This window comes from Ascaphus truei, chromosome 17 (genome assembly GCF_040206685.1).
Source record: "Ascaphus truei isolate aAscTru1 chromosome 17, aAscTru1.hap1, whole genome shotgun sequence".
In the NCBI taxonomy this organism is placed as follows: Eukaryota; Metazoa; Chordata; class Amphibia; order Anura; family Ascaphidae; genus Ascaphus; species Ascaphus truei.
In genome coordinates this window covers 15,822,233-15,894,321 of record NC_134499.1, presented here as the reverse complement: position 1 = coordinate 15,894,321, position 72,089 = coordinate 15,822,233, and the positions used below count along the sequence as shown (strand labels likewise).

The 72,089-nt window shown below is 43.2% G+C and overlaps 1 long non-coding RNA gene across 4 annotated transcripts; it reads right to left on the bottom strand.

Moving 5' to 3' along the window:
- Positions 1-27,606: 27,606 nt before the first annotated feature.
- Positions 27,607-54,701, bottom strand: LOC142468001 (uncharacterized). 4 transcript variants are annotated; one of them, XR_012788558.1, is made up of 6 exons: positions 54,687-54,701; positions 48,399-48,635; positions 46,855-46,943; positions 41,756-41,911; positions 37,289-37,408; positions 27,607-27,924 (listed from the first exon to the last, which is right to left on the bottom strand). It is a non-coding gene; the product is annotated as an uncharacterized LOC142468001 (long non-coding RNA). The 4 variants fall into 4 exon arrangements; XR_012788559.1 differs by lacking the exon at positions 46,855-46,943; XR_012788557.1 differs by lacking the exons at positions 46,855-46,943; positions 48,399-48,635; positions 54,687-54,701 and adding an exon at positions 43,898-43,980.
- Positions 54,702-72,089: the final 17,388 nt, after the last annotated feature.

Genomic DNA, 72,089 nt, shown 5'->3' with positions numbered 1-72,089 from the left:
TGTATATATATATAAAACACACACACACACGTAATTCCATCCCTATAGACTAATAGGGACCACTTAGTATCTACACACACTTTTATTAATGTAACACCGTCTCACATTTCCACACCTACCCACACCATTTGTAAAGCGCTGTATACACTGTGGGCTCTTTATTTAGATTTACATACTTACACACACACTTACATCCTTCACAGTCAGGGACTATTTTACACCTCAAGTCATAAATCGCACACTACACAGGGGGAGGGATGGGCTCTAGTCACATTCCAAGATGCACTGTTTTTGAGTAAACCCTTGCCTGCTTTATTCAATGTAATATCACCGGAAGAGATCAGTGTATATCAAAAGCTCGCACAATTAAAAGCATTTCGTTAGCCACAGAACGGTATCGTTATATTATATTATATATATATATATATATATATATATATATATATAAAAACTCATTTGCATGTCATTTCCCAGAATCCCTTGCTGCAGTGGAAGTGCTGTATGCTGGGTGATAATGGGGAAAGGCAGGGTTGCAGACCTGCTTGAGACATGCAGATGAGCATACAGTTATATTTGCATATATATATATATATAAAATATATATTTGGTTAATGCCACCATAGACTGGCAGAGATCCAGTATCTAATGCTAAGAGAAAGGTTAACTGCAGATGCAAACTGATGTATTCCGTTATAATGTTGCACTTAGCACCTTTTTCCCAAACACTCCCTAAAATAACTCCTATAACCCCTAACCCAACAGCTCCAATAACCACGGACTATGGCACATAACCTTCCCTAACAGCTCCCTATAACTTCTCCCCTGTGAGCTTTAGTCTTAGAAAGCATGGAGATACAGACCCAGCGCACATACTCAAGTTGATGGTTTTTGTCACTTTATCCACCATAATATTTTTATATATTTCTAATACATGGTCTCTCCAGCTATTTATATAGTTTGCTAGTGTAAAGCTATCAAATGTTCTGAAATGTCAACTGAAATGTCTAATTATTCAAGGAATATGAAACAATAATGATCTGAGGATAGTTTCAACTATTCTAAAATTGCAGTGATCAAAGATAACTTATCAGTCACTAATAAAAAAATTAATTCACATTGGTTATCATTCTTATGAAATCTCTACAGCAACTATTGTAATATATTGCTCCAAATAATTGCATCCCTGTTATACAAAGCTGCTATACTCACCATGTATGAGGAATGCACCCAGCACGAGCAAGATAACAGCTGCTTTCATCTTGAGTCTCTGAGTCTGTGCTCTGTATCACTATTCTTCCAAGCTCTGCCTTATAAAGCCCAGTCCTCTTTACTGCAATCAGGTCTCTTCATTGGCTGGGAAGTTCACTGGTTACAGTACATGGGATGGCTCAATAGATCAACAAATTATGTACTTTCCAGTTATTTGCTATTTAGTAATCCTTTATCTGTTGGTACTGTACTGCCTGTGGCTAAATGTTTTGCAAAGATTAGCTTAACTAGATACAAGCTTGTTGATGTGTTTCCACTTACAGTACAAATGTATTATATTGTATTAATGCTAATAAAAACATTGCATTTTGTAAAAAGTGTATTTATTTTCCATGTTTTATTATGGCCACAAATTTGGGAAATTTTAATGTAAACGCCTTTCTCTGGGACCTAACACATTTTGCTGCTGATCAATAACTGAATAAATAATACTTTCTGGTGCATTCTTTCCTTGGTTAGGTTTAAGCAGCTACTTTGCACTCAATCAATGCAACCATACAGAATATTCTTTAACATCACAATTAGACTTCCTGAAATGAAATATAAATACCACTTGTGGTGCATTCTCATGTCTCATACAGGTCTGCAACCCTGTTTATCCCCATTATCTCTTAGCAAACAGTGCTTCCACTGGAGCCAGGGATTCTGGGAAATGGCATGCAAATGAGCCCAGTGTCACCTTTTGCTTCATGTCCATAATAACATTGATCCCTATAAACTTATACCTGCCGCATTAGGGCTGTTATAGTGGCCGCGTGCGCTACGCTGTGCGCGAGGCACTTATAATTGGCTGAGGTTAGTCCGCCCTTCTATACATGGGCTGCAGGCGCACGGCAGTGAGCACGCATCCGGCTGACAGCGGGGAAGATGGGGAATAGAATGATTTTGCGCCGCTACCGGTGCTGAAATGTATGTTTGTGTGTATGCATGTGCGTGTGTGTATATATGTATGCATGTGTGTGTATATGTATGCATGTGCGTGTGTGTGTGTATATGTATGTATGTGTGTGTATGCGTGTATGCATGTGTGTGTATGCGTGTGTGTGTGTGTGTGTGTGTGTGTGTGTGTGTGTGTGTGTGTGTGTGTGTGTGTGTGTGTGTGTGTGTGTGTGTGTGTGTGTGTGTGTATGCATGCGTGTGTGTCTACAATGTTAATAAATATTTTATTTTTACCAATGTGTTTTTTTTAATAAATAATAAATTACACATACTTGCTTACACACACACACACACACACACACACACACACACACACACACACACACACACACACACACACACACACACACACACACACACACACACACACACACACACACACACACACACACACACACAGTCTGTCACACACACACACACACACACACACACACACACACACACACACACACACACACACACACACACACACACACACACACACACACACACACACACACACACACACACACACACACACACACACACAGTCTGTCACACACACACACACACACACACACACACACACACACACACACACACACACACACACACACACACACACACACACACACACACACACACACACACACACACACACACACACACACAAACACACAGTAACTTTTTCTACTTCAATTATTACTATTTTGAATGGAGCACATAGAAGTCTCAATTCGCTGCAGGTGCTGACTTATTCTACTGAGCAGAGGCGGTATCCAGCTGATCTACACGCCGGAATGCTTTGGGAAAGAAGCAAGGGAACTTTCACGATCCTTAGCTCCGGCAGGAAGTGACGTCACGATCCGGAAGTGACGTTCGCGGACGCCGCCAACGGGTAGAAGCAGACGAGACGATCTATGCTGCATCTGAGATAACATCCCCAATGCTGTATTTCCTTCTAATGCCGTAAGCCTCCAATTGACTTACTTATTAGATAAAGTTTATTTCCATCTACACTATGGCTGTTTTCTATTTTTCCAAGATGTGCTGACCCATATACCAAACCTCCGGAACGAGCTGCATCACAGAGTATTATTCACTCACATGCTTATATTCCTGCTACTTTTGTGAGTAGGAACTTGTTATTCACTTTCACTTTTTATTGTTTTTTACAATATTACACTATCCACTGTTTTTTTCTTTTTATGTGCATACGGCGACGCTCCCCTGGAACTTCCTCTACACCATTGTGTGTATATGTATGCATGTGTGTGTATGCGTGTATGCATGTGTGTGTGTGTGTGTGTGTGTGTGTGTGTGTATATGCATGCATGCGTGTGTGTACAATGTTAATAAATATTTTATTTTTACCAATGTGTTTTTTTTAATAAATAATAAATTACACATACACTGGCGACACACTTTATTCGAGCTCGGCTAGTCCCACGAATTCGGGTATACCCGGGTGTATTGAGGTTTGTGACTGTTTTCTGCCCGAGTGCATTGAGGTATTTTCCAGGCAGGGATTGAAGCATTTTATTCCCGCTGGCTGCAATACTGCACAGTATATATATATATATACTGCATTACAATTCATGAATTTATGCTATCTGGTAGACACGCGAAGCATTGCAGCCTATTAAATCCTAATCATTATCATTTAACAGATCAGCCGCCCGTCAGCCAGGCATGAACACAGGCTGGGAAGGCAAACGCAACGGGGCTTGTCTGAGGTGAGGAGCGGCGTATTCCAGGTATCTGCCAGGTACATACTGGGTATTTGCTCGAATAAAGTGTGTCGGTGCAGTACTTACACACACATACTTACACAAACACACACACACACACACACATACACACACACACACACACACACACACACACACACACACACACACACACACAGTAACTTCTCAGCTCACAGCATACACACAAAAAGCATGCGGCACGTGCATTCGCACTGGCACGCGCGCACAGCCGCACACAATATATAACAAGCCTTACACAGCTTTTCAGCACAGCCTGGGTTAAAGAAGTGCAGAGCCAATAACCTGCTCACAGACTCTGAGGACCCACCTATTGTCTAATCCTGACTCGAGACAAAAGTGGTGTGTAAGAATTCCAGTTCAGTTGCATTATTATATTGTAACTAGCTGAGAGACCCGGCGTTGCCCGGAATGTAAATAGATAAAATAAATTGATGTTGTTCAAAATAAAAAGTATAATTGTTAGTAGTTCCAGTTGGAACAAAGATATAAAAACAAAACCACAACTACAATACCTGAGTAATAAATGTAGGCCAACTATACACTGACTGAGAAACTTCTGATCTCTCTGATCTGATATCAACAAGGGGCGGAGCCAAAATGATAGTAGGAATAAAATGACAGTTAGTGAGGAGATACTCACAGCAGCCACTTAATATTGTAAAATGTAGATTCCAACTCATCCCTTTAAGAGGTGTAACATTCATCTAATATGGATCTCATGTGATATTAGGTGAAGAAACATGGTCTCAGGTGTGTGTGTGTGTATGTACACAGGGGTGACAGTGAGTGTGTGTGTGTGTGTGTGTGTGTACACAGGGGTGACAGTGAGTGTGTGTAGACAGGGGTGACAGTGTGAGATGGATGAAACTTACCAAGGACTCCGCAGGGGTTCTCTGGGGGTATGGTGTGTCAGTGAGACTGTGTGATAGTGAAGTACGTGTGTGTCAGTGATGTCACTGTACCTTTTGGCCAATGAGAGTCGTATGGGAGGCTGACTATGGGCGGGCGGACACAGGGACCAATGTCTGTGTGTGTCTATGTGTGTGTCACAGTGGAGCATACCTCTTGGCCAATGAGAGTCGTGGGGGGGGGGCGGACACAGGGACCAATCAGATTCGCCGCATCTTGCACTATCCTTTCGATTTTATATATTAAAGATTAGGTTTGAATCGGGGGTATAAAAACAGGATACCACACAGGATACTATAATTTGGACCAATTATTTTATATACAGATATATCACACATATACAATTTGATATTATGCTAATGGTGGTTAGTTAATATCTGTAGATTCAGTCATTTTAGGGTAGCATTGGAGGTTATAATGGGATTGCAGCTCTGTTGGGTTGTCTGAACAAAGGGGGCCCTGTGAGTGACAGTTGAGTGACTACCGAAAACTGTGGTTAAAGCTGATGCAATCGTAGGAGGCTATGGTATCAGTTTGGATAAAAAGGAGTTCTAAGATCTTTCCAGAAGACACGCCATATTTGGTTATTCCCTTGTATGGAGGGTTGGGAGTTCATTAACAGATATGACATCAGTTTTGAGCTGAAGGAACTTATCTGGTATAATAGGCTAAAGCAGTAAAATTCCGGGCATTACTGAAATCCCTGCCCTCTGTTTGGTCAGAATTCCAGGCATTATTCATTCAGTAATGCCCGGGAATTTTGATAACTTGCCAACTCACCTCAAAGCAGAGATGCAGGGGCTCGCGCTGAGAAAAAAAACGGCAAGTTTAAATCTGAACTGCAGCAGCCTGCTCTCCTCACTGATCACACTGAACAAGCAGCCTCTCCCCCCTTTCCCCCCCTCTCTCACAGCAGATAGTGCTGCCAGAAGCTGCTCTGTCCAAACTGGTAACTTTGTTGCTTGCAACAAAGTAATATTTCTCACCACATCTATTGCCTGTGCTACTGTAAGATCATTTGTATTTCTTTTTATTTAGTTGTAGTTAATATCACAGTCCCCCCACTTCTGTCCTACATCCCCCCTCCATCCACCTCTCCCCCTCCATTCCCCCCAATTCTCCCCCTTACCCCTTTTCTCCCCTCTCCCCTTTTCTCCCCTCTCCCCCCTCACCTCTCTCTCCCCCCTCACCTCTCTCTCTCTCTCTCTCCCCCTCACCTCTCTCTCACCCTCATCTATCTCTCCCCCCCTCACCTCTCTCCTCTCTCTCCCCCCTCACCTCTCTCCCCCCCTCACCTCTCTCCTCTCTCTCCCCCCTCACCTCTCTCTCCCCCCTCACCTCTCTCTCTCTCCCCCCTCACCTCTCTCTCCCCCCTCACCTCTCTCTCCCCCCCTCACCTGTCTCCCCCCCTCACTTCTTTCCCCCCTCACCTCTCTATCCCCCTCACCCCTCTCTCTCTCCCCCCACCACTTCTCTCTTCCCCCCCTCCTTCACCTCTCTCCTCCTTACACATCTCTCCCCCCCCTAAACCTCTCTCTCCAGCCCCTCAGCCTTCTCATCTTCTACTTTACTTTTTCCTACACAGGTATATACACTGATAAAAATCAATGACTAGAAAAATGTATCTTATTTATGAAAAATTAAAAAAAAGTCTACATTTAGCCTTTAATAGTAATAATCCCCTCAGAACAGGGCATTATTGGCCAGTAATGCCCTGTTCTTTGGGGATTATTACTTAAATATAATTAGTAGAAGCAAGGGCTGACTAAGGGATATTGTTTGGATAAATACTGATGGATGTAACTGGTAGTAAAAGAGACAAGGATTACACCCAGAGGGATGGTAGAGGGATTACACGGAGAAAGAAGAGAGATGGGTTAACACCAGGAGAGAGATTGAACCAGGTTTAACATCATGATACCAAGATCAAACAGAAGGATTCAACTCATGAACAGAATAATATTCACCCATCTTTGAAGATATCATTTATTTGAACATCACCGCCATTTTGTACTATTTTTGTGAGTATTTATCTTCAGAATAAACGTTTCTTTTTATGTGCTAAAACCAGAATGCTGAGTACTGTTATGTTGGAGTAATCTCTAGAAAGAGACACAAAGAACATGTTACATGTTGCAAATCTGGGGTAAAACAATTGCACAACACTGTATATTTCACAGGGTTTTAAGCGGCAGTCCACGCAACTGATATGTTTATTTGCTGTATGTTATAATGTGGAGGGTTTTTGTCACCTTTTTACCACCCCACCCCCCATAACTTACTTCAGGGGAGCACAATTTTTTTCCTGTGCCCCCCTGCCGGCTGTCATGCTCTTCGTGCGCCCCCTCCCTCCTCCTTACCGTGGTCCCCAGCATCTGGGCATCATGACGTCACGTTGCCATAGCAACACAATGTCACATGACCCCATGGCGTCATTTGATGCCGCGTTACTATGGCGATGCATCTCCAGATGGCGGCTGAGCCACGGTATGTAAGGTTTACAGAGGCCTTTGCCGCTTCCCTGGCACTTAATTTAAATGCCTTCGGGAGGCACGTAGGACCTCTGTAAATAACGCGCCCCTCACAGTTAATCTTGCGCCCCCTGGGGGGCGTGCCCCCCAGTTTGCGCACCGCTGATTTACATAATGTGTGGTTGAAACCTATTCCAACTTCACATTGCAAAGCCAGTATAATCAGACTCACTGTGGTGACCCAAAAGGTTGAAAAAGCTGTCTGTGAGTAGGTTACTGGCTCTTCACTTTACCTCAGGCTGTGCTGAAAAACTGTGTAATACAGCTGGCATAAGATAATAGGGGTCCATGTTAAAATGGACATGACGTAAAAGTGACAATGTGTCCTTTCTTAGTTACAAATGGTGTTATGTTTTGTTTATATGTTATCCCAGATACAGCATGTACAGTATATGGAAGTAGTGTTGGTGAACACTATACACTGCCAACATGTGTAATAACCAAAAAGGTTAAAGAAAACAGTATCTCCGTACATGGGACAGGCGGTATATGGTGGTGCTTTATTGCACTGGTCTTACCCATGTTTTGCAGCCTGGAGACATTGATAATTAGTCTCCAGTGAATATGTTGGGCAGTGGTCTTGCTATAGGTAAATGTCCACTTATACCTAGGGAAGGGAAATATTTGTAATGCAATTTGTTTAATGCAAATAATTGTGATTGTTATGTTGCAGAATGTCACAGATTTTCTAATATATTAATTACCGTGGTTATTGCTATTGAGAACAACATGAGCATAATTCAGACTTTAAGGGGCCATTTATTAAAATCTCCCTTTAGACAAGAAAACAAAACAATACTATTGCTTCCAATATCCCATTCCATTCTGTACATTGATAAACAAGTGTTTTTTTATTGTTCCAATACAGTTTCTCAACTGGGAGACTTAATTACAGTGAGATCTATGTGTCCGGGCAAATTGGTGCACATTTTGGGTCCAAAAATCTTCACTAAATGTGTCAGGAAGAAATCCCATTTATTTTAACCGGATTTAAATCCTGTGAAACATACAGAATTGTGCAATGATTTCCTCCAGAATTGCACCTCTTTTGCCATGAGTCAGGATTAGAGAATAGGTGTGTCCTCAAAGTAAGGAATATTTCCACGGTAAGTACAGATTTCTTAATAGGAGGTAAGGTGCAGCACAAAAATATCAAAACGAACGGGAACGTTAAAAAGCCGCATAATTTGTAAGGCCCTGTGCAAACGTACATATAAAGAGATATAACATTTCTGTGATGGTCACAATAAGATAAGAACTAAGGATGACCTATATATTGCGGTAACTTAGTCATGTACTGTCTGAAAACCCTGTGTGAAAGAGTTATGGCCAGGGGGGCTATACAGAAGAAAGAGGGTCTTGGGTTATTGGTCATCCATTTGTCTCTTCTTTTTAATGTGGATGTGTGATAAGTGTTTGTGGGTTAAGATGAGTTTCGCTGACAATAGAAGTTCCAAGGCTGTGTCTGTGGCTTTACGACCAGAATTATAGCGATACAATTTATCAGTACCCTGACGCACTTTGTTATTGTACCATTTCTGTATGATAGAATGTATGAGTGGGCAAGGTTTGCTCTGAAACTATTTCAGAATATCATGTGCTTAATAAGGAGATTACAACTTAACTTTGGTAAAAACAAATATATGGGAGGGAGGGATTTTATGCTTACCAAACTCAAATAAAGTATATGTAGAGATTTAGATTGTAATAGGGCAGTTCCGCCTTAGCTTCTATTACCAAGGCTATAGATACTGGGGTTGGTATTACCCCCCCCCCCCATCGGGATCACGCTGAAGCCGCTTGCTAATGTGTCATCTCTCTGTGCACTCGCAATAACGATTCCCTGATACTCACAAACTCGTCTGCATTTCTTGGTGCCACTGGTTTACCCCTGAGAAGGCTGCGCTCACAACTGTGATAGAAGGATTCATCACTGAATGTAAGGTGATGAGACATTTATCTATAAAGTGAATAACTGACATTCCTATAAACATGACATCTTATATAATATATCTCCAACAGGGCAGGTGATTGAACCCGAGTTGAATGTTGTAACGTGTGCTCACCACAAAATGGACTAGACCGTGGGGCTGAGGTGGGAATGTGTATAACTGCCACCCTACAACAACGGGGCCAAGTCTGGATTGCAGAGTCAGGGTCATGTAGCTGGGTCAGGGTCAGAGAGCTTGCGTTGTTTGTGGTACTTGCAGTTATCCGGGGTTGGAGAGAGAATGGTAGTCGTAATCCATAGCCTTGGTCTAGGAGAGAGTGGGAGTCCAGAAGCTAGCCGTGGTCCAGGGATACTGAAGAGAGAAGTCAAGGTATGAGCAGAGGTCACAATGAAGATCAGGCAAGGCACAGCAATAGTCAATACTCATAATGCAGCAAGCACGGTATATAAACAATAGTTTATGCTCAGCATAAGCAGTTTTCTGACTGGGTATAAAAAGGAGCAAGAACCAATAGGAAGGCAGCAGGGTGGGGGTCCCCGGTTCTTCCCCATGGGTGTCCCTGTGGGTCCTCAGGTGGTCCCCGTGGGCATCCAGGAGTCCTCGGGTTGTCCCCACTGGCCTACGGTACCAATCCTGTATTTAAATAAAACATGACCTACATTTAAATCAATATATTCCCCACCCTCTCCCCACACAACTCCCACCAAAATACATACAGTACAGTAATGGCAAAATAACTATTGTCCAGATATGGATAATAGATTATTTGCCCATTATTAAACACAACATTATCCATGAAGCATAAATAAAGTAAATAAAAACAGTTCTACTTACCCCAGGCAATCTGAAGGGCATCATCGTCATCTTACTGCAGATCCATGTCCTCCGTTGCCAGAAAGCATACATAGCAAAATACATTCTAATGTCCCTAAGCCCCTTAATCACCTTAGCGGTTAATAACCGTGAAAGTAATTAAGGGGTTAACCAACCCTCTGCCACTACCCACGCAAGAGGTATACCACCCTCCCCAGGCAACTACCCCCACCCTTCACCCATTCATTGGTACAGTGGGTACATCATGCCCATATAATATGGGCATGATTTACCAATATACCAAGAAATGGTGAAGGGTTAAAAAAACAGACCCAAATAAAAACATTACAAATCAAAATCAAACACAGCACATATTGTGAAAGCGTAGAAATAATATCAATGAGTCAAGGGTTCAAAGTATTAACGTGAGTTATCTGCACCATGGTACAACTGAGAGAGAATTCAAAAATGAACTCATGCCTCTGACAACATATTGCTTGGTATCACATTTTTATACATTTCAAAATGAGTAATACACCCCTTCCGGGGCTGGCTTAGAGTTAAAAACAATATGATGACTTATATAATATTCCTTATTCATACATAAATATATTTCGTGAGCTATATCTTATCCTATATATTCCACCCCACTGTGGGCCTCTTAACCGCCTGACTTTAAGGAGTAAACCTCTTAGCCCTTTGGGTGCAGCTACCAGATAAGAGAAACTAAGGTCAGCAATATATGACTTTGCTGGAAAAACTCTTACAAATGCAATTATTTCAATTTTGTGAAAAGTAGGAATTATACAAGGGCTTAGTCTACCGCAGAAGCGATGCTCTGCAACATATCAAACATACACAAATAAACAAGTACATATATATACAAGCAAATGGCTGCTGCGCCAAAAAGTAGGTGATGATATTCTGTCTTCATATAGACTGAGCCACACACTTTATCTCAATCTTCACAATATCAAAATCAAACACAGCATGTATCAAAATCAAATACAGCACATATCATAATAAAACACCACATAGCAAAATAAAACACACCACTTAGCCAATTAAATAGATAACAAATGGCAATAAAACAGTTGAATGGCACAGTGGGTACATGATGCCCATATAATCTGTGCATCATTTAACACTATGCCAGTCAATGGTCAAACTAAAATAAATAATCACAAACAAGATCCAATGCCACCCAAACAATCAAAAAATAAAAACAAATCAAGAAGTAAAAAGAACTAAATTACTGTACCACCAATCAATTAATCCAATCCAAAACAAATACCACAATTAACAATTAAAACACCAAAACCAAAACATTAATAAATAAATGAAAGCTCAAAGTAAACATCGTTCGACAAAATCTAACTACCAAAAAGAAGCCACTATTAAAAAGCAAGAATCCTCCCTGAAATAAACTATTTAAAACACCACTTAAAATTACATCTTACTAAATAAAAATACAAATTAAATTGCCAAAACATTTCTAAACAAAGAAGCAAAATAAATTTAAAATACATCAAAACAGGCATTTGCAAAAACAACCATTGGTCGTACCCTGTATGTATGTATATCCATAGAGACATACATAAATAGAGTGACAATGAATGGGCATCCCAAAAAAATTCAATCACAATAAAAATAAAAACCTGTAAAAGAAAAATAACATGCATTCTATTTTTTTACTTACCTTTCACCCACCAAATCCGGGGGACAATATTGCCCCCTTATCAGAGGGCTTGATTACAATAGATGTACACTGGCGACACACTTTATTCGAGCTCGGCTAGTCCCACGAATTCGGGTATACCCGGGTGTATTGAGGTTTGTGACTGTTTTCTGCCCGAGTGCATTGAGTTATTTTCCGGCAGGGATTGAAGCATTTTATTCCCGTTGGCTGCAATACTGCACAGTATATATATATATATATACTGCATTACAATTCATGAATTTATGCCATCTGGTAGACACGCGAAGCATTGCAGCCTATTAAATCCTAATCATTATCATTTAACAGATCAGCCGCCCGTCAGCCAGGCATGAACCCAGGCTGGGAAGGCAAATGCAACGGGGCTTGTCAGAGGTGAGGAGCGGCGCATTCCAGGTATCTGCCAGGTACATACTGGGTATTTGCTCGAATAAAGTGTGTCGGTGCATTAATAGCTTTTAATTCATTAATAGCTGTCCATTCTGCCCTAGAGATATTACTAGGTCCTATTTTATCAGATGGTTTAGCAATAGCATTAGTTACCATATGGGAGAACACCTCAACCTGAGAACATGCTTGAATGGGGGGGACAGAAAGTAGAACGAGGCCTAATATGGGCTTCAGGTTCAAGCTCATCAATCACTGTATTATCTTGCTCCTGTTCTTGAGAGCTAGGTATAGATAATGACATAGATTCTGTAACGTCGGTATCCATAATTCCCCCATCGGAGGCTGTTTTCAGATAATGTTTATGAAGTAGAAGTTTTCTACAGAAAAGCTGAATGTCTTTGATCCATTCAAAAGTATCACAATGATGTGTCGGCGCAAATGATAACCCGCGCTGTTACACTGTAACGCAATAGCTCACCACAAACGTGGCGCGATCGCGTCCTTCTTTGTCTTTCCTCTGTTTACACACACTAAATTTAGAATGACGCCAATTTTAAACTTTTCCAAGTTTGTAATCCGATAAGTCACATTCAAACATGTTCCTTTTCATAGATTTAATTTCTGTCTCATATTTATCAAGCTCTGCTTCTATCTTATCAAAACCACTCTTATCCATACAAGTAGCTTCCATGTCTTTCTGTAAGGTCTCAATAAGTAATGTAGTTTCAACCAGTGTTGCCTCATCATTAGCAATCAAAGTATTGATTAGCTCAAATGAACACATATTAAGAGCATTTTCCCAGCGTTCCTTAAGACCAGGATCAGAGAAAGTAAAGATGGAAAGGTCTGTAAGTCCTCTGGGAATCATCTTGTGTTCTAAATAACTACAGAAGGCTGTTTTATTCCACCAAATACGGAGCATTTTGCTCATCAGTGTTGTTAGTTCTTTCACCTGATCCTGATCTGGGACAACGCTGGGATGTTGTGTGAAGTCTACAATTTCATTATTAATTGCAAAAATTGTTGCAGCATTTGCAAGGCGATTGGACTCATTGCTAGCAAAATCCATTTTAATATAAAAGTAATCTTGTAGCTTTCTATGCTGTGTCTGTTACATATTAATTTCATCATTCATTGCTTGGTGATACGACTTTGCTATGTAAGTGTGTTATAAGTTAGTATCAAGTTGTAATCGTTTTCTCTTAAGTTGCAGGTTTTTTGCAGCCTCTTTCAGTGTTTGAATGATGTGTGTATTCACAAGCTGTATACTGATTGGAACTGCTGTCATGGGCAATTTTGGCACGAAAATGTGAGGGCTTTAAAAAGTGCTCACTGGCTCCACTCAGATCACGCTCCCGGATGAAGCCTTATGACGAAACGGCTGTCGGAACATTTACACCGTGATCCGCATCTCCAGTAGCCTGCTGCTATTCCATTTTGGATACCTGCCTTGCTGTTTGCTGTGTGTGCTTACTGCTGGGGGAACCAGGAATCTGTCTTGTTACATCCACATACCGGACTCTCCCTCATGTGCTACTAACAGCTGCAGCAAGTATTGAGCTTATAGGGTGAGGTCCCAGTCAGCACTGTGGCATGCGAACCCGGCGGGGGGCGGCGCGTGCACAGCGCTGCACTGTGGTCTGGGGGGGAGAGGGAGTGTTAGAAATGGGAGGGGGCGTGGCAGTGGGATCGCAGGGGCGTGGCTTTGACCTCACGCGGCTGATTCGCCCTCATTGGCTGAACCTCCATCTCAAACTCTTCATTAGGAGATTAGCGGTTGGTGTTTTAATGTTTTTATTTTTTCTGTGTTGCTAATAAAATCCATTTTATTATTTTATTATTTCCACTACATTTGAGTGCTTTTATTAGACCCTTTCTTTTTTCCATTGTTCTCTCTCTCTCCCTCTCCCTCTCTCCCTCTCCCAGTGGTAAAGAGGCAACAGCACTCAGTAATTCAAAAAAGAATAATATTAGTATAAAGAAATACTTTCACATATAATCGATTATATGTGCAAGTATTTCTTTATACTAATATATATATATTTTGAATTGCTGAGTGCTGTTACCTCTTTACCACCTCACCACTGGTACTGTATGATATATATGTACATAAATATCCAATAAAGAATATCACTTGTGAGCACATTCAAATGTCTTAGACAGGTCTGCAACCCTGCCTTTACACCATTGTCACCTAGCATACAGTGCTTCCACTGCAGCAAGGGATTCTGATAAATGACATGCAAATGAGCACACAATGGGGGCTATGCACTAAGCTCCGTTACGTCACTTTTAGGCCTGAGACATAGTAAGTGCTTAGGTGCTGCTGCTCGCTCTTGCTTGCTGCCGCTCTCTCTACCAGGAGCTTTTTGCTGTCCTGGCAGAGGAGACAGCAAGCGCGCTTGGGAGGCGGGTATCACTGTTTGTGTGTCACTTGGTAGCTGTCAGTGTGTGTGTGTGTGTGTCACTTTGAAGTGGTCTGTGTGTTTGTGTGTCACGGGGAACCTGTGCGTGTGTATATATGTGTGTGTGTGTGTATATATTATATAATATTTTAAAAATAAAAAAAAAAGACATTTTGTGAGAATAAATTATTTATTAACATTGTGCAACTTTGATAAATATATTCACACACATACAACACACACACACACACACAGACACACACATACATAGACACACATACACAAATACACAGACACACATATACACATAAACAAATACACAGATACACAGACACACACAGACACACACAGACACACACAGACACACACACAGACACACACATACAAATATTTCTGGTCACAGAAAAAGGGGGGGGGGGTTGGTGCTATGCTGTACGTACATACACTCCTTCTGGTCCCCACCTGACCCTGCCCGGTGTCTCCGGTTCCCCTCTTCACCCCCCCCCCGTCTCCAGTTCCCCTCCTCAAACCTCCCCGTCTCCGGTTCCACTCCTCACCCCGTCTCCGGTTCCCCTCCTCAAACCTCCACCCCTCTCTCTCCCTTCTCCCCCCTCTCTCTCCCTTCTCCCCCCTCCCTCTCCCTTCTCCCCCCTGTCTCTCCCTTCTGCCTCCTCTCTCTCCCCCCACCCCTTCTTCCCCCACCACACCACTCCGATTGCCCCCCCCCACCAGCCCGTTTTTCACACCCACCCCCCTGCACCAGCACCATCCCCAGCCCATTTTTCACACCCAACCCCCTGCACCAGCACCAGCCCGTTTTTCACACCCACCCCCCTGCACGAGCACCATCACCAGCCCATTTTTCACACCCAACCCCCCTGCACCAGCACCAGCCCCAGCCCGTTTTCACACCCACCCCCCTGCACATAATGTCGGACCGCCTGCAACCCCATTGGATGGGAGCGGTTATGTGATCACTCCTCCGAGGGAGCCCAGGGGTCACGCGGGTGTCCCCGGCTGACCCCGCGGGTGTCCAGGGGTCCCCGGCACACCAAACGGGGGTCCCCGCAGGAGTGCAGGGGTCCCCGCGGGACTGCGGTACCAACGTTGCACCAACAAAAATAATAAACAATAATTAAAACTAAATACACCCCCCTAACACATACTATACAGTAATGGGCAAAATTACTTTTATTCATATATGGATAATAATGCATTTGCCCATTTTAAATACATATAACATTCAATAAATACATAAAAAACATATTACACTTACCTTTTACAGGCACCCACGATGAAGGCCATCTTCATCCTCATCTTCATCCTGCCCATGTCCCTCCGGTGCTGCAAATCATGCACAACGATCACAATAGCCAATGTAATGTCCCCTAACCCCTTAATCACCATGGCGGTTATTAACTGCTACAGTCATTAAGGGGTTAACCCACCCTCACCCACCACTCAGGAGGCCTTAATACCCTCCCACACTAACCCCCCACCCCGTGTGGCCTAACCACCCTCACCCACTACCCATAAGGAAGGCCTACCCACATACCCTTGGGGACAATACCCCCTCCCCCCCAACACATACAGTACAATAATGTGCAAAATAACTATTATCCAGATATGGATAATATATTAATTGCCCATTATGAAACATATAAAACATGCAGAAATCAAAACATGAATATTTTATCTTAAAATCACTACATTGCATGTTAAAATAAATCCAGCATCCATTGCAAATACACTACCGACACACTTTATTAAAGTGTGGCCGGTACCGCATGCCGGGAGATTTCCCGGCTTGCTAGTGGCCGCCCCTCGGCGTGCCGCGCGTCACAGATGCGCGGTCACGCGTCTTCGGGAGCCTGCGCCCCCTGCACGCACGTCCAGGGCTCCCCGAGGGACGGCGGCAGGGGGTTCCGGGGGACCCGGCGGACCCGGCAGCGGTAGGGAGAGCGCCCCGATCGGAGGGCGCTCTTCCGCTGCTTCGGCGCGCGCCCGTCACCCTCGGGCGCGCGCCAGGCTACTGCTGCGGCCAAGAACGGGCAAATGCTCGAATAAACTTGGCCGCAGCAGTATAAGCCAACAAATCAGCAGCTCAACAAATGTATATGAAATGTCACACAATTGCATTGTGTGTACATGATGCAATTAATCTGTAACACTATGCAAAATATATGTAACAATAAAATACACTATGAACAATGTCCCCTAACCACCAAAGCCATCATGAAAATCAAATAGCAACATCAAATAGGGCGACACTTAGAAAAAATCAGACCTTTTTCTGTCTGTGATTGATGCCGGGGGTCTCCGGAGCTGATACCAGCCCCAGAGCCCCCCGGCATGCATCCGAGGCAGGAAAAATGGATGTAAAGCCCACATCATTACCTTAGCGGCTAACCGCTAAGGCAATGAAGGGGTTAACCCGCCGTGCTATGTTTATTGTGGGTAGCGGGGGTGGGTGAAGGGGGTATTTGGCCCTTGTTGCTTGTTTAGGGCTTGCGGGGGGTTGCGGGTGCACTTAACCTCTTCAGCACCGTAGCGGTTAATACTGCTACGTCATGAAGGGGTTAAGCCCTCCCGCTATCCACCCGCAAGCCCTAAAAACCCACCGTTGGGGCTAATACCCCATTCACCCACCCCTGCTACCCACACAAAAAAAAACACACACACACAACAGCCCCACACTAAATAAATAAATAAATAAATATAAATAAATAAATATATATATATTACCCCAACAACCCCTATACCCCCCTAACATACACATATATGCACATCAATGATACTATAGGCCGGCGGGGGCCCTTGGGTGTTACCCGCAGGCCTGCAGTACCAATTCTGTGCCCCCCCAATTAATGTCAAAACACATACATACTTATAAATAAATTACCCCCCCCCCTAACACATACAGTATAGTAATGGGCACAATTACTATTATCCACAAATGGATAATAGTGAATGTGCCCATTTTAAATACATAAAGAACAATCAATACATTAAATACATATTGCACTCACCCATGTCCGGCTGCCACGATGAAGGCCATTCTCATCTTCATCCTGCCCATGCCCCCTCCGATGCTGCAAAACTGAAACAAGAATAAAAACATCCAATGTAATGTCCCCTAACCCCTTAATCACCATAGCAGTTATTAACCGCTACAGTCATTAAGGGGTTAACCTACCCTCACCCACCACTTGGGATGCCTACATACCCTCCCCCATTAACCCCCCACACCATGAGGCCTAACCATCCTCACCCACTACCCACAAGTGAGGCCTACCCACATACGCTTGGGGCCAATACCCCCTCCTCTCACCCCCAGTACCCACAATAAAAACAATACACAGCCCCACAATAAACTTGATTCTAATAATTAATTACATTACCCACCCCCTGTGCCCCCTCATAAATACATGATTTATCCTTTTACATACAGGGTTCATACCCCAGCCCCACACGAGTCCCCGGCGGGCTGACGGGTCACTTTCAGACCTACAGGTTACAAGCAACATGTTTCACACAGGTTCTGGAGACCTGTTGGTGGGTCCCGCCAAGTGCCATGGCCCCCAGGTGGTCTCCGCGGGTTACCGAGGGCCACAATTGGGTCCCCACGGTAGGCCTGCGGATGTCTGGGAGCCCAGGTGTCTGAGGGGCCTCGGGTGGTTCTCGCAGGGGTCTGGGGACTCATGGGTGCTCACTACGGGTCCGCGGTGCCCCCACGGAAGTGGGACCACCGGTTCTTCCCTGCACACTATTGGTCCACGGTGCCCCCACGGATGTGAGGCCACTGGTCCTTCCCTGCAGACTACGGGTCCGCGGTGCCCCCACATATGTGAGGCCATCAGTTCTTCCCCGCAGGTGTCACCCATGGACCATGCAGCCTGATACCTATGAGATACCCGAAGATACCTGTCAGGGTCTCCTAGACCTCCTGCCTAGCCATAGCTTCTTTGTCCACCGGGTGTGCTGCTGCCTTCTGTTTGCTCTGGGTTCTTCTGTCTGCCTGTCTGTCTTCTTGTTGCTCCTGTCTCTGTCCTTTATAGCTTCTGCTTCCTGGTTGTTCAATTGCCGTTGCTTGAAGTCAGACTCCTATTGCACATGCCTCTGATCCTGATCTGTTTTCTGTACCTGTACCTGTATCATAGAAGTCTGTTCACAGTAAAAGCCCTTGCTGGTAATCTGGCTTGTCCCTGTTTGTTCCTGTTCTCAGTCCCTGCCCCCAGACCTGTCCTTGCTCCCCTGTCCTGTTCCAGTCTCCTCGTTGCCGACCTCTGCTTGTTACCTGACTTCGCTACCTGCCGCCTGCCTCAGACCTCTGCTTGTTACCTGACTTTGCTACCTGCCGCCTGCCTCGGACCTCTGCTTGTTTCCTGACTGCGCTGTCTGCCGCCTGCCTTGGACCCTCTGCCTGTGACCCCTACTACGCTCGTGCTGTTCTGGCCACCGAGATCCTACCCGCCACAGGAGTCTCCCGTGACAGAAAGCAAAGGCACTTCTGGACCTCGCTGGAACAGATTCTTCTTCTGCCTGCACCCTTTCCTGCCTGCTGCGGCAGACCACATCTGCATGGTTGAAGATAAGTACTTTCGTTTCTTTTTTGGAAATCCCAGTTGGGAAGGTTTTTTTTTGCTGCTAAGTGTTCTGCAAGAATTATTGCGATCATAACAAAAATATTTTTTTGCTGAGACTAGAACTGTTGCTGCAGAGACAAGCCCACCTTTCTTTGAGATTTTTCTTTTGTGCAATGCCTGGGTTAACCCTTGCAGTACCTGTTGCCACCTTTTTAGACTCTGACTTTTCATTCCCTGGACAAGGCTTGTCTCTGCATCCCTGGTTGGACCACTGCTGTTCACAGGGTTCCCATTTCAAAAAGACAAGAGTGCTTCCATTATTTTGTTACTGCATGCTGTGATTTTTCCTGCAAGCTGTAGTTCTTTCTATGATTGGTTCTAAGGTTTCAAGTTTACCTGCAAGTTCCCCTAAAGTTTGTTTCTCTGTAACCTGTGATATCCCTACGCCTGGTATCAAAAGTTTCAGATTTAACTGCAAGGTTCTCTGTCTGATATTCCTATGTCCGATGTCAAAAGTTTCAGATCTAACTGCAAGTTTTTCTCTGTATTAGCATCCTGCTGTCTATGATATTTCTATGCCTGATATCTAAAGTTTCAGATTTAACTGCAAGGTTCTGTCTGATATTCCTATGTCTGATGTCAAAAGTTTCAGACCTAACTGCATGTTTTCTCTGTAGTAGTTTCCTGCTGTCTATGATATTTCTATGCCTGATTTCTAAAGTTTCAGATATAACTACAGGTTTCTCTGTCTATGTTTTTTCCTTGCATTTATAAATCTCCGTGACGGATGCTAAAGTCTCAAAGGGTCAGCTCTCCTATCTTGTCTCTCTGTGTCTAATATTTCTGTTGTTCATTCTAATGCTTCTGCTTTTAAGACACATTTCCTCTTTACTGGTTTCTTGGGAAGTGTGGTTTCCCCATGTCTGAAATTATGGCTCCCACTCAAAAAACAGTCTTGAGCAGTAAATGTGAACACAGTACCACTGATTCTTCAGAACTTCTCAAAGCAAGGAAGAAAAATAAATATGTATTTAATCAAGGAAAAGATGTCCTAACTCAGACGCCTCAATCTGCACGGAAAGAGATTGATTGTCTTCATGGAGGTTTAGATAAGGAGCAAGAAGCAAAGTCTGCACTACAAAGCTGTCTTTCCTCAGCAATTGCTAAGTGTGTTCTCCAGGAAAAAGAAAAGCACCAGTTGGAGAGCGACCTGGATGTCATGTCAGGTGAGCTGGAGAGGGCATATGCTGATGCTGCTGAGGATCTAAAAGTAACGAATTCCTGGAAATCTCTATGAAGGAAATTGACAGGCTTAATACAGAGCTTAAAGTCTCCCAGGAGGAGATTTGCTACTTCAAAAAAGAGATGGAAGTCGTTCGGGAGGAGAGATGCTACTTGAAAACAGAGATACGTTCTATGAGAGACGCCTCCGAAGAGTTAAATAGTAGGTGTGAAACTATAAACCAAATGAGTAAGAACTTCTCTGTCCAAGCCACTGAAGGAGATAAAAGTCTCCATGAATCAGAAGAGGAGAAGAGACTATTGATAGAAGAAAAGTCAAGGATGCAATTAGCGCTGGAAAAAGCAGAGGGTGACTGGGAAAAAGAAAAATATCAGTTGGAGAATGACAGAATGATCTTGTCAAGTAAGCTGGAGAAGGCCTACGCTGATTCTGCCCAGTACCAGACTTTCATGGCTCAAGTTGACGCAGCACTGGAAGCATCTCAGAAAGAGGTTCACAGGCTTACTACACAGCTGGAAGCCTCTAAGGAGAAGAGTTGCCACTTCAACACAGAACTATGTTCATTGAGAGAAATCTTCGAAAGGTTAAATATCAGTTTTGAAACTGTAACCCAAGAGTGCAAGAATCTCTATGCCAAAGTCAGTGAAGGAGATGAGAAACTCCATGAATTAGGAGAGGAGAAGAAACAGTTGGCCCAGGAAAAAATAGACGTGCAGACAGCACTGCAGGATACAGAGAGAGTGCTGCAAGATAAACGTGTCTCCCTGGAGCAGCGCACACAAGCAGAAAATATGCTACAGAGTCAGCTGCAAGAACTGCATATACATCTGCAGGACACGAAAGAGAAATGGGTGAATGCTGAGGAAAAGCAGCGAGTTCTGCAGGAAGAAAGTTTCCAGACTGCCTACAAGGTAAAAATGCTGCAAGAGTATCTGAGTACCCAGTGTGTTCCCAAAGAGCAGCATGAGGAGCTGAAGGCCAAACTGAGCATAACCATTGCCTCACTTGAGGAAGAGCTTAGAGCCCAGGTAACCCTGTATGAGAGGGAGCACAAGGCGGTCCAGGATCTGAAGCAAGACTTAGAGGAGCAGAAACACTGCTCCATCCTTAACAGCCAGTACACCCAAGAGAAAGAGACCTGGAAAAGACAAGCTGCTGAGACCATAGTAAAGGAATTTGCAGAGCTCCAAGACGTGATGAGGGATGCATGGAAGCGAGCTCAACATGATCACAGTGAAGAGAGGAAAGCCCTGAGAAGAGAATTGCAGGATGCACTTAAGCAGGGATCTCTCATTGAGGAGTGGAAATTGCAACAACACCTACAAATGAAAGAGCTAAAGCTGACAGCTGAACACACATCACAGTATCTCACAGCGCTACAGGCGCATATCGCTGAGCTCAAGACACAGCTTGCCAAAAAAGAGAGGGAGGAGGTGTCCGTCTGCCAAGTGGCTGACCTGACACTGCGCTGTGGGGTCAAGGTGACTGATGCCTGCAAAGTGATTAATCACACAGCCCATGAGAAGGCCCGGCTGCAGCTGGACAAAGTCTATGAGGAGTACCGGCCAGGTCAGAAATAAAGAAAAAGAAACACATTTAAGCCTTGTTCTAAGTCAGCTGGGAGATATGGAGTCACGACTCAACTCCAAAGAAGCTGAACTGACAACTGCTTTGAGTAGGAAAAGAAGTGCAGAAGGACAGCTTCAAGAGCTGAAAACACAAATAGCTGGTCTTTCATTGGGTGATACCACAAGATGGCAGTCACAAAAAGAGACCACAAAGAGTGAACTTAATGTCCCCATTGACTTGTATGGAGAGTCTGATGCACCCGTTCCTAAGGCCCATGTTCCTGATGTCCATGCCCCTGTGATTGAGTTGAATGTACACATTGGGAAGTTCCTGATTCCAAAATTAAAAGAGATATGTTGGTCACAAAAAGAGACCACGGAAAGTGAACTATATGTCCCCACTGGTGCATGTGAAGAGCCTGTTGTATCTGTTCCTGATGCCCCTGCTATGATGTTAGATGGATTCTTTGCGAAGTTCCTTGCTATGCCTAATGTACCTGATGCTGATGCCTACGCTCCTGTAATAAGGATAAATGCACCTCTCACAGATTTCCCATCAGCACTTGACATACACACTAAGTTGGCCTTCCATCAAGGTTTCCCTGAAGAACCTGGAGGATCGTCCGGAGAACGCTCTTGAGAGGGGGGAATAATGTCAGGGTCTCCTAGACTTCCTGCCTAGCCATAGCTTCTTTGTCCACTGGGTGTGCTGCTACCTTCTTTTTGCTCTCGGTTCCTCTGTCTGCCTGTCTGTCTTCTTGTTGCTCCCGTCTCTGTCCTTTATACTGTAGCTTCTGCTTCCTGGTTGTTCAATTGCCTTTGCTTGAAGTCAGACTCCTATTGCACATGCCTCTGATCCTGATCTGTTTTCTGTACCTGTATCATAGAAGTCTGTTCACAGTAAAAGCCCTTGCTGGTAATCTGGCTTGTCCCTGTTTGTTCCTGTTCTCAGTCCCTGCCCCCAGACCTGTCCTTGCTCCCCTGTCCTGTTCCAGTCTCCTCGTTGCCGACCTCTGCTTGTTACCTGACTTCGCTACCTGCCGCCTGCCTCGGACCTCTGCTTGTTACCTGACTTCGCTACCTGCCACCTGCCTCGGACCTCTGCTTGTTTCCTGACTGCGCTGTCTGCCGCCTGCCTTGGACCCTCTGCCTGTGACCCCTACGACGCTCGTGCTGTTCCGGCCACCGAGATCCTACCCGCCACAGGAGTCTCCCGTGACAATACCGCAGGTGGTCTCCAGAGGTCTCACGCAGAACCATGGAAAAAATCCTGAATGTAAAATAAATAAACCTGGCCTATACATTCAATACATACATCCCCCCCCCAACACCTACAGTACAATAATGTGCAAAATAACTTTTATCCAGATAGGGATAACAGATTATTTGCCCATTATTAAACACATTAACTAGCATATTAAAATAAATAAAGTACTTCTGACCTCATCAATAAGAAGCCCCCATCGCCAGCAACATCCTTGTCTTTCATTGCCCACAAAATACATAGCCAATACATAGCCAATACATTTGCAATTACATTCAGATATCAATTAAACACCTTATCGGATAATAACCGCGAAGGTAATTAAGGGGTTAAGCCACACTGGCCCGATACCCATCCTTTACCCATTCATTTGTACAGTGGCTTCATCATGCAGCTATATATATATATATAATTATATATATACACAAACATGATGAACCAATATACAAATAAATGTAGAAGGGTTAAAAAAAACCATGCTATACTACAAATACCAATTCTCCATACAGACACAGTACAATAAAATTAATTTCCTTTAATAATCCAATCTGATCTCCCAATCAAAATCCTCAAATGCCACTCAAAACATTGCATTTACATTGTATACATGATGCATACAATCTATGCACCATGTAAATTCTGCAAATGAATGTTAACAATAACATATTCCAAACAAAATACCAATACATCCAAACAAGTATACTATTTAAACCCATCCAGTAACCATAAATCAATTAGCATTCATTAATTAAATCACTAAACAATTTACATTCCATCCATAACAATTACACAATTAAGTAATTCAATCGTTGAGCAGAACAAGTTATCCTCAGACAAAATATAAGTACCAAAAAAAATACAATATACAAAAGCAAGCCTCACCCTGACCTAAAGTACACCATACAATAGCAAAAATTACATCTATCTAATTTTAAAATGCATGACACACACATTTATGCATAGCAGCGTAGGCAAAATCATTTTAAACACAGCAAAACAAGCTTTTAAAACAACATCATTTCATACCCTGTATGTATATATCGATCTAGCTAGCTCCGATTGGCTGCCATACCATGTGAGGCCGGCCATCTTTCTTTCCATGACGTCATCTTAAAGGCAATTGAAGCAAAGCCATTCTGATTGGCTGTGCTTTCATTGCCTTTAAACGACGTCATCATTTTTTTTCATTTTTTTTCCGCAGCATCTGTTCTTGTTCCTTTACTGGTTCTGTTGGAGTCCTGTACCTTACATTAAAGGCCCTTGCTGGTGATATGGCTTGTCCCTGTTTGTTCCCTGATCTCAGTCCCTGCTCCATAGTCTTAGTTTCTTCTCCCCTGCCCCTGCTTTCCTGTTGCCGAACTCTGCTTTTGACCATGACCACACTACCTACTGCCTGCCTCTGACTTCTGCATGTGATCCCAACATTCCAGCTTGCTGCCTGCCTCTGACCTCTGCATGTGGCCCCAACATTCCTTCTTGCCGCCTGCCACCGACCTCAGCCTGTGACCCCAACAATTCTTGTCTGCTCCTCGCTGTTCAAGCCACCACGGTGCTACCTGCAGCAAAGCCTGGGTGAAAGACGTGCAGAGCCAGTAACCTTACTCACAGACAGATATTCTAACCTTTTAGGTATCATAAGTGTGAGGTTGGTAATACTGGCTTTGCAATATGTAGTTGAAATAGGTTTCAACCACACATTATATAAAGTAAGTTATGGTGGGTTAAAAAGTGACAAAGTCCTCGACCGTACAAACAATCACTTGTGAGCACATTCACATGTATCAGTCAAGTCTATAACCGGCTTTATATTCCTCATATTCCATTCTGGACAACAGCTTACCTTGAGACAAGAATAGTAAAGCATACAGTACAAATGCTGTTTCTGTAGTATGTCTGGGTCATGGCCGCCACAAGTACAGTATATCCCTGGGGTAGATGGGTGTTGATGAGGGTGGAACAAAAACCACACCAATTGTTACAAGAAAATACTGTAAATATAACATTTATTGCAACCCACTGGAACTCCTAAAAAATGATTTGATTGCTATTTAAACAAAAATACTTTGCAATTTTAGTTCAGTTTCAATCTCTTCCCAGTACAATCCCAGTGTAGTCCTAGAATAGATCTTCGATATGTCTATTACTGTTGCAATTGTTATTTTCACCTGGTCAGGGCTTAGATTGAAATACTACCCCGTAGGTTGAAGAAAGATTCCTCCCAGAGAAGGATAGTGGCGGTGCACTGCGTATCAAATGATGAATGGTGCGTTCCAAATGGAGGAAGTGCGACGGATGCTTAATCACTGTATCAAAAAAAGTTTATTGAACGTATAGCAGCATAAAATGTAAAAACAAGAATCTTGAAGGGAACCTCTGATGCATTTCGTGCAATCTGTGCACTTTGTCAAAGAGTCCCTGGAGGTTGCACAGGCGGATCCTGAAGAGACTTCTGGCTTATGTGTAATGCGGGACCTAGTTAACTGGTGTGTAGAGATGAGCAAATTATTTTGGCGGATTTAGATCTGCAGCAGATCGGCCGGTTCCTTTGGTCCGTGGATTTCAGGGGATCAATCTCAAAAAGGGCGATTTGTGTTTTGCTAATTTTTCATTATTATTACAAATACACTCCGTGGAATCCGCAACCCATGGATGGATGTGTAGAATCCAGTCCTTAGATTCAGCAGATTGCTGAATCCATGGATTGGATTTTACAAATCCATCCACGGGTTGTATCCAATGGTGGTTTATGATGAATCGGCGTGAATTGAAACCGCCCAAATGGGTTTGCGGATTTTACACCGTGAAAATAATTTGAGAGTATACTGTACCAGACCCTCTATTCCAAAGTACAGTGGACCCTGGAACCCGCCAGAGGGTGGCCCCTCAACGGACACCAACACAGACCCAGAGACTGACATAAAGGGCCCGCCTGCTTACAGGTACCTCTTTGAACTTTAGGGTCATACTGTAGGTTGGAAAGAGACTTATCGTCCCAGCCCTGCAGAGAGGGATTGGGAAAGTGAGTTAGCCCGTACAAAGGGATAGGATGTTAATTTATTTTTGCATTTCCTTAAATGGATTTGGGCAGATTCGCCCATCTCTACTCATGTGCAGATGCAGCGAATGGTTGTCTGTTTCTCAATTTCTCCTCTAAGGACGCTCTCTATACAGGGTTGGCCCGGGGAAAGCATCCCAAGCTGCAGGAAAGGCCCATTGTTTTCAGTGACTCCAAGAAAGTAAAACAGGCTACAGCTGCAGTTACCAAAGTGATCTCTTTATCCCATAACTATGTGAAATAAATTGGGGAACTGCAGGGCCGTCACATCCTTATTGCTATTTAATAGACATTTAGCAAAATCAGGAATATGTGTAAAAAGTTAGACTTTTGTAAGACTTCAACACTTACCTGAAGCCGGTGACGAAGGGCGAGGAAGACAGCTGCGGAGGGTGAGGAGGGCCGGGGTGCCTTCATGGGAGCAGCAGCAGAAGTCCTTGTTTAGCTGGCAGAAGCAGCGGAACACAGTCCACAGCTGATGCCGTGGAAGCCATGGAACCATGTGACTGGAGCAGGAGTGTACATATAGGACAGCCAGCTCCTCCCCGGCTGTCCAATAGGAACACTCCTGCTCCGGTCACATGGTTCACTGGCTCCAACCGGCATCAGCTGTGATGTGTTCCGCTGCTCCAACCGGCTGAAAAAGGACATATGCTGCTGCCAACGCCACCAGGATGTCTGCTGCGGCCCCCACGATGTCGTCGCGGACCTCCTCACCCTCCGAAGTAGTTTTTCTCGCCCTCTGCCGGATGCAGGTAAGGGTATGCTATCTGGGCAGGGTACCCGGTTCCCAGCCTGGTGAAATTGCCCATTTTTGTCGGGTACCCGGCAAAATGTAGGACTCGATACAACACTATTATAAATGTATAATTCACAAACTGATTATCATTTGCGAATAGACATTCACTGATATGAATGAAGAGGCTTTCGCAGTGTCTTCAAACTTATTTATTTTAATAACGTGTTTGCTTGGGTTTCAAAAAAATTTCCCCATTTAATGTGTCCTTTATGTATCTACTGTAACACTAATTCTTGTAGGGAAATAATATTCCCATGTTTAGCAAATAGACAATGCAATTTGTAACAGTATGAGTATAGCAAAAAATAATAATTTAAACTATTTTTAGAAATATTACATACACTGTTAGCAATACTTATTACTTTGGTATTATTAATGGCAAGAGAAAAAGAATAAAGACAAATACAACAAGAAGTAAATATAACAGTAATTTAGATTTATTGAGTTTCTTTTTTAAAGCAATGAAATTTAGATTTCAAAATGTGACAGCAGATAGGAATCACTTGGCCAACATTGTTTGCCCATTTTCCAATCTGGATTGGAAATGATATACTGTAGCAGTTGGCCTTTTCACTTTTTGTCAGATGCATGTTATTATAAGAATGTCTTCAGCAGGTATTGTTACTGTTTTTGTCACAGTTACAGAGATCACTTGTGCAGCATCGAGTTGAAGGAAACAGGTTCATCATACGCCAGCATAATGACTCAGTAGTGCATCCCCGTTTGGTAAAAACTAGAATAAAAAAGATTTCATTTATTGACAGGTATAGTATAACAAAATAACATTATAACAGAGATGGGAGTAATTTAATTTGGGGGTTCTCATCTTTCAAATAATTCACATATTTACTAAACGTTGTTATGCCGTGAGGAACCTTCCCGCGTTGGAAGACACATAGTGGTCTATTTACTAAAGTGTCCCGGCTGCCAACGGTTGGGCAAAACCAATGCAAAAAACACAGCCTTTCTGTTTTATTATCATTATTTTCATTAAAAAAATTGTATCCTATAAAAGCTGTGCGAGCTTTTCCTTTTAAAAATCTGGAGCAATACTTTGCACAGATTTCCACCCAGGAGACTTTAGTAAATAACTCAATAACGTCCCATTCAAGTGAACAGGTCGTAAGTTATGTACCAGCAGCAGAAGGTATCTTATGGAATAGCACAGCATAGAAAATAAGGCTTATATTGTATTGTTGTGGGTCCAGTGTAAATCCGAGTCTGTAATCATGCAATACAGAAACAATGAGATTAACATTCAAGGGTAAGGAGTAACATAGACTATTCCATCTTCCTGATCATAGAAAGAATTCTACAGAGATGGCAACATATCAGAAAAACTGCAACACTTTCTCTGAGTGGAACATGACTACTCCTAGCTCTGGGTAGCTCAAAAAAATGTTTTTGAATCTCCCAGACAAGAGAACAGTACTTATTCATACGGAAACCATATTACCACTGTGGTCAGCTTCACTCCAGCGGTCAATAAGTAGACACAGCATCATCTGGCGATGGCACGACAATTACTTTTGATTGACCCCAAAGCTTCGGTATCTTTAATTTTAGTATTTACCGAGGGACCCCTACAGTTTTATTCAACTACAGGTAAAAACTAAAATTTTACTTATGAATGGATTGCGGTATTAAAAGTGTAGTGCACTTTCCCCCACCCGATGAGAGATATGGCGGCTACAGTAAGTGGTGCGTTACCTGTGGCTCACAGGAGACCTGAAATTCTGCTGCTGGGAGCCTGGGGTATTTACCTGATTTGTCTGGTGACAGTGCCTCCACATGCAAGGGATCCCAACTTGGTGGAATAAGCCCCTTACAGGAATAATACCAATAATACACACACTCAAGTAAATACTAATTACCTTTACTGAACACAGTATAGCAGTACCCTGTACCACACAGTATAATAGGCCCAACCCAGTACCATCAATGAGTTTCCCCAAAGTAAATAGGGTGCTTGGCACCAATACACTGATGTCCTTCTCCCACAATGTCAAGGCCCACCCAAAAGGGTTGGAGATAATGCTATCCTGTGAAGTATTCGTGCACTTAGTTGGGTACCTGCCCGGGGCTCCAGCACCCAGGTAATGCATGTTAACAAAGGGGATCCGTCTGATCCAACGTTGTCGGCTGCCTCCGCTTGGGGTTAATTCTGGCGTGGATAATATCACCATACAGAATCTCTTACAACAGGGGTGACCTGGTCCCAGACCACAGGCCGTAATCACTGTGCGGTGGCTTCACTGTGTCCCTGACAGTAGACAGTAAGTGAGGAAGCGTCCCTATCTAAGGCCGCGTCCATGGATAGTGCTTGCGGGCGGGGGCTCGCTGAGGCGCGCTTACGCTCAGCACCGAGCCCCTACAGCCGCAATGAGAGCGGTTTAGTAGGGGCTCACCTACGCTACCACAAGCGCGCGGAAGCGTAGGTCTTAGGAAAATTTTACATTTTCGTGCTTGCCGGAGCACAGGGCCGGTCATGCGAGCGGTTCGCCCAATGAGGGCGAACCAGCTCTGTGACGTCACTAGCACGCCTGCCGACATGCCCCCGGACGGCGCACTGTCTAAGGCCAGGGAAAGCACCCGCTTTCCCTCAGCCTCAGCGCGCCTCCGCCCACAAGCAATATCCATGGACGAAGCCTAAGGGGCCTTCCCTGAAGCAACTTCAAGCTACTGTGATTCAGGGCCACTGGCTCTTAGATACTACCTGCTTGATCCAGCTCCCTCTTCTGACTAGTGTGGCTCGCAGTGAGCCAAAAGTATCTATTCCCTGAGCAAGGCAATTGCAGCAGCCCTTTTGGCTGTTTCGCGCCATAGGACTTATAGCCCTATGCACTATGGTGCTTGTAGTTCCCCTGCAGAGCATTTTGTGTAATGGCCGCCGCTATTGATGAGCCTCTGCACTTGCGCTGTGTAAACCAACATGGTCGCCGCAACTATTGGGCCATTGCGCATGCACCAGAGTACAAACATGGCCGCAGGGCTCTTCTGTGCATGTGCACTATCTCACGCATGCGCAGCTGCACGGAAGATGACGGCGCCCTGCAAAGGGAGTCACTGAGAGCCCCCGACAATTCGATCGCCGGCTGCAACTGCCCGCAGCCCTCCCCACACTCTCCCCATCCTCCGCTGTGGGACACAGCTGCAGCTGAAGGTAAGGGGATGAAAAGGGACCCAGGGGGGACCGGACCACATTCTCCCCCTGTGAAAAGACCAATGTCCCCGCTTGGGAACAACGTAACCATAACCACAACAGAAGTTATATAATAAAAATGCTTAACATGTATATACAACTTAACACATTGCAAATGGCTTTACATGAGATTGTACATTTATGTGAACATCACTGTGGCAAGAGTGGGGTTAATCAGGCCCTTAATAAAGGTATTATACCCGACTGATTAACCCCAACTCATATTGGGAGTGAAGGGGTTAAAAGTATATGCATGACCCTAATGTATTTGCCCCTGTCCCAGCCTTTTTATCACCATTTTGCAGGCTTCTCCCTGCCTGTAGTAATACAAATAAATACAAAGTGTGCTATAATGTTTTTAGGCACAAGATGGCGTTGTGAGTGCCGAAGCCGGCGCTGATTGAATAAGCGTGGCTGGCGCTGGGAGGTCTGTTTGAAGTATGGGTATCCATTTCCAAGCATTCGACTCTGTAACCACAAGTCAATTGAATAAGTGGCTTGCGGTTAGGGTTGAAGTGGTTTACAGATAAAATGTATCTGTGCCTTGTTAGCTCCCGTAACTTGAAAGGCAGAAAGTCTATTGCCGTGGGAAGTCGGTCAATTGACGTGAGAAGTAGGTGAACTTGGATTCCCATGAGCAAGCCTTTCAATTAAGCGGGCTAACTCGGGAACGCAGATTGATAGCACTCTAATTTTTGGTGTGCAAGTCACAATAAATAAACAGCTCACACATATATACAAATTACAGTTGTGACACCCCCAGAACATGATGTTTTAATAAAGTATATGATACTTTAAGTTTTCAAATGTACAGGCAGGAACAGTTTTTTCTATGAGCCCGGGAGAAATCCTATGGCATGTAAATATACCAAGGGTAAATGAGCTGAGGGTATTTTCCTTCCTACACTTCAAAGACCCTCTGTTCAGTGGGAGACTGTAAGCCCAGTGAAGTGCCCAGAATGAAAAGACTCAGAGATCCAAAGTGTGAAAGTGGCCAGGATGTTGCTGAGTGCTAGATACCGGTACTCAGCATGAGCCCTTCACACCTTGGAGCCAAACCCCAGACCAAGGGTCGCCAGGAAAAGGGTGTACCCCAGGTATGCTAAGTCGCATGGTTATCAAGCCAACACATGCACAGTGCAAATAGGAAAGCCTTTTTGCCTGGTTTTGCAAACTACAGGCAAATCGGAGATTGGTGAGTTAAGTGTTCCCACAGAGGGGATTGGGCAGGCATGTTACAGATAGGTCTGTGAACCCTATAAAACTGCCCGCCGAGCTATCCCCAGTGTGATTCATGACGTAACCAAGCTTTGCACAGGATTCTGTTCGCATATAGCGGTAGCGGTTCCAGGACGCAAGGGGTTAATAACAACACAACCAAAGATTTACCCCAAACTCCGGAATTCGTTACCCCTGGTGACTCCCAGACGAATTCTTATGAACGTCTACGAAATTCTTTTATTTGGCGGAGTTATTAGATAGGCAACTTGAGATCTAGCCAAACGGACTTTAAATGAGAAACTGCATTTCTTGCGCTTTCTGGCAAAATACATTTTATTTTGTTTCCCCATCCCAGTAAGTGTTATATTAAGTGTATTCTGAAGCTGTCGTGTGTTTGTCTATCAAGGAAATAAATGACAATTTATTTTGCCTCCTTGTCGTGTTCAATCGAGAATCACAAAAATATAAAGTGTTGATAAGTTCTAGTCCACCGTGACAATCACAATCACAGATTTGATCTTGCTGCGAGACCACTGCTGAGCCTCATAGTGGGGTGTCCCAAATGAATTATAGGCTACACGGATTGGAGTGTACCTAACATGCTGGCTTTGGCGAATACCTTCTTCGACTCCCTCTGGGGAGAAGTGTCCGTACTCTTGAGACTCAGCCTCTCTCATTGGGGGTACTAGTGTCTCTGTAATGTCTATATGAGGTATGAAAGAAGGACTTCTGGGGTCCAGAGGAGGGCTTTTTGGAGCCACCGGAGTAGGTGTCTTTGGACGGGGCCCATTACCTGGCGCTCCTTTGGGAATTGCCTCTTGATTTTGTTCCGCACTACTAGTGGGTCCTTCCATCAGATCCTCGAGTGTTTCGGTTATTGTCTCTGGATTTCCCTCAGCTCTCTCTGGCTCACCGGCCAATGGTGTAGCCTCTATTTCTGGATCGTCATCTCCCAATTGCAGAATAGGCAGGAGATGTTAGCAGTACCAGACCTTTACCCGGCCATCCACGTCTTTTATGCGGTAGACCGGGAGGCCCGGCATCTGTGATTCGACTTCATAGACCTCATCGCACCAGCGGTCGGCCAGCTTGTATTTACCGGGAATCCCTAGATTACGGAGGGGAATGCTGTCTCCAGGACGAATTTCTCGATGGCGGACTTTATGGTCATAGCGCCATTTCTTTTCGGTGTTCTGATGAGCAGATGCTTCCTCTGCTAATTGGTAAGCTCATTGTAGGCTGTCTTAAAGCCGCAGTACGTACTTGAAATGCGTAATGTTGGGTACCCCATCGATAGATACCCAGATGTATATCCTCTGGCAGCTGTGCTTCTTGCCTGAACATCAGAAAGTAGGATGTGAATCCCGCGGATTTGTGGCAGGTGCAGTTATAGGCGTGCACTAAGGATTCAACATGTTTACTGCACTCGGTTTCTGTGAGCCTTTCAGGGTGCAGAGCATGTCGCGGAGAATCCAGTTAAAACTCTCCGGCAGAGAATCTCCCTCCGGATGCTAAGGAGTCGTTTGGGACTTGGTGATATTTAACAATCTAAGCAACTCCTTGATGAGGTTACTTTCGAAGTCCCGGGCTTGATCAGAGTGCAGGTGATTGGGCAGTCAATAATGAATAAAGTACCTCTCCCATAATATTTTGGCCACAGTAATGGCTTCTGGTCTTTGGTTGGGAAGGCTTGGGCGTACCGAGTGTAGTGATCTGTAATCACTAGTACATTACCGATGCCTCGGGCATCTGGTTCAATACACAGAAAACCCATGCATACGAGGTCCGAGGGACCGGAGCTCTTCAGATGAGCCATTGGGGCGACTCTGGTAGGTAGGGTCTTTTGTTAGATGCACTGTGAACATCAGCGGCAGTGGCATTCTACTGACTCATGCGTGGCCAGAAGAACCGGTCTCATATCAGACCGAAGGTTTTGTCTACTCCAAGATGGAAATTGTCATTATGTAGAGATCGCAGAACCATGTGTTGTAGGTTCCTTGGTAGAACAAGTTGCCTTCTATCCGGGTGGTTATGGTACTGCACCACCCTATAAAGTAGACAATTGTCAATTTTGAATTTGCCTACCTCTCGCATTAGTATTGCGACCGTGTCACTGGGGGCATGTTTTAGAATTTCTGGCTTGTTTTGTTGGGCGGCCTGGCAGATGATGACAGCCACTGGATCCCATATTTGATATTGTACTAGATCCTTCCACGCAATGATCTTGTCAGGGGTGATGTTAATTCCCTCTGGTTTACAGTAGGCGGCAGGAATAGCCTTGGATTGGCATCCCAAGAAATCCACGACCCTCAGTTCTGAGAAGGCCACTTTATCTTCCACGATAGCCACAGTTGATCACATAGCTCGCAACCCTGGTCCAGGGATATCCTCCCAGAGGTCATTATCTGGGGTAGCATCCAGTCCCGGTCTTCTGGATAGAGCATCAGCTCCAATGTTCAGGGGCCCCGGTTTGTACTTCAGTGTGAACTGGTAGTTTGAAAGGGCTGCCAGCCATCTGTGGCTGGTGATTTCTAGTTTGGAGGACATCAGTATGTACTTCGGTATTGGTCCCCATTATAATGGGGGAACTTCGGGAATTCCCAAGGCTCAGGGCATATTAGAGCCTCAACATCCATGGTGTGGGACTTGCCGGTGTTCAGCCGGGGAATTTCCAGCCGAACCTGCACTACCCTGTCAATGGGGTAATCCTCATTGCTGTGTCCCACACACCTTTATCTTGTCGGCCGACTGCAAGGGCAGATATTAAAGACGTTGATCATAAAATTGCCGGTATGCAATGGTCATCTGGGACCCAGAGTCCAGCAAAGTTGATGCGTATATTCTATCCAAGAGGACTCAGATTAAGGCAGCAGATTCTACGCGACGGTAAGGATGTAGAGGTTTCATCGGGTTTTGGCACGGGGGCATTTTCTGATGGCGGGGAAGCTGGTTATGCTAACTGGACATTGCACGTCATGGCTTTAGGGTTGGAGATTCGAGGTTTTTTTTTCGGACAGTTCCATGATAAGTGACCCTTCTGGCCACAGTGGAAGCAGATGACGCCACTGAGGTCGTACTCAGCCCTGTAAGTAGGGGATACTCATCCAGGAGGTGCGGGGCTTTTTAGTATGTACCTCGATAGAAGGATAGTCTTCGGCTTGGAGGGCCTTCTTGGCCTTTTCCTTGTGGGAGTCTTCCCTTCAAGACTCCTTGGAGTGAGCCGTAGGTCGGTCTCCTCTAGATGAGTCATGAGTTTGGCCGGGGTTCTGAAACTGGAGGCTAACCTCCTGATCTTTGATTCGGTCCATGAGGTTCTCATAATGGGAGGGTTCTACTTAGATAGATTGCAGCTTATGCTGGCCACTAGGGGATGGTTGAATGAAGATCCGTGCAGGAATTGTTTGGTCCTGTAGTCGTCCAGGTCTGGCATCTGGATGACCCCTTTATGGAGCAGGGTCCACAAGGCTAGCTGCAACTGCTGGAGGTACTCAGACAATTCCTCATTTTCTTTCTGTTCGAGGGCATGGAAATGGGCCAATAGAGCTACTGGGTTGTCCTTTTTGCCATAAGTCCTGGTCAAGGCTCATATCAGATCTTGAGCTTCCGCGTTGGTGTGGCATTCACGATGTAATCGCACAATGTTGGCGGCCGGGGGCTGCAGGCACTCGATGATCCGTTGCCTTTTTATTGTGTCAGAGCATGTCCACCGGGCAGTATTTGTTCCGCGTGGTCATGCCATTCGTTGTAAGTTTCTTCGCCCAGTGGTGTGGGTTGAATCCGGAGAAGGTTTTTAGTCGACGGTACTGGTGACTGTGAGCTGACTGCATTATGGCTTCTACTAGTTGAGGTAGAGTTATACTCCTGGTGGAGCCACCAGTTGACAGGCTACTCTGGTAGTTGGGGTCTTGGCTAGGCATTTTGACGAGGCTCCTCAGGTACCGGCTAGTGGTAGATGTCTCAGTTGCAACTCAGGGTAAAGGTTAGCCTAGGCACGGGTACATCTGCCCAGACTGGTGTACTTGTGGCCATCCATCTCCCAGGGGTGTAGGACGAGGTGGACGCTTCAGCATCATAGGGGACCGCTGAGGAGGGCCACGGAGTGAACGCGGCCATGGGAGGTGACAGGCCGGGTATATTAGTGGGTAAATCTAACTAATTTTAACTGCTGAGTAGGGCAACCCAGGTCTGACATCTCAGCAGTGCCTCCAAATATTGCACACTTGCCCCCACTCTATGGGAGATATGGCGGCTACAGTGTGTGGTGCATTACCTGTGGCTCACAGGAGGCCTGAACCTCTGCCGCTGGGAGCCTGGGGTGTACCTGATTAGTCTAGTGACAGCGCTTCCATCTGCAAGGGATACCAACTTGGTGGGATAAGCCCCTTAGAGGAACAATACCAATAATACATACACTCAAGTATATACTAACAACCTTTTCTGAACACACTATAACAGTACCCTTTACCACACAGTATAATAGGCCAAACCCTGTACCACCAATGAGTGTCCCCAAAGTATATAGGGTGCTTGGCACCAATACACTGATGTCCTTCTCCCATAATGTCAGGGCCCACACAAAAGTGTTGGAGATAAGCTATCCCGTGAAGTGTTGGTGCACATAGTTGGGTACCTACCTGGAGCTCTAGCACCCGGGAAATGCAGATTAGCAAAGGGGATCCGTCTGATCCACCGTTGTCATCCGCAATGGTGTCTGTTTCTCGTGGGGTGAATTTTGGCGTAGATAATATCACCATATAGAGTCTCTTAAACCGAGGTGGCCTGGTCCCAGACCACAGGCTGCAATCACTGTGCGTCGTCCCTGACACTAGACAGTAAGTGAGGAAGTGTCCCTATCTAAAGGGCCTTCCCTGAAGCAACCACAAGCTACTGTGAGTTGGGGCCTAGCTGGGGCCTAATGGGGGATATACTAGGCCTTGTCTCAGAGCCACTGGCTCTGAGGCATTACCTGCTTGATCCAGCTCCCTCTTCTGACTGGTGTGGCTCGCAGCACGCCAAAGGTATATAATCCCTGAGCAGGGGAATTGCTGCAGCCCTATTAGCTGGTTTGCGCCATGTAACTTATGCACTATGGGGCTTGTAGTTCCTCTGCAGAGCGTTTTGTGTAATGGCCGCCGCTATTGATGAGCCTCTGCGCATGCGCTGGGTGAACCAACATGGCCACCACAACTATTGGGCTATTGCGCATGCACCAGAGTACAAAAATTGCCGCCGGGCTCTTCTGTGCATGTGCACCATCTCGAGCATGCGTGGCTACACTGAAGATGGCAACGACCTGCATAGGGAGCCTCCGGGGAGCCTCCGGCAAATCGGTCACCCGCCGCAACTGCCCGCAGCCCTCCCCGCACTCTCCCCATCCTCCGCTGCTGGACGCAGCAACAGCGGAAGGTAAGGGGATGAAGAGGACCCAGGGGGGACTGGGCACAAAAGTAAATCCTTCACCCTATATGATGCCTTCATTTGGTACATCTGAATTCAGTATGTTGGAGATGAGGCTTCCAGCAGGTGAGATTTCTTTAATGCTTTATAAAGTGTTACCTCTGCCTCTTTCTTTCTGCTGGTTATACATGATTTAAAGGTTCTTCGACACATATGGATTGGTTGTTGATAAACAATGACAGTATTTTAGGATCACATGTTATTTCAAGTAACTTACAGATGTTGTATGTCTTCACCGTATTATAGCAATGATTGAAACCTGAATTGCAGGTGATAATCGTGTGTTTGCATTCGCCTTCTTTCAAGCAGGTGGTCCTATGACACTGCAATGCATCCGCTGCAAATAAAACATCACATGAATCCTGAGAGAACACAGTATTAACTGAAAGCTCAAATAGGAAATGTATTGAGATAGTAACAGTTGCTCCATTACATTGAGCATTTTGGCCAGAATCAAACCTGTACACTTTTGAGGTATAGATATAGATGATATCAGTTGCACCCGGCGCACTTTAGAAATGTAGCAATATTAAATAGATCGGTCAATAGAGGGTTAATATCACTATATAGCTGTGAAGAGGGTGAGAGTTATATCTCAACTTGTGTACAATTAGATAGATGCAATATATCAATGTTTGAACCACTTGCAACCTTGTGCCAGATAAAACATTAACACATTTGCTGTAAAGTTGGAAATAAATCGCAATGTCTCTATGCTTATACGTGGACAGTTCAAATGGGAGTTGGCTGAAATCTCTTTGCTGGATATGAAGGGGTTAAGGTGGGTAATGGGACCTTCACGCTGCCAGTTTATATATTGTATGGATCCAGGGGGAGGGAAGGGAGCAGGATCGTCAGGAACACCCAGAAAGAAACATATAAATACAGATCATGGTGTGGTATGAAAATACATATGAGTCAGAAATCCGGAAATACTTGGCTCTTATGAATAACCTACTTACAAGATGTAAGATTTAAACCAGCGTTTGTATAGGTGAAGATGAATATACTGGCTCTTCTATTTGGGATCGCAGACTGCAGCAGACTGGTAGTTTAAATGGTATGCCTGCTGGGACCTTCACTTTCACAGTACAGCAATCGCATTCGTTCAGAGAAGAGACTCTCTTCTCTGAACGAATGCGATTGCTGTACTGTGAAAGTGAAGGTCCCAGCAGGCATACCATTTAAACTACCAGTCTGCTGCAGTCTGCGATCCCAAATAGAAGAGCCAGTATATTCATCTTCACCTATACAAACGCTGGTTTAAATCTTACATCTTGTAAGTAGGTTATTCATAAGAGCCAAGTATTTCCGGATTTCTGACTCATATGTATTTTCATACCACACCATGATCTGTATTTATATGTTTCTTTCTGGGTGTTCCTGACGATCCTGCTCCCTTCCCTCCCCCTGGATCCATACGTTTTGTGAGGGAATCAGTGTATATTCCCTGGAAGGTTGAGAGTTTTTTCAGTTTCACCACTTATATTTATAATTTTTTTAGACCACCTGCACTGTGTTAAAGCGCCACTCTAAATCACTGGGTTTCACGTAGTTTATATATTGTGCCTGTTCAATTTGGCATTGCAGCGCATTTGCTTATAGCCAAGTCGTCCTCTCACCCCACAGCCACAAACCTCTGTATAGGGCTCCACATGGTTACCCCAGTTGTTCGTCCGATCCACCAAATGATCTTACAATGCTCAGCCGGTTCTCCCCTTGCTAGGCACCGCATGCTTTAGTGCTGTGTTGCTTAGGACTTGCCTCTTTCTCCTGCATGCCTCCGTCAGATGTGCTGATTAGCTCTCCTGTTACTTCACCATAACCAGCGTGCAGATACTCAGAGCCTCTGATTTCTCACCGGTGGGAACTCCGTTGGCTGCTCTGCTCTGGTCTGCTCTCCTGACCATGTGCAAAAGCAGGTGTGCAGATACTAGTGTGTACTGTGTTGTACTCCAAGATCCACATAGGACTCTCCACTTAACCAAATCAATTTGCCTTCCTTGGTATGCATAGGCTTCTCCAATAGATGACAAAATAAGCACACACCAGCTGATATATTATCAAAAAGCTTTATTATTGCATATGGACATACAATAAGGGACATATAGAAAGTAGGTGACAATCTATTAACTCTACGCGTTTCGTCTTTAAACAAGACTTCATCAGGGGTAACATTTCTTAAATGCACCTTTTGGTATTTATACCTTTGTTTATGCCACAATGGGTTAATTGAAAATGCCAACCTCCATTTCTGGTTTGTGGATTTCTACCAATAGAGATATCTATGGCATAAACTCATTAGGGAAAACATCTGTTGTTAATCCATATACTTAAACAGTTATATGATACTGTATACATTTAAAACACTTTTGATTAGTAGACTATTAATAAAAATTTATAAAAAATCACGAATCTAAGCACATTCTAAAAGGCTAAATGAGGAATTAGATATATTATATCTTAATACTATATTTCTTAAAAAGAATAAAAACTATATTGTATTTGATGATAATTAGAATAGAGAAAACAGAAAATATTTAGAGAACAAAAACATAATAGAACAGGAGAAGGCAAACAAATCTGCAATGAGACATTACTCATTCTGAATGGGGCTTATATTATTTAACAAGAAAGGCCCCCAAATCAATATCTACATTGTTTCTAATGGAACCAAATATTTTAATTTATGAATCCATAAAGTTTCCAAGTCTCCACCCCTCCAATTGTGTCGTAACACATCTATGCCAAGACATTTAACTTTGAAGTGTCTTGATAAATTATGTTGCATAAAACCCTTTTGGATATTCACAATGTGTTCCGCAAATCAAAGTTTAAACTTTCTATTATATAACGTATAAGCATAGAGACATTGTGATTTATTTCCAACTTTATAGCAATTGTGTTAATGTTTTATCTGGCACAAGGTTGCAAGTGGTTCAAACATTGATATATTGTATCTATCTAATTGTGCACAAGTAGAGATATAAATCTCACCCTCTTCACAGCTATATAGTCCTATTAACCCTCTTTTGTCAGATCTACTCTACTTAAATATTGCTACATTTCTAAAGTGCGCCAGCTGCAGCTGATATCATTTTGTGTTAAAACCAGCATTCGGGCTGCATAGATATTTTCGCTCACCTGATATTCACTAGATATATATATGTATATATATATATACCTGATATTCACTAGAAATATTTATATATATATATATATATATATAGTTATACTTTACCGTTCCAAGGATAGGTAAACAAGAGACAGCACTCAATGTTGAAAATCAATGTGTATTAGTGAAAGCAAAAATACATCCAGAAACCCAACGTTTCGGTCCTACAGAATGGGACCTTCCTCAGGGGGATACAAAGGATATATATATATATATATTTCTAGTGAATATCAGGTGTATATATATATATAAAACACACACACACGTAATTCCATCCCTATAGACTAATAGGGAACACTTAGTATCTACACACACTTTTATTAATGCAACAGCGTCTCACATTTCCACACCTACCCACACCATTTGTAAAGCGCTGTATACACTGTGGGCTCTTTATTTAGATTTACATACTTACACACACTTACATCCTTCACAGTCAGGGACTATTTTACACCTCAAGTCATAAATCGCACACTACACAGGGGGAGGGATGGGCTCTATTCACATTCCAAGATGCACTGTTTTTGAGTAAACCCTTGCCTGCTTTATTCAATGTAACATCACCGGAAGAGATCAGTGTATATCAAAAGCTCGCACAATTAAAAGCATTTCGTTAGCCGCAGAACGGTATCGTTATATTATATTATATTATATTATATTATATTATATTTTATTATATTATTATTATATTATTATTATTATTATATTTTATTATATTTTATATATATATATATATATATATATATATATATATATATATATATATATATAAAAACTCATTTGCATGTCATTTCCCAGAATCCCTTGCTGCAGTGGAAGTGCTGTATGCTGGGTGATAATGGGGAAAGGCAGGGTTGCAGACCTGCCTGAGACATGCAGATGAGCATACAGTTATATTTGCATATATATATATATATATATATATAACATATATATATAGTTAATGCCACCATAGACTGGCAGATATCCAGTATCTAATGCTAAGAGAAAGGTTAACTGCAGATGCAAACTGATGTATTCCGTTATAATGTTGCACTTTGCAACTTATTCCCAAGCACTCCCTAAAATAACTCCTATAACCCCTAACCCAACAGCTCCAATAACCACGGACTACGGCACATCTCCTTCCCTATCAGCTCCCTATAACTTCTCCCCTGTGAGCCTTAGTCTTAGAAAGCATGGAGATACAGACCCAGCGCACATACTCAAGTTGATGGTTTTTGTCACTTTATCCACCATAATATTTTTATATATTTCTAATACATGGTCTCTCCAGCTATTTATATAGTTTGCTAGTGTAAAGCTATCAAATGTTCTGAAATGTCATCTGAAATGTCTAATTATTCAAAGGAATATGAAACAATAATGATCTGAGGATAGTTTCAACTATTCTAACTAATAAAAAATGAATTCCCATTGGTTATCATTCTTATGGAAGCTCTACAGTAACTATTGTAATATATTGCTCCAAATAATTGCATCCCTATTATACAAAGCTGCTATACTCACCATGTATGAGGAATGCACCCAGCACGAGCAAGATAACAGCTGCTTTCATCTTGAGTCTCCGAGTCTGTGCTCTGTATCACTATTCTTCCAAGTTCTGCCTTATAAAGCCCAGTCCTCTTTACTGCAATCAGGTCTCTTCATTGGCTGGGAAGTTCACTGGTTACAGTACATGGGATGGCTCAATAGATCAACAAATTATGTACTTTCCAGTCATTTGCTATTTAGTTATCCTTTATCTGTTGGTACTGCCTGTGGCTAAATGTTTTGCAAAGATTAGCTTAACTAGATACACACTTGTTGATGTGTTTCCACTTACAGTACAAATGTATTATATTGTATTAATGCTAATAAAAACATTGCATTTTGTAAAAAGTGTATTTATTTTCCATGTTTTATTATGGCCACAAATTTGGGAAATTTTAATGTAAACGCATTTCTCTGGGACCTAACACATTTTGCTGCTGATCAATAACTGAATAAATAATACTTTCTGGTGCATTCTTTCCTTGGTTAGGTTTAAGCAGCTACTTTGCACTCAATCAATGCAACCATATAGAATATTCTTTAACATCACAATTAGACTTCCTTAAATTAAATATAAATACCACTTGTGGTGCATTCTCATGTCTCATACAGGTCTGCAACCCTGTTTATCCCCATTATCTCTTAGCAAACAGTGCTTCCACTGGAGCCAGGGATTCTGGGAAATGGTATGCAAATGAGCACAGTGTCACCTTTTGCTTCATGTCCATTATAACATCGATCCCTATAAACTTATACCTGCCGCATTAGGGCTGTTATAGTGGCCGCGTGCGCTACGCTGTGCACAAGGCACTTATAATTGGCTGAGGTTAGTCCGCCCTTCTATACATGGGCCGCAGGCGCATGGCAGTGAGCGCGCAACTGGCTGACAGCGGGGAAGATGGGGAATAGAATGATTTTGCGCCACTACCGGTGCTGAAATGTATGTATGTGTGTATGCATGTGCGTGTGTGTATATGTATGCATGTGTGTATATGTATGCATGTGTGTCTGAGTGTGTGTATATGTATGCATGTGTGTGTATGCGTGTATGCGTGTGTGTGTGTGTGTGTGTGTGTGTGTGTGTGTGTGTGTGTGTGTGTGTGTGTGTGTGTGTGTGTGTGTATGCGTGTATGCGTGTATGCATGTGTGCGTGTGTGCGTGTGTGCGTGTGTGTGTGTGTGTGTGTGTGTGTGTGTGTGTGTGTGTGTGTGTGTGCATGCATGCGTGTGTGTACAATGTTAATAAATATTTTATTTTTACCAATGTGTTTTTTTTTCATAAATAATAAATTACACATACTTACACACACACACACACACATACATACACACAAACACACAGTAACTTCTCAGCTCACAGCATACACACATAAAGCATGCGGCATGTGCATTCGCACTGGCACGCGCGCACAGTCACACACACTATATAACAAGCCTTACACAGCTTTTCAGCACAGCCTGGGTTAAAGAAGTGCAGAGCCAATAACCTGCTCACAGACTTTGAGTACCCACCTACTGTCTAATCCTGACTCGAGACAAAAGTGGTGTGTAAGAATTCCAGTTCAGTTACATTATTATATTGTAACTAGCTCAGAGACCCGGCGTTGCCCGGAATGTAAATAGATAAAATAAATTGATGTTGTTCAAAATAAAAAGTATAATTGTTAGTATTTCCAGTTGGAACAAAGATATAAAAACAAAACCACAACTACAATACATGAGTAATAAATGTAGGCCAACTGTACACTGACTGAGAAACTTCTGATCTCTTTGATCTGATATCAACAAGGGGCGGAGCCAAAATGATAGTAGGCATGAAATGACAGTTAGTGAGGAGATACTCACAGCAGCCACTTAATATTGTAAAATGTAGATTCCAACTCATCCCTTTAAGAGATGTAACATTCATCTAATATGGATCTTATGTAATATTAGGTGAAGAAACATGGTCTCAGGTGTGTGTGTGTGTATGTACACAGGGGTGACAGTGAGTGTGTGTGTGTGTGTGTGTACACAGGGGTGACAGTGAGTGCGTGTGTGTGTATGTGTGTGTGTGTACACAGGGGTGACAGTGAGTGTGTGTAGACAGGGGTGACAGTGTGAGATGGATGAAACTTACCAAGGACTCCGCAGGGGTTCTCTGGGGGTATGGTGTGTCAGTGAGACTGTGTGATAGTGAAGTAGGCGTGTGTCAGTGATGTCACTGTACCTTTTGGCCAATGAGAGTCATGTGGGAGGCTGACTATGGGCGGGCGGACACAGGGACCAATGTCTGTGTGTGTCTATGTGTGTGTCACAGTGGAGCATACCTCTTGGCCAATGAGAGTCGCGCTTGACACAGGGTCCAATCAGATTCGCCGCATCTAGCACTATCCTTTCGATTTTATATATTAAAGATTAGGTTTGAATCGGGGGTATAAAAACAGGATACCACACAGGATACTATAATTTGGACCGATTCTTTTATATACAGATATATCACACATATACAATTTGATATTATGCTAATGGTGGTTAGTTAATATCTGTAGATTCAGTCATTTTAGGGTAGAATTGGAGGTTATAATGGGATTACAGCTCTGTTGGGTTGTCTGAACAAAGGGGGCCCTGTGAGTGACAGCTGAGTGACTACCGAAAACTGTGGTTAAAGCTGATGCAATCGTAGGAGGCTATGGTATCAGTTTGGATTAACAGGAGTTCTAAGATCTTTCCAGAAGACACGCCATATTTGGTTATTCCCTTGTATGGAGGGTTGGGAGTTCATTATCAGATATGACATCAGTTTTGAGCTGAAGGAACTTATCTGGTATAACAGGCTAAAGCAGTAAAATTCCGGGCATTACTGAAATCCCTGCCCTCTGATTGGTCAGAATTCCAGGCATTATTTATTCAGTAATGCCCGGGAATTTTGATAACTTGCCAACTCACCTCAAAGCAGAGATGCAGGGGCTCGCGCTGAGAAAAAAAACGGCAAGTTTAAATCTGAACTGCAGCAGCCTGCTCTCCTCACTGATCACACTGAACAAGCAGCCTCTCCCCCCTCACTCCCCCTCTCTCACAGCAGATAGTGCTGTCAGAAGCTGCCGTGTCCCAACTGGTAACTTTGTTGCTTGCAACAAAGTAATATTTCTCACCACATCTATTGCCTGTGCTACTGTAAGGTAATTTGTATTTCTTTTTATTTAGTTGTAGTTAATATCACAGTCCCCCCACTTCTGTCCTACATCCCCCCTCCATCCATCTCTCCCCCTCCATTCCCCCCAATTCTCCCCCTTACCCCTTTTCTCCCCCCTCACCTCTCTCTCTCCCCCCTCACCTCTCTCTCACCCTCACCTCTCTCTCTCCCCCCTCACCTCTCTCTCCCCCCTCACCTCTCTCTCCCCCCTCACCTCTCTCCTCTCTCTCCCCCCTCACCTCTCTCTCCCCCCTCACCTCTCTCTCTCTCCCCCCTCACCTCTCTCTCCCCCCCTCACCTGTCTCCCCCCCTCACTTCTTTCCCCCCTCACCTCTCTCTCCCCCTCACCCCTCTCTCTCTCCCCCCACCACTTCCCTCTTCCCCCCCTCCTTCACCTCTCTCCTCCTTACACATCTCTTCCCCCCCTAAACCTCTCTCTCCAGCCCCTCAGCCTTCTCATCTTCTACTTCAGAACATGGCATTATTGGCCAGTAATGCCCTGTTCTTCGGGGATTATTACTTAAATATAATTAGTAGAAGCAAGGGCTGACTAAGGGATATTGTTTGAATAAATACTGATGGATGTAACTGGTAGTAAAAGAGACAAGGATTACACCCAGAGGGATGGGAGAGGGATTACACTGAGAAAGAAGAGAGATAGGTTAACACCAGGAGAGAGATTGAACCAGGTTTAACATCATGAGACCATGATCAAACAGAAGGATTCAACTCAGGAACAGAATAATATTCACCCATCTTTGAAGATATCATTTATTTGAACGTTACCGCCATCTTGTACAATTTTTGTGAGTTTTATCTTCAGAATAAACGTTTCTTTTTATGTGCTAAGTACTGTATATGCTGAGTACTGTTATGTTGGAGTAATCTCTAGAAAGAGACACAAAGAACATGTTACATGGTGCAAATCTGGGGGAAAACAATTGCACAATACTGTATATTTCACAGGGTTTTAAGCGGCAGTCAACGCAGGTGATATGTTTATTTGCTGTATGTTATTCTGTGGAGGGTTTTTGTCACCTTTTTACCACCCCACCCCCCATAACTTACTTCAGGGGAGCGCAATTTTTTGTCCCTGTGCCCCCCTGCCGGCTGTCATGCTCTCCGTGCGCCCCCTCCCTCCTCCTTACCGTGGTCCCCAGCATCTGGGCATCATGACGTCACGTTGCCATAGCAACACAACGTCACATCACCCCGTGGCGTCATTTGAAGCCGCGTTACTATGGCGACGCGTCTCAAGATGGCGGCTGAGCCACGGTATGTATGGTTTACAGAGGTCTTCGCCGCTTCCCTGGCACTTAATTTAAGTGCCTTCGGGAGGCACGTGGGGCCTCTGTAAATCCCGCGCCCCTCACAGTTGGCACTTAATTTAAGTGCCTTCGGGAGGCACGTGGGGCCTCTGTAAATCCCGCGCCCCTCACAGTTAATCTTGCGCCCCCTGGGGGGCGTGCCACCCAGTTTGCGCACCGCTGATTTACATAATGTGTGGTTGAAACCTATTCCAACTTCACATTGCAAAGCCAGTATAACCAGCCTCACTGTGGTGACCCAAAAGGTTGAAAAGCTGTCTGTGAGTAGTTTACTGGCTCTTCACTTTACCTCAGGCTGTGCTGAAAAACTGTGTAATACAGCTGGCATAACATTATAGGGGTTCATGTTAAAATGGACATGACGTAAAAGTGACAATGTGTCCTTTCTTAGTTACAAATGGTGTTATGTTTGTTTATATGTTATCCCAGATACAGCATGTACAGTATATGGAAGTAGTGTTGGTGAACACTATACACTGCCAACATGTGTAATAACCAAAAAGGTTAAAGAAAACAGTATCTCCGTACATGGGACAGGCGGTATATGGTGGTGCTTTATTGCACTGGTCTTACCCATGTTTTGCAGCCTGGAGACATTGATAAGTAGTCTCCAGTGAATAAGTTGGGCAGTGGTCTTGCTGTAGGTAAATGTCCACTTATACCTAGGGAAGGGAAATATTTGTAATGCAATTTGTTTAATGCAAGTAATTGTGATTGTTATGTTGCAGAATGTCACAGATTTTCTAATATATTAATTACCGTGGTTATTGCTATTGAGAACAACATGAGCATACAGTAAGTCAGACTTTAAGGGGTCATTTATTAAAATCTCCCATTAGACAAGAAAACAAAACAATACTATTGCTTCCAATATCCCATTCCATACATTGATAAACAAGTGTTTTTTTATTGTTCCAATACAGTTTCTCAACTGGGAGACTTAATTACAGTGAGATCTATGTATCCGGGCAAATTGGTGCACATTTTGGGTCCTAAAATCTTCACTAAATGTGTCAGGAAGAAATCCCATTGATTTTAACCGGATTTAAATCCTGTGAAACATACAGAATTGTGCAATGATTTCCTCCAGAATTGCACCTCTTTTGCCTTGAGTCAGGATTAGAGAATAGGTGGGTCCTCAAAGTAAGGAATATTTCCACGGTAAGTACAGATTTCTTAATAGGAGGTAAGGTGCAGCACAAAAATATCGAAACGAACGGGAACGTTAAAGAGCCGCATAATTTGTAAGGCCCTGTGCAAACGTACATATAAAGAGATATAACATTTCTGTGATGGTCACAATAAGATAAGAACTAAGGATGACCTATATATTGCGGTAACTTAGTCATGTACTGTCTGAAAACCCTGTGTGAAAGAGTTATGGCCAGGGGGGCTATACAGAAGAAAGAGGGTCTGGGGTTATTGGTCATCCATTTGTCTCTTCTTTTTAATGTGGACATGTGATAAGTGTTTGTTGGTTAAGATGAGTTTCGCTGACAATAGAAGTTCCAAGGCTGTGTCTGTGGCTTTACGCCCAGAATTATAGCGATACAATTTATCAGTACCCTGACACACTTTGTTATTGTACCATTTCTGTATGATAGAATGTATGAGTGGGCAAGGTTTGCTCTGAAACTATTTCAGAATATCATGTGCTTCCTAAGGAGATTACAACTTAACTTTGGTAAAAACAAATATATGGGAGGGAGGGATTTTATGCTAACCAAGCTCAAATAAAGTATATGTAGAGATTTAGATTGTAATAGGGCAGTTCCGCCTTAGCTTCTATTACCAAGGCTATAGATACTGGGGTTGGTATTACCCCCTCCACCCGGATAACGCTGAAGCCGCTTGCTAATGTGTCATCTCTCTGTGCACTCGCAATAACGATTCCCTGATACTCACAAACTCGTCTGCATTTCTTGGGGCCCCTGGTTTGCCCCTGAGAAGGCTGCGCTCACAACTGTGATAGAAGGATTCATCACTGAATGTAAGGTTATGAGACATTAATCTATAAAGTAAATAACTGACATTCCTATAAACATGACATCTTATATAATATATCTCCAACAGGGCAGGTGATTGAACCCGAGTTGAATGTTGTAACGTATGCTCACCACAAAATGGACTAGACCGTGGGGCTGAGGTGGGAATGTGTATAACTGCCACCCTACAACAACGGGGCCAAGTCTGGATTGCAGAGTCAGGGTCATGTAGCTGGGTCAGGGTCGGAGAGCTTGCGTTGTTTGTGATATTTGCAGTTGTCCGGGGTTGGAGAGAGAATGGTAGTCGTAATCCATAGCCTTGGACGAGGAGAGAGTGGGAGTCCAGAAGATAGCCGTGGTCCAGGGATACTGAAGAGAGATGTCAAGGTATGAGCCGAGGTCACAATGAAGATCAGGAAAGGCACAGCAATAGTCAATACTCATAATGCAGCAAGCACGGTATATAAACAATAGTTTATGCTCAGCAACAAGCAGTTTTCTGACTGGGTATAAAAAGGAGCAAGAGCCAATAGGAAGGCAGCAGGGTGGGGGTCCCCGGTTCTTCCCCGTGGGTGTCCCTGTGGGTCCTCAGGTGGTCCCCGTGGGCATCCAGGTGTCCTCGGGTTGTCCCCACTGGCCTACGGTACCAATCCTGTATTTAAATAAAACATGACCTACATTTAAATCAATATATTCCCCACCCTCTCCCCACACAACTCCCACCAAAATACATACAGTACAGTAATGGAAAAATAACTATTGTCCAGATATGGATAATAGATTATTTGCCCATTATTAAACACAACATTATCCATGAAGCATAAATAAAGTAAATAAAAACAGTTCTACTTACCCCAGGCAATCTGAAGGGCATCATCGTCATCTTACTGCAGGTCCATGTCCTCCGTTGCCAGAAAGCATACATAGCAAAATACATTCTAATGTCCCTATGCCCCTTAATCACCTTAGCAGTTAATAACCGTGAAAGTAATTAAGGGGTTAACCAACCCTCTGCCACTATCAACGCAAGAGGTATACTACCCTCCCCAGTCAACTACCCCAACCCTTCACCCATTCATTGGTACAGTGGGTACATCATGCCCATATAGTATGGGCATGATTTACCAATATACCAAGAAATGGTGAAGGGTTAAAAAAACAGACCCAAATAAAAACATTACAAATCAAAATCAAACACAGCACATATTGTGAAAGCGTAGAAATAATATCAATGGGTCAAGGGTTCAAAGTATTAACGTGAGTTTATCTGCACCAAGGTACAACTGAGAGAGAATTCAAAAATGAACTTATGCCTCTGACAACATATTGCTTGGTATCACATTTTTATACATTTCAAAATGAGTAATACACCCCTTCCGGGGCTGGCTTAGAGTTAAAAACAATATGATGACTTATATAAAATTCCTTATTCATACATAAATATATTTCGTGAACTATATCTTATCCTATATATTCCACCCCACTGTGGACCTCTTAACCGCCTGACTTTAAGGAGTAAACCTCTTAGCCCTTTGGGTGCAGCTACCAGATAAGAGAAACTAAGGTCAGCAATATATGACTTTGCGGGAAAAACTCTTACAAATGCAATTATTTCAATTTCGTGAATAGTAGGAATTATACAAGGGCTTAGTCTACCGCAGAAGCGATGCTCTGCAACATATCAAACATACACAAATAAACAAGTACATATATACACAAGCAAACACTCAAAATGGCTGCTGCGCCAAAATGGAGGTGGTGATAGTCTGTCTTCATATAGACTGAGCCACACACTTTATCTCAATCTTCACAATATCAAAATCAAACACAGCATGTATCAAAATCAAATACAGCACAAATCATAAAAAGACACCACATAGCAAAATAAAACACACCACTTACCCAATTAAATAAATAACAAATGGCAATAAAACAGTTGAATGGCACAGTGGGTACATGATGCCCATATAATATGTGCATCATTTAACACTATGCCAGTCAATGGTCAAACTAAAATAAACAATAACAAACAAGATCCAATGCCACCCAAACAATCAGAAAATAAAAACAAATCAAGAAGTAAAAGAACTAAATTACTGTGCCACCAATCAATTAATCCAATCCAAAACAAATACCACAATTAACAATTAAAACACCAAAACCAAACCATTAATAAATAAATGAAAGCTCAAAGTAAACATCGTTCGACAAAATCTAACTACCAAAAAGAAGCCACTATTAAAAAGCAACAATCCTCACTGAAATAAACTATTTAAAACACCACTTAAAATTACATCTTACTAAATAAAAATACAAATTAAATTGCCAAAACATTTCTAAACAAAGAAGCAAAATACATTTAAAATACATCAAAACAGGCATTTGCAAAAACAACCATTGGTCGTACCCTGTATGTATGTATATCCATAGAGACATACATAAATACAGTGGCAATGAATGGGCATCCCAAAAAAATTAAATCACAATAAAAATAAAAACCTGTAAAAGAAAAATAACATGCATTCTATTTTTTTACTTACCTTTAGATGTCTTCACCCACCAAATCCGGGGGACAATATTGCCCCTTTATCAGAGGGCTTGATTACAATAGATGTAATAGCTTTTAATTCATTAATAGCTGTCTATTCTGACCTAGAGATATTACTAGGTCCTATTTTATCAGATGGTTTAGCAATAGCATTAGTTACCATATGGGAGAACACCTCAATCTGAGAACATGCTTGAATGGGGGGACAGAAAGTAGAACGAGGCCTAATATGGGCTTCAGGTTCAAGCTCATCAATCACTGTATTATCTTGCTCCTGTTCTTGAGAGCTAGGTATAGATAATGACATAGATTCTGTAACGTCGGTATCCATAATTCCCCCATCGGAGGCTGTTTTCAGATAATGTTTATGAAGTAGAAGTTTTCTACAGAAAAGCTGAATGTCTTTGATCCATTCAAAAGTATCACAATGATGTGTCGGCGCAAATGATAACCCGCGCTGTTACACTGTAACGCAATAGCTCACCACAAACGTGGCGCGATCGCGTGCTTCTTTGTCTTTCCTCTGTTTACACACACTAAATTTAGAATGACGCCAATTTTAAACTTTTCCAAGTTTGTAATCCGATTAGTCACATGTTCCTTTTCATAGATTTAATTTCTGTCTCATATTTATCAAGCTCTGCTTCTATCTTATCAAAACCACTCTTATCCATACAAGTAGCTTCCATGTCTTTCTGTAAGGTCTCAATAAGTAATGTAGTTTCAACCAGTGTTGCCTCATCATTAGCAATCAAAGTATTGATTAGCTCAAATGAACACATATTAAGAGCATTTTCCCAACGTTCCTTAAGACCAGGATCAGAGAAAGTAAAGATGGAAAGGTCTGTAAGTCCTCTGGGAATCATCTTGTGTTCTAAATACTACAGAGGGCTGTTTTATTCCACCAAATACGGAGCATTTTGCTCATCAGTGTTGTTAGTTCTTTCACCTGATCCTGACCTGGGACAACGCTGGGATGTTGTGTGAAGTCTACAATTTCATTATTAATTGCAAAAATTGTTGCAGCATTTGCAAGGCGCTTGGACTTATTGCTAGCAAAATCCATTTTAATATAAAAGTAATCTTGTAGCTTTCTATGCTGTCTCTGTTACATATTAATTTCATCATTCATTGCTTGGTGATACGACTTTGCTATGTAAGTGTGTTATAAGTTAGTATCAAGTTGTAATCGTTTTCTCTTAAGTTGCAGGTTTTTTTGCAGCCTCTTTCAGTGTTTGAATGATGTGTGTATTCACAAGCTGTATACTGATTGGAACTGCTGTCATGGGCAATTTTGGCACGAAAACGTGAGGGCTTTAAAAAGTGCTCACTGGCTCCACTCAGATCACGCTCCTACAAATTCGGTATTCATATCAGAAATAAGTTGACGTTCCATCATATTCCATCCATCATCTCCTTCCAAATGTATGGAGGTGTCTTTACCTTTGGAATAGAATTTCCTCAGACGTCTGCTTCAGCATAACCCTTGCGTCAGAATCACAGCATCTATGGAAACATCTCCTATACAGATTCCTTGGTTTCTGTATTTTTGCTTGGACTATAAAATGCTTTGGAAAATGAATTGATACCTCCCATTGCACCAGTCTCTGATATGATCTGCTAGTGACGTCATTTAATACATCACCCATGACGTCTGCTTCAGCATAATCCTTGCTACAGAACCATAGTATTGATGGAAATACCATCTACACAGATTTTTTTTTGGTTTCTGTATTTATGCTTCGATTGCTAAAGTGTGTCTATGTTTTCAGACTATGTCAGAGAATAATATTGTTAGTTTGGTATTATTGGTATAATTACAATGATGACTAGTAGTAACTGGATAAAACTAGATCTTTAAAGTTGTATTAATATACTTTAAACTACTTCATGCTGCATTTTATTCCTGATTTTGTGCAAAATGATGCTGTTTGCATTTCCAGAGATGCAAAAGAAAAACGGTGCTGCTGATTTTTATGTCTGTAGCTGCACCACGGTCTTTTTGGGGAGAGATGTTTGTTACAAAACCATAGCTATCTATATACTTGCAAGCTGTCACTTTTTGTGCTGTGAAGTTGTTATTTTCATACACACCAGTGCAAATATATGGGCTTAATTTGAAGCTCTGCCTGAAATGATTACAATATTGCTTGCACTGGTGTGCGTGACGCAGCTCAATTGAGCAGGTAGCTTTAATTGGACAGGAAAATAAGAACAAAGCTGGAACTAATTACTTTACCATCTATAAAACACTGCACGCCTTCACTTTAAATTTTACCACTCCAGGAAAAAGCCCACCGACGGGTGAAACATGTTGAGTGTTTACTTTACTACAGCCTTTATGTAATCTTCTATTCTGAGGGACTTATGATGGATCTGATGCAGCATTTTGGACTTTATTTTTTGTTCCTGTTATAAGCAGACTTTGGAAACACATCCTGTACAATCAATATGGACACAAACTCTACACAATCTAGCTGCAGCTGAGTATTACCCTCCTTACTGTTTGGGCATTACCTGTCCTTGCAGTGCTGCGCTTTGTGGTGTTTTCAATATGTATGACTCTGTTTGCTAATATGTCTTTATTAGTCATATTTTTCTTTATTTGCTGCATCAGTTCTCATTGATTTCATTTTGGGGAAATGCTGTTCAGGGTATAACTATTATTATTGTTATATTATTTTTCCCTGGTTGCTTTATCTCTTTTTTTCCCCTCTGTTTTTGGTATCATACTAATTTTTCCTGGCTATATACTGGGTCATTGACTATATACTTTTTCCAACGCAATCATTTATTATTCTTTCATGCATATGTCAGTGGGAATATATTTTGTATTGCCTATTATGTTAGACTAAACTACTTTGTTGTCATTATTTAAACTTTATTTAGACACATTTTAGTTTTTTTTTCTTTTCTTTTTGTAATACTGATAGTGTTTGATTAGTAGTCCTCTCTTTATATTTTTGATACATATATATTTTCATAGGCTGTCTTTAGTATTTTTATGTTTTTAAGTTAGTGTGTCTTGTTGTTTAATCAATAAAATCTTGTTCATTTTTTCTGAATTGGCGGAGCATCTGTTTCTTTTTAACCATCTTTATTTTATAGATTAGTTTAGGTGTAATCTAGAGTGCTACTAAGGGGATTGTCTTTGTTCTTTTCATCTGTGTGTCTTATATATATATATATATATATATATATATATATATATATATATATATATATATATATATAAAGCGCAGAGGTTAATGCCACCATAGACTGGCAGATATCCGGTACCTAATGCTAAGAGAAAGGTTAACTGCAGATGCAAACTGATGTATTCCGTTATAATGTTGCACCTGGCACCTTTTTCCCAAGCACTCCCTAAAATAACTGCTTATAACCCCTAACCCAACAGCTCCAATAACCCCTGACAACGGCACATCTCCTCCGTTAACAGCTCCCTATAACTTCTCCCCTTGGAGCTTTAGGCTAAGTCCCCGCTAGCGCTGAGCGGGGGGCACTTGCAGCGGGGAATTACATATATAGATATATGTAAGTCCCCGCTCACGTGGTGAGCGCGGCACTCATGCGCGTGCACACACGCTCAGCCGCGATCGGTGCGTAAGTAAACCAAAAAATCTATACTTAGCTGCGCGCTCAACTACCCGCAATGCCCCCCCTTCCCCGTGCGCGCATACAAGCCAGACACCCGGCACTCATGCTTGCAGTGCTCTCCAAGAATGAGCACACTCAGCGCCAGCCTTAGCCTTACAAAGCGTATACAGCTTGGAGATACAGACCCAGCGTACACACTCAAGTTGATGGTTGTATTGTAATATATTGCTCCAAATAATTGCATCCCTATTATACAAAGCTGCTATACTCACCATGTATGAGGAATGCACCCAGCACGAGCAAGATTACAGCTGCTTTCATCTTGAGTCTCTGAGTCTGTGCTCTGTATCACTATTCTTCTAAGTTCTGCCTTATAAAGCCCAGTCCTCTTTACTGCAATCAGGTCTCTTCATTGGCTGGAAAGTTCACTGGTTACGGTACATGAGATGGCTCAATAGATCAACAAACTATGTACTTTCCAGTCATTAGGTATTTAGTAATCCTTTATCTGTTGGTACTGCCTGTGGCTAAATGTTTTGCAAAGATTAGCTTAACTAGATACACACTTGTTGATGTGTTTCCACTTACAGTACAAATGTATTATATTGTATTAATGCTAATAAAAACATTGCATTTTGGAAAAAGTGTATTTATTTTCCATGTTTTATTATGGCCTCAAATTTGTGAAATTTTAATGCAAAAGCATTTCTCTGGGACCTAATACATTTTGCTGTTGATCAATAACTAAATAAATAATACTTTCTGGTGGATTCTTTCCTTGGTTAGGTTTAAGCAGCTACTTTGCACTCAATCAATGCAACCATATAGAATATTCTTTAAAATCACAATTAGACATCCTTAAATTAAATATAAATACCACTTGTGGTGCATTCTCATGTTTCATATAGGTCTGCAACCCTGTTTTTCCCCATTATTTCTTAGCAAACAGTGCTTCCACTGGAGCCAGGAATTCTGGGAAATGACATGCAAATGAGCACAGTGTCACCTTTTGCTTCATGTACATTATAACATCGACCCCTATACACTTATACCTGCCGCATTAGGGCTGTAATATAGTGGCCGCGTGCGCTAAGCCGTGCGTGCGGCACTTATAATTGGCTGAGGTTAGTTAACCCTTCTACAGAAGGGACGCGCACGGCAGTGAGTGTCCATCCAGCCGACAGCAGGGTAGACGGGGAATAGAATGATTTTGCGCCGCTACAGGCGCTGAAATGTATGTATATGTGTGTGTGTGTATAAGTTTGCGCACCGCTAATTTACATAATGTGTGGTTGAAACCTTTTCCAACTTCACATTGCAAAGCCAGTATAACCAGCATAACAGTAGTGATCAAAAAGGATAAAAAGGCTGTCTGTGAGTAGGTTACTGGCTCCTCACTTTAGCTCAGGCTGTGCTGAAAAACTGTGTAATACAGCAGGCATAAGATTATAGGGATAACAGAAAACAATCACCCGGCGCTCTTGTGAATAAAGTGATCTATAATAATACAATAAAAATGTGATAATACAAGAAATAAAAATCAGTGATTCTGGTACTTGGTGCTTGATCAGCTCCAACCCGCGATGAACCCTCCTAGTGGATTGTTGTAGATGTAGCTTGTTGAGAAAATGCAGGGAGCTCAGGGACCATGGAATATGCAAAAAATGAAACAAAAATACATAGTGCAATACTGTGTGATGAAATGATGGGATAAATGAATGAAACACCTAATGAGTGCACACTCACACTTTGACAATGGTTAGTAGGCAGTGTACCCTTCAAGGGTAATCTCTGAGTGCTGGTAGAAGACTTGACGATTATGTCATCAGTCCTAATCGTGTGTCGGCTCCCAGGTAACATGCAAATGTATACACAAGAAGAGGCAGAATTTGACCCCCATACACAGTTCGTTGTACGAAGTCTGCCCTTGTGGATACTGGTGGTCTGAAGCTTTTCAAGTAGCCGCTGCTCACTTCAGCAGCTGGTGCGCATGCAGCTGCCAGTGGGAGCACTCTGCTCACGCGTCCTTCATTGGTGGTGTCGGCGCTTCGAGAGATGTCACAGGATGTGACGTTACTGACCGGGTCCGTCTGGGCTGGGGGTGTACGGTAACTCTGCGCGTTTCGCAAAGGGTTTGGCTTCGTCAGGAATATACGCTTTGTAAGGCTAAGTCCCAGCAGGCGCTGATTGCGCTCATGCTTGGAGAGTGCCGCAAGCATGAACGCCGGGTGTCTGGCTTGTATGTGCGCATGGGGGAGGGGAGGCATTGCGGGTAGTTGGTCTGGCAGCTAAGTATAGATTTTTGAAGTGAAACTTCTTTAGTGGCACCTCATTCCTAATGGAACAAAAATGGATTCTGGGGATAGAAAATGAAACGGATGTGACGTCAAAGTGCTGAGGTCACAGTGCTGGCAGTTGAGGCCAGGCTGTGTTCTGGCAAAACACATGCAGCGGTGGCGATAGCCGCCGGCGCCGCTCCTAACCATCTTTGTTCCCCCCCAAATGGTCGCTTACATGCTCCCCCCCACCCGCTCAACATTTACTTGCCGCTGCAGCTCCTAACGAGCACTGCTCCCACCATCCGCTGATATGCGGCGGCGCTAGCCGCCGGCGCCGCTCCCCTCTCAAAATTTCAAAATTTCCCTCTCAAAATTTAATCGCCGCCACTCCCCCGGCCAAGGCATGGAATGGCTCCTGCTCCCGTAATGGGGGAGGTGGGGGGGGTGTTGAGTGCGCTGCGTTCCCCACAGCACCATCAGAAGGAGATCGCTGCAGCGCTCCACTCAAAGCCAGCTCCCGCTGACGATGACGCGCTGCCCCCCTTCCCCCGCCAACACTGCCTCCATCGCCTCTGCCCACGCAGCACTGCCGGAGGTGGGGGCTCTTAATCACGGTATCTGCCCGGCCGCGTCTCCCTGGGGGTGAGGGGGAGGAGAGACTCAGACAGAGCCGCCGCGGGTCCGCAGCTCTGCCTGCCTTTGAGGGGGGGAGGAGAGACTAAGACAGAGCCGCCGTGGGTCCGCAGCTCTGCCTGCCTTTGAGGGGGGGGGGGGGTGGAGAGACTCAGACAGAGCCGCCGCGGGTCTGCAGCTCTGCCTGGGGTGGGGGGAGTCAGGAGAGAGGGGGCAGGACACAGAAAGAGAGACACACATTCACTAACAGACACACACACACACACACATACATACACACACTGACTGACACACATACACACACATACACACACACTGACTGACACACATACACACACACACACTGACTGATACACACACACACACTGGCTGACACACATACACACACACACACTGAGTGACACACATACACACACACACTGACTGACACACATACGCACGCACACTGACTGACACACATTTGCATGCACACTGACTGATACACATACACTCAATGACTGACACACATACACACACTGACCGACACAGAGAGACATTCACACAACACACACACACACACACACACTGACACACACACACACACACACTGACACACACACACACACACACACACACACACACACACACACACACACACACACACACACACACACACACACACACACACACACACACACACACACACACACACACACACACACACACACACACACACACACACACATTGACTGACACACACACACACACTGACTGACACACACATACACACTGACTGACACACATGCACACACTGACTGACACACATGCACACACTGACTGACACACATGCACACACTGACTGACACGCATGCACACACTGACTGACACGCATGCACACACTGACTGACACACATGCACACACTGACTGACACACATGCACACACAGACTGACACACATGCACACACTGACTGACACACATGCACACTCTGACTGACACACATGCACACACTGACTGACACACATGCACACACAGACTGACACACATGCACACACTGACCGACACAGAGAGACATTCACACAACACAGAGAGAGACATACTGACTGACACACACACTCACACACTGACACACACACACACACACACACACACACACACACACACACACACACACATTGACTGACATACACACACACACACACACACACACACACACACACACACACACACACACATTGACTGACACACTCACACACGCACACACTGACTGACACACTCACACATGCACACACTGACTGACACACATGCACACACTGACTGACACACATGCACACACTGACTGACACACAGACTGACACATATGCACACACTGACTGACACACATGCACACACTGACTGACACACATGCACTCACTGACTGACACACATGCACACACTGACTGACACACATGCACACACTGACTGACACACATGCACACACTGACTGACACACATGCACACACTGACTGACACACATGCACACACTGACTGACACACATGCACACACTGACTTACACACATGCACACACTGACTGACACACATACACACACTGACTGACACACATACATACACAAACACACATACATACTCTCTGACTGACACACATACATACTCTCTGACTGACACACATACATACACAAAAACATAAGGAAAAAACGTGATACTCGCATAGTGCAATAAAATTAATGAAGCACATACACAGGCAGAGCTCTCAAAAGAGCACAAATGAAGCTAGATAATGATCACAGAATGATCTGAGATAAAACCATCTATGGACATCTATGATGGTATATAATGTCCATCCAAAAAGGAGCAACAATTAGGAGGTAGAAATCCAACAGAGAGACACCAAACTAAAAATTAAAAAGTAGACATTTATCCAGCATTGATAAAAATTGGAGGCTTACAGGATTCCGAATGATAAACAGCAAGGGTGTACACGTGTAGATTTCAGCCGAGTCACGTTCTCGGGATCTCTGCACGATGCTGCTTCCTCACACGGTCTCCGACCTGCGCTGCTTCAGGGAGCCGATACGTCACTTCCGTTTTTTTCAACGCGTGTAGCAGACGCCACCGGAACTCCACTGCAGAAACTCTCCCTCTGGATCTCGCAAGAGGGATTACGCTCTACGCGTTTCGCCGTGCGTGATGACGGCTTCGTCAGGAGTAACGTTAACCAGCAAAAAGAATAATATATATACCCTTTAACTCACGCTGACCTTTCCTCCTATTGGTCAGCCTATTAGTAGATAAATTGGTAATAGGCTACATGTATCCTCCCCAAAAATATCACAGCAATGTTATACAATTAATGATAAAACACACAACAATGTTATACACTTCTTTTATGATCATATTAAAAAACATATATACTTCTACTCTAATATGTAGAAATAATGCTAAAAATAATCCCATATTCCACAATGATGATAATAGCACTACAATTAATACAATTATTTATAATAAAAAATGCTCAAAATCTATCTCTAATATATGTAGAAAACGGCGATTGATGTATCTCAAAAAACAAGGGAAAAAGCACAATTAGTACAGAATATATATATTGCACCATAAACCACAGTTTCGTAAGAAAGCACTCAGCTCAAAATCCACGTTAAGACCTAGTGGTACAAGTCTTAACGTGGATTTTGAGCTGAGTGCTTTCTTATGAAACTGTGGTTTATGGTGCAATATATATATTCTGTACTAATTGTGCTTTTTCCTTGTTTTTTTGAGATACATCAATCGCCGTTTTCTACATATATTAGAGATAGATTTTGAGCATTTTTTATTATAAATAATTTTATTAATTTTAGTGCTATTATCATCATTGTGGAATATGGGATTATTTTTAGCATATTTTTAGCATTATTTCTACATATTAGAGTAGAAGTATATATGTTTTTTAATATGATCATAAAAGAAGTGTATAACATTGTTGTGTATTTTATCATTAATTGTATAACATTGCTGTGATATTTTTGGGGAGGATACATGTAGCCTATTACCAATTTATCTACTAATATGCTGACCAATAGGAGGAAAGGTCAGCGTGAGTTAAAGGGTATATATATTATTCTTTTTGCGGGTTAACGTTACTCCTGACGAAGCCGTCATCACGCACGGCGAAACGCGTAGAGCGTAACCCCTCTTGCGAGATCCAGAGAGAGAGTGTCTGCAGTGGAGTTCCGGTGGCGTCTGCTACACGCGTTGAAAAAAACGGAAGTGACGTATCGGCTCCCTGAAGCAGCGCAGGACGGAGACCGTGTGAGGAAGCAGCATCGAGCAGAGATCCCGAGAACGCGACTCGGCTGAAATCTACACTTGTACACCCTTGCTGTTTATCATTCGGAATCCTGTAAGCCTCCAATTTTTATCAATGCTGGATAAATGTCTACTTTTTAATTTTTGGTTTGGTGTCTCTCTGTTGGATTTCTACCTCCTAATTGTTGCTCCTTTTTGGATGGACATTATATACCATCATAGATGTCCATAGATGGTTTTATCTCAGATCATTCTGTGATCATTATCTAGCTTCATTTGTGCTCTTTTGAGAGCTCTGCCTGTGTATGTGCTTCATTAATTTTATTGCACTATGCGAGTATCACGTTTTTTCCTTAGGTACTGACGCTCCCCTGATTCTCCTTCTTTCTGTTCATTGCGGACCTTGAAACAGCCTTAAGGGTTTGAGTGTTTGTTTTCTATCACCAATTGCACATTATTTTAAATATTTTGATTATCAAGTCACTTTATTTCACTACTTTATTTCACTGCATGGTTTTGTTTGGTAGAGTGTATAGAGCGCCAGCTAGTGTATTTTTTGTATACACAAACACATACATACTCTCTGACTGACACACATACATACTCTCAGACTGACACACATACATACTCTCAGACTGACACACATATACTCACTGACTGACACATACACTGACTGACACATGTGTGCCGAGCACGCACGTTATAAGTCAATTTCTGTGACAAAAGTCAAAGAAGTTTCACTTACTATGCGCGTGCACAGCACACGCAGCTTTTTTTTGTTTACTTACACGCCGATCGCGGCTGAGCGTGTGTGCATGCGCACGAGCGCCGCGCGCACCACGTGTGCGGGGACTTGCATATATTTATATATATGTAATTCCCCGCCACAAGTGCCGCCCACTCAGCCCGCTCAGTGCTAGCGGGGACTTAGCCTAAGGCTCCAAGTGGAGAAATTATAGGGAGCTGTTAAGGAAGCAGATGTGCCGTATCCAGGCAAATAGGTGCACAATTTGGGTCCAGAAATCTGCACTAAATGTGTCAGAAAGAAATCCCATTGATTTTAACCGGATTTAAATCCTGTGAAACATAGAGAATTGTCCAATTATTTCCTCCAGAATTGCACCTCTTTTGCCTTAAGTCAGGATTAGAGAATAGGTGGTGTGACAGATATGAGGGAACTGTAGTGACATACTGGACACCTAACAAGCTCCTATTGAACCCCCAAAAAATAACCACAACATATATATAAGCATATGAGTGTCACAGAGGAGTGCTACTGAGCATGGCAATATATATTAAAACCAGAGACAGAACATAAAACACAGACAAAGCTCAGTTTTAGCACATCCAGTGAAACTCATACACGGTACAGTGCCTAAATATATATGTATAAATATCTATTAAGTAAAATGGTCTTTTAGTTTGACATTTTTGGCCAAAATTGTTGTAAGCCCTTGAGCCAACTTCACGGCAGACCACAATTCAGGGGTCCCTAACGCTAATATAAATTCTTAATAACCTGTGTAATAACAGGAAGAATGATTTATAGTTAATCTGTCAATATTAGTTGCAAAGTTCTAAGTCTGATTGAAGCCTTTATTAACCTGTACATTACCAGGAAAAGCACTCTGTATTAGAGTTGTCAAAACCATCCTGCAAGCAAACAAGTTTCCCCTGTGTGGAAGATGCTATGGAGTGAGCCCTTAACCATTTAAATGTGGGAGGGGGTGAGCTTAAATTAAGTAGGAGGTTGCCACCCTCCAATCAGCGAGGACTAGCTGAAACACAATTGTAAAATATACTGGACACCTAACAAGCTCCTATTGAACCCCCAAAATAACCACAACATATATATAAGCATATGAGTGTCACAGAGGAGTGCTACTGAGCATGGCAATATATATTAAAACCAGAGACAGAACATAAAACACAGACAAAGTTCCGTTTTAGCACATCCAGTGAAACTCATACACAGTACAGTGCCTAAATATATATGTATAAATATCTATTAAGTAAAATGGTATTTTAGTTTGACATTTTTGGCCAAAATTGTTGTAAGCCCCTGAGCCAACTTCACGGCAGAGGTAGAGGCAGAGGCAATGGTCTGCCGTGAAGTTGGCTCAAGGGCTTACAACAATTTTGGCCAAAAATTTCAAACTAAAAGACCATTTTACTTAATAGATATTTATACATATATATATTTAGGCACTGTACCGTGTATGAGTTTCACTGGATGTGCTAAAACTGAGCTTTGTCTGTGTTTTAGGAACTGTAGTGAAAAGGGTATATTATGGCCATCAATTATTGCAGGGTTTCTGCTCCACTCCACGGTTTGGAGATTTACCAGGTGGAATCCAGACCGGGACTTCTAGCTCTTCCTGCTTTCACAGGACTGCAGCTGCTGATTGAGCAGGGGGGTGATTAAAAACCTGCTCTGAGCAGAGCGAGGCAGAGCTTGTTTTACCCTCAGAGAAGTGTGTACTGAAAAGCTGTTTGTGCTCAGGAAAGAAAATACTTTTCTTTTGTTTGTTTTACTCCTGTTATCTGCTGTAACATTTGTATGGCAAAATAAACAGGCCAAAGCTTTTCACCTCTGTGTCAGAAGACTGTCTCCTCTACCTGGAAGGCTGAGTGAAAATGCCGATCCCTGGACAAAAGGTACATAGCAAGAGTATACTTTTGTCACAGTGGGTCCTCAAAGTAAGGAATATTTCCACGGTAAGTACAGCTTTCTTAATAGGAGGTAAGGTGCAGCATAAAATATCCAAATGAACTGGAACGGAAAAAAAGCAGCATAATTCGTAAGGCCCTGTGCAAACGTACATTTAAACAGAAATAACATTTTGAGATGGTCACAACAAGATAAGAACTTAGAATGACCTATATATTGCGGTAACTTAGTCATGTACTGTCTGAAAACCCTGTGTGAAAGAATTATGGACACGGGGGCTATACAGAAGAAAGAGGGTCTGGGGTTACTGGTCATCCATTTTGTCTCTTCTGTTTTATGTAGACGTGTGATAAGTGTTTGTGGGTAAAGATGAGTTTCGCTGACAATAGAAGTTCTAAGGCTGTGCCTTTGGCTTTACGCAAAGAATTATAGCGATACAATTTATCAGTGACCTGACGCACTTTGTTATTGTAACATTTCTGTATGAAAGAATGTATGAGTGGGCAAGGTTTGCTCTGAGACTATTTCAGAATATCATGTGCTTCCTAGAAAGATTAAAACTTAACTTTGGTAAAAACAAATATATGAGAGGGAAATATTTTATGCTAACCAAGCTCAAATAAAGCATATGTAGAGTTTTAGATTCTAATAGGGCAGTGCCACCTTATCTTCTGTATCCATGGCTATAAATACTGGGGTTGGTATTGCCCACCCGAATTCATGCTGAAGCCACTTGCTAATGTGTCATCTCCTTGTACACTTGCAATAAAGATTCCTTGATTCTCACCAAATTCGTTTTAAAAAAGGCCCAAATAAAAAACATTACATATCAAAATCTAACACTGCAAATAGCAAAATAAAACACACCACATAGCCAATTAAATAGACAACAAATGTCAATAAAACAGTTGATATGTAATGTCTTTTTTTTGGGCCTGTTTTTTTAATCCTTCACCATTTCTTGGTATATTGTAAATCATGTCCATATTATATGGGCATGATGTACCCACAGTACCAATGAATGGGTGAGTGGTGGGGGTAGTTGCCTGGGGAGGGTAGTTAGTTCTCCTGGGATGGTAGTGGCAGAGGGTGGGTTAACTCCTTAATTACTTTAGTGGGAATTAACCGCTAAGGTGATTAAGGGGCTATGGGACATAAGAATGTATTTTGCTATGTATGCTTTCTGGTTACGGAGGACATGGACCTGCAGTAAGTTGATGAGGATGCCCTTCACATTGCCAGGGGTAAGTAGAACTGTTTTTATTTACTTTATTTATGCTTCATGGCTAATGTTGTGTTTATTAATGGGCAAATAATCTACTATCCATATCTGGATAATACCGTATTTCCTCGATTGTAAGACGCCTTCGATTGTAAGACGCACCATCGATTTTGGCCTTTACAATACAGGAAAATTACTTTTTCACATACCAGGAGAGGTCCCATGTCAGCAGCGGATGAAGCGGGTGGCGGTGGCATGAGAGGTCCCACATCTGCAGATGGTTGAAGATGGATAGCGGGCAGGAGTGCAGCGGGACAGGTCCCAAGTCTGCAAGGGAATGAAGATAAGAAGACAGCAGGCGGGTGTGCGGTGGCGGCAGGAGTTCATAATAGCAGGAGAGCAGAGCAGGAGCAGAGCGGCATAGGGGAATGGCTTGGGAGGTGCACACTGTAACACCAGAAGTTGACCAGTGTTTGACTTCTGGTGTTACAGTGTGCACCTCCCAAGCCATTCCCCCATGCAGCTCTACTCCTGCTCAGCTCTCCTGCTATTATGATCTCCTGCCGCTGCCACGTAACGCCCGCCCGCCGTCTTCTTATCTTCATTCACTTGCAAACTTGGGACCTGTCCTGCCGCACACCCGCCGCTCTCCTGCCAACTGCTTCATCTTCTGCTGACATGGGACCTCTCCTGAAACATGTTAAGTGAAAAGAGGGGGTTAGTACTGTAGACTCTTTTTATTTTAATACATCGATTCTAAGACACACCCCGATTTTAGACATGTGAAAATCAGAAAAAAGGTGCATCTTAGAATCGAGGAAATAGGGTAGTTATTTTGCCCATTACTGTACTGTATGTGTTTTGGTGGGGGTGGGGGGGGGGTGGGAGGGGGTGTATTGATTTAAATGTAGGGCATGTTTTATTTTTTATTAAATACATGATTGATGTAGGCCAGCGGGTACACAAAGGGGCCACCCGAGGACCCCTGGACGCCCACGGGGACCACCTGAGGACCTAAGAGGGATCCCCTCGGGGAAGAACCTAGGGCCCCCACCCTGCTGCCTTCCTATTGGTTCTTGTTCCTTTTTATACCCAGTCTGAACACTGCTTGTTGCTGAGCATAGAAGGTAAGTAAAAAATTGGTTGAACAGCAGGATCCATGGAAATAAGCACCGATCAACTCACCAGATGTTGAAAAAATTAAAAAAAGTTTAAGCGTTACATAATTAAAAAACAAAAAAACATGAAGACAGTACAGGACAATTCTCCCACGCATTTCAGGCTCTGCAGCCCTTTCTCAATGAGTGTAATAGGGGCAGGATGATGCAAATAATATATAGCCCCTCCTCTGAAATCTATCACACCTGAAACATATACAGGTGATTGAAACGTGTAGTGTTAACCATTGGATGTGCGCAAGTCTCTATGTTAATGAAAAGCTAGATGGATGCAGGGGGGAGAGAGATGGGAGATGCAAGGGGGGAGAGAGATGGGAGATGCAGGGGGGGAGAGAGATGGGACATGCAGAGGGGGGAGATATGGGAAATGCAGGGGGAGAGAGAGATGGGAGATGCAGGGAGGAGAGAGATGGGAGATGCAGGGGGGAGAGAGATGGGAGATGCAGGGGGGAGAGAGATGGGAGATGCAGGGGGGGAGAGTTATGGGAGATGCAGGGGGAGAGATATGGGAGATGCAGGGGGGAGAGAGATGGGAGATACATGGGGGGAGAGATATGGGAGATGCAGGGGGGGGAGAGATGGGAGATGCAGGGGGGGAGAGATATGGGAGATGCAGGGGGGAGAGAGTTGGGAGATGCAGGGGGGGAGAGATATGGGAGATTCACAGGGGATACAGGGGGAGAGATATGGGAGATGCAGGGGGGAGAAAGATGGGAGATGCAGGGGGGAGAGAGATGGGAGATGCAGGGGGAGAGATATGGGAGATGCAGGGGGGGAGAGAGATGGGAGATGCAGGGGGAGAGAGATGGGAGATGCAGGGGGGGATGAGAGATGGGAAATGCTGGGGGGGATGAGAGATGGGAGATGCAGGGGGGAGAGAGATTGGAGATGCAGGGGGAGAGAGATGGGAGATGCAGGGGAGGAGAGAGATGGGAGATGCAGGGAGGGAGAGAGATGGGGATGCAGGGGGGAGAGATATGGGAGATGCAGGGGGGGAGAGACGGGAGATGCAGGGGGGAGAGAGATGGGAAATGCAGGGGGGGAGAGATATGGGAGATGCAGGGGGGAGAGAAATGAGAGATGCAGGGGGGGAGAGAGATTGGAGATGCAGGGGGGAGATAGATGGGAGATGCAGGGGGGAGAGAGATGGGAGATGCAGGAGGGAGAGAGATGGGAGATGCAGGGGGGGGAGAGAGATGGGAGATGCAGGGGGGAGAGAGATGGGAGATGCAGGGGGGGAGAGATATGGGAGATGCAGGGGGGAGAGAGATGGGAAATGCAGGGTGGAGAGAGATGGGAGATGCAGGAGGGGAGAGAAATGGGAGATGCAGGGGGGAGAGAAATGGGAGATGCAGGGGGGAGAGATGGAAATGTAGAGGGGGAGAGATGGAAGATGCTGGGGGGGAGAGATATGGGAGATGCAGGGGGGGAGAGATATGGGATATGCAGGGGGGGAGAGAGATGGGAGATGTGGGGGTGGGTTTATGGGGATGATGATGATGATGATGATGATGATGATGATGATGATGATGATGATGATGATGATGATGATGATGATGATGATGATGATGATGATGATGATGATGATTTTTTTACCTGTGCGGCCCAATTTTTTAAAATATGTGTGGGGGGGTCTTTTAAAAATGTATTGAGGCGGCGAGGGTCTTTTTAATATGTATTGGCGGGGCGGGTATTTTTATTATGTATTGTGGGGTGGGGTTTTTTGGTATGTATTTTGTGGGGGGATTGAGTGAGCAGAGTGGGGTAGTTGATAGAAGGTGGGGGCAAGTTAGAGGAGAGAAGGTGAGTGTGTGAGGGAAAGAGGGAGTGAGTGAGACGGAGGGGAAAGAGAAATTCATGGGTAGAGGGTGGGAAATAGAGGGGGCTCCTGAGGTGTGAAATTTACCTAAGGCCGCGCTTATAGTGCGCGCGACGGTTGACGTCACCCGTCGCCGCTAGCGAAAGTTGTAATTCGCTTTCCGGCGACGTCACGGGGGACCAGGTCCTTGATTGGTTCAGAGGCTGTCACGTGGCGACAACCTCTGAAAAATCAAATTTGACCGGCTTCAGAAATGTGCGCCGCCAGCGTTGCTCCCGTTGCGCTTATAATAAGCGCACGCGTGACGGCAATACATTTTTTTTGTCGCGTCGCCGGCACTATAAGCGCAGCCTAAGGTTGCGCTTATAGTGCCGCCGACGCTGACGTCATGCTGTGGTCTCTGGAATTCAAATTGACGTGACTCCCAGCGACTTCCAAGTTGACATGACAACAGGATGCATTATGGTGACGAGGCATCACGTGATGTCACATTGTCATGGCAACATGTCACCGCCTGACATTAGTGTGTCATTGTCATGGCAACGGGGGCGTGACGTGATGTACATTGTTTTATAAATAATTTTTTTAAGTGTCCCGGTTTTTCATTTTGAAAATCTGGTCACCCTACCAAAGAGATCTCTTTATCCCCTAACTATGTGAAATAAATTGGGGAACTGCAGGGCCGTCACTTCCTTATTGATGTTTAATAGAGACATTTAGCAAAATCAGAAATATGTGTAAAAAGTTAGACTTTTGTAAGGGTTTTATTTTTTGCAAGAATTATGCCAGTTTTAACAAAATTATGTGAATTTTTGCCAGAATTTTATAACAATTGCAGCATTTTTTTGTACCTAAATTTAGGATTATCTGACCATAACATTGCATTTTAATGTTTGACAAATGTTACCTGGTTAGTGAAAATGTCACACATATCTTACTGAGTAGCATATTAATGCATCATTTAGCGAATATACTCATTCACAAACTGATAATCATTTGTGAGTAGACACTCAACTTTTTTTATATGTATATATATATATAACGTATTTGCTGGGTTTCAATAATTTTTTCCCATTAAATGTGTATTTTTATGTATCTAACTCTTATTCTTGTAGGGAAATAATATTCCCATGTTTAGCAACTTTACAATGCAATTTGTAACAGTATGAGTATAGCAAAAGAAAGAATCATTTATATAATTTTTTAGACAACCAGAGAGAAAAGAACCCAATAAAAGCACTCTATCACCTTGTGAGCTGATTGGTTAGTTAAAACGTAATTTTATTAGAAACAAGGTAAAAAGTAGGGGTTTAACAAGGATGAAACTATTATACAGCGCACTGTAAACCCTTATTGCGAGGTATGTGAGCCCAGGGTTATATAATATAATGTCTAGTGTAACGTGAACTCACTGGCCCTAGCGATACTTACATAAAGGGATCCCCTAGTGTTATGGATTACAGGTATTTTCTGGCATATAACGCATAATGAATACAGGTCACAGGTACATATATATACATAGTATCATTGTAAGGCCTAGTATAGCTTAGAGTATACTGTTAAAATCCTGGTTTTCTTGTCTTAGAAATAATAGCTTGTTTTGCTCAGAAGTGGCAGGATATTGGGACAGGTTCTATTGTTTTTTATTTTAGGGATAATAATCCTTGTTATTTTGCTTCGTATTTTCTAATTTCTTCCGAAGATGAAGATGCGTTCAGCTTAATCACATTTTGCTTTATAGCATATATTCTTATATTTTTACCTAGATACTAATATACTGTTTTAAGCACACAGGTCAAATCTAACCTGCTGCAGTATGCTTTGTTGCAAGGACACAGACGAAAAGAAAGATACTTCACAAATCTTGCGTCTACCACGTTCCTATCAAACTTCCATGAGGATGTACTTAGATGAACTGGTTTTGCCACATCGGAAACCCCGCAAAGTGCATGCAGTTCACGATACGATGAGAGACTTTATGTATCAGGACTCTCTTGCTTCCTCTGGACCGTTTTCTGTTTTGACACCTAATGGGACATTGCTACCGCGTAGCTTGCTAATGTTATGTAATTTTTGGCAAGTGAAATCTTTGCTATCTCTTGGTGATCAACCCAACTTCAAGTGTAGAGACATTCACCGTCAAATATTTCAAATGTCTTTTTATACAATTGAAGAAGGTCATATCAGCATTGTTAGCCACGGGTCATATAATTGTACCACTTTGTTTGCATGTTCAGGTAATAAACATCAACATTGTTTTGGTGCCCGTTGGAATACTACGCTCTTGAGTATGTATGAAAGTCAACATCAACCCGCTTTACAATTGGGCGATTTTTACAAATTGATACCTTCCCATCGTGGAATAACTTGTGCACATATGCGCAGTTGTGGGTGTTTTGGCGATCAATCACATACTCCTGTGAGTTCAAGCTCATCAACATCAGAGAGCTGTGACACTGTCTTCCAATAATACACATAATGAATATTTTCTGCTTTGATGTTTTTTCCTGCATTTGCAAAAATATGATAATTATGTGTAGGAGAGGGTGTTATGGATTACAGGTATTTTCTGGCATATAACGCATAATGAATACAGGTCACAGGTACATATATATACATAGTATCATTGTAAGGCCTAGTATAGCTTAGAGTATACTGTTAAAATCCTGGTTTTCTTGTCTTAGAAATAATAGCTTGTTTTGCTCAGAAGTGGCAGGATATTGGGACAGGTTACATAGACATAAAAGGGGAACTTATAACGGTAAACACGCTGTGGTTTGAACGGTAACTTATGAAATATCATAGGTTACTAACTGTAAGTCCTAAGATCGTAAACATCATACGTCACTAACTGTAATTTCTGACTCGTAAACATCATACGTCACAAACCACAGAGTATGGACACATGACACGTGACACACGTACGCAGTAAACAATACACTCTATAATAGGTTTGCCCGACTCCATGTTAGACCAGAGAGAGAGAGAGAGAACCGAACTTAAGTGTGAAGTCACACAGATGAGACTGGGACTGGCTGACCTATCATAATATCTTTTGGTTTGTGAGTATTGACAATGCATATCTAGTTATAATCTCTGCATAGTTAGGAATGGATTGGTAACATACTGTAACTGCTAGCCATTAGCTTATAAGAAGCTTGTTCTGATATTTTTGATATTTCTGATATTTCTGAATATTGTTGTGATACAATAAATGATAAACCTTTTCTTATACAAACTCTGAGTACCCTTTCTTTATAAATAATAATCTCACGATACCCTCCATATCTTAATATGTGAGAGTGTGGCCGAGACTTTTTCAGGTGCAACATTGTGGTTTGTGTTCTCTGCTTAGTGCAGGATATAACTCACCATAAGGCGACACTTGATAAAGGAAGGTAGGATTGAACCCAGATTACTAGGGATATGAAATGGGTGAGAGAATATATTTTGGAACCTTAAATGTAGTGCCAACAGTTATAATGAAGTAATAAGGCGCAATAGCGGTATTACAACCTATCACAAAGCTGACTTATACTGCGGCCAGGTTCCCAGATGATAGTTGTTGTTGCAATTGAAAGTAGATTATGCACCAATACAGAGAACGGACTAAATGATCTAAACTAGTGTTTGACCAAATATAAGGATGCCTTGGGTAGCAGGTAAGTCCGTGTGTGTAGTAACACAAATAGTCATATAAGCTAATATCTCAAATGGCAGAGCTTAAGCTGATACTAGGCTTCTAAAATAATATAACTGTGTGACAGTAGAAGGCACTGTTGAGAATCCTAGCCTTACCGGACAAGGAAAAATCAACAAGGTAGTACACTGTGTAGGTTACTGAATGGCATGTACCCTGAACTCAGAGCTCTGCACCTAATAAGTGTTCCACCTCTCCATTTAAGGTAATTTAACTAGTTTCCCCGGCCCAATCTCATATTGACCCCCTTCTGTGGAAACTGTCCCATGTTACATGTGGTGTAGTGTGGTGTACAGTACCTGCTGGCTTACAGGACTCCTGAGACTCCCGCGATGTTATGGGGGATACCATCAGGACTAGCTTGTGAGGTATAGCTGAGATTTCATTCTCACTCATGGTACAGCGCCTCCATCTCTTCCAGACCCCCAGCATAGTAGGGAGGAGTCTCTGAAAGAAAACCTCTATGTGCACCTTCTTCCCGAATGACTTCACAATCAGGACAGAAGCGATCTTTATCTTTGGCATCCTTTATTAGCATCTTACATGGCAAGCTGCCCATCATAGCGGTCGGTCTTTAGCCGCTCATCTTAGGTTGCCAACCCAAAGGAAGTCCATGGACACCACTCCTAGTCAGATCCCAAGAAGCTGTCCTTGCTCTTCCCTTACTCCCTGATGGAGTAAGGGGAATAGTCTGCCCACACCTCTCCCCTAAGGGAGGCCACAAAAGCTGCCAGAGCACTGGCAGTTTGCTGGGTCAAACTAGTCTTATTCATGATGGGTGTGACACTGCCTAAATACAGGAAGTGCTATGCACTAAATAGCTCCAATAGGCACCACCCCTGTGTCACTGTAATTGGACACAGAGCTTGATGTCACTATTTTCAGTGCATA